Raw genomic sequence first — 72,089 nt, forward strand, 5'->3', positions numbered from 1 at the left:
TGATAGCCAGATAGTTGAGTTGAGTTTTTGGGCTGGTACGCTGCGTGATGCGATGTCAGCTGGATTTTCGTGTGTAGACACATGTCGCCACTGGTGTGGTGATGATATGTTGTGTATCTTTTCTACTCTGTTCGCTACGTATACGTGGAAACGTTTCGAGGTGTTGTTTATATATCCAAGGACGATTTCGCTGTCCGTGTGATATATGACGTTGTCGATGTTCAGGCCGATTTCTGATGTGATCTTCTGTGCGAGTTCTGTCGCTAGGACGGCTGCACACAGTTCTAGGCGAGGTATGGAGACTGCATGAGTCGGGTTTACCTTTGCCTTGCCAAGTATGAATGATACGTTGACGTTGTCTTCATGGTTAGTCAACCGCAAGTACGCTACGGCACCTATGGCTTCATTGCTGGCGTCAGAGAAAATGTGACACTCAGTTTTCTTTATGGGTCCGAAGGTGGGTGGAGTGTAGCATCGCTGTAGCTGTATCTTTGTGATGTAGTTGAGGTTGTTGTACCAGCGGGTCCATCTGGGCAAATGTTTCTCTGGTAGCGTTTCATCCCATCCAAGGTTTGATGAGTTGCATCCTTTAGTTTCTGTCATGAGGCCTCGTAGTATTAGTTTTCCTTCTATGGAAACTGGTGCGAGTATACCGAGTGGATCGTATATTGAGTTGACGATCGCCAGTACTCCCCGCCGTGAGAATGGCTTCTCCTTCAAGTCTACTTCGAATGTGAATGCGTCCGCCTCTAGAGACCACTTGACCCCTAATGATCTCTGTGTTGGTAAGGTGTCTTGGTTGAAATCCAAACTCTGTAGATCTTTGGCTCGTACTTCGTCTGGAAGTGCTGTCATGACTTCTTCGTCATTAGAAACGATCTTGTGGAAGTTAACGTTTCTGGTCGCTAGTAAGTCTCTTGTTCTATTGATGAGACTGATAGCTTTCTGTGCATCTGGTGCTGAGGTTAGTCCGTCGTCGACGTAAAAGTTCTTGTCGATGAACTCTTTCACGTCTTCTCCATATGTAGATACGCCGTCTTCAGCGATCTTTCTCAGTCCGAAGGTAGCAATGGCTGGTGAGGAGACATTACCGAACAGGTGTACGTTCATTCTGTACTGAGTTACTGGTTTCGTGGGGTCGTTGTCTTTGAACCAAAAGAAGCGCAGATAGTCTCTGTGTTCTTTGTTGACGTGGAAGCTATGAAACATTTGTTCTATGTCGCCCATTACTGCTGTCTGCTTGCGTCGGAATCGTAGCAGGATACCGAGGAGGCTGTTCATTTGGTCAGGTCCCTGAAGCAATGCGTCGTTCAAGGAGACTCCGTTGTACTTTGCACTGGAGTCGAATACTACTCTGATCTGCTGTTTCTTGGGATGGTAGACACCGAAGTGTGGTAGGTACCATGCGTTGTCGGCATCTATTTCATCTTCTGGAACAGGACTTGCGTGGTCACGTTCCGTTATTTTCTTCATAAACTGAAAGTATTCTTCCATCATTTGTGGTTTACGCTGAAACTGATTCTGTAGATTGTAGAATCGGTTCAGAGCTGACTGTCGGTTGTTCGGTAATTTCTTCGGGTCTTGTCTGAAGGGGAGAGGAAGTTCTAGATTGCCTTCCTCGTTTACATGGATTTCTCGTTGCATGATGTCCAGGAATTGCTTGTCTTCAATGGAGGGTGCCTTTTGTTCGTCGTAAGGTGTCCGCTTGAAGACGGTGGTGCCGAAGTTGACGGGTTTCGGGCTTATTATGTCTTTGATGTGGATGTGATGATTACATTCGAGCGCCGATTCATCGTAGCTGTTGAGGGTTGCAGTAGTACGGTGTACTGAAGTGCGGATTACACCTCTTGCTGTCTCTAGGCACAGTTCACCTGAAATTGTCCACCCTAGGTCGGTGCGTTGAGCCCAAGGCGAGTTTACAGGTCCGTTCCTTGTTTCTCTGACTTTCAGTGGTTCTGGGCAGTTTCTGCCGATGAGGAGATGAATTCCAACGTTCTTTTTTGGTTCTGGAATGTAATCGATGATGGGCTTCAGATGTTTGAAGGCCTTGCAAATGTCTGATGTGGGTATTTCGTTCTTGTCGCTCGGTATGTTGTCGTTTTCTAGCAGGACGGGAAGAGAGAATTTTTTCTTTCCGTCATGTGATTCTATGATGACGCGGTTGCTACGTCGTCCCTTTTTGAGTTCTCCCTTGCCGCTGCATGTTGACAGTTCGTATTCAAGGTCTGGGCCGTGTATCTTCAGTGCGTCGAAGAGGTGGCTGTCACCCATACAGGCGTTGGACTGGTCGTCTAGGACTACGTAAGTTTCTATGTAGTCTGCTGGTCGGTCTTGTGTATACACCTTTGCGAGGACTATCTTCCCACACGAACGTCCGGCTGGGCATTTCGTGAGTCTGGTACATTTTGTTGTAGCTTCTTGGGTTTCCTTTTCTTTATCTTCTGGTTTAGCTTCGGTTGTTTTCTGCTTAGACCTGTCACCGGGTGTAGCGTGGAGACAGGTGATGTGTTTCTTGCTCTTGCATATGGCGCACTCGATGGTCGATGTGCAGTCTGTGGCAAGATGTTTCTCAGTGCATTTAAAGCACAAGCCTTTCTTCTTACACAGTTCAATTCTGTCAGCAACTGGTTGCTTTGCAAATGCTTTGCAATCTTTCAGGTCATGTCCTTTAGCCTCGTGGTAGAGACATTGTTTTTCTTCATTTGATGATTTCGTTGCGTGTACACGCGCTCTAGTCTTCGTTTGTTGACTGGATTTTGACTTACTTGTTCCAGGGTGTGTGTCGTCTGGTCTTGGAATATCAGGATCGCATGCTGCTTTCGCTGTGTCTTTCAGGAAGTCTTTGAAGAACTTGAATGGAGGAAATGTTTTGTGGCGTCGTTTGTATGATGCCACGTTATCTCTCCACTTGTTGAGGACGAATCTTGGTAACTTCTCCATGACGGGCTTGAGTCCCTGTGGTGTATTGAGGGACGAAAGGTCAGGAAGTTTTCTCATGTGTGCCTCTGTGTTAGAGCACAAGTCTGATAGTTCGAGTAGCTTTTTGCTTTCGTCTGGTTTAACTTTCGGGAAGGACTTCAGTCTTTCCAGGATTACTGCGGTGATGACTGCAGGGTTGCCGAATCTGTCTTCTAGTTCTATCCAAGCCTCTCTGTATGACTCGTCTGGGTCGTCTACGTAACGTTGTAGATGGTCTTCGACGATTTTCTGCGGATCTCCCTGCGTGTATTTATGCAGGAAGTCAAGTTTCTCAGATGTCTGTATGCAGGCCGTTGTCACAGTGGCCTCGAATGATCTTTTCCATGACATGTACATGGTTGGGTCGCCTCCAAATGTTATTGGTTGTTGTAGTGGTAAACGTTGACGGGCCATCATTTGGGCTATCTCCGTCAGAGGTTGCATGTTGTTGTTCTGGCTTGTTGTAGGTGTCTGTTGATTTGAAGTAGGTGTGACTGTCTCACCTGATTCTGTTGGTGTTCCCTGTCCTGGTTGTATCAGTAGAGGGATGATTCTAAGTCTTTATTTTGTGCTTTGGGTACGAACTCGGTAAAGTTCAGTGCTGGTAATGGATCATGCTTCAATTCTCTTTTCATTGCAATGTATCGTGATACATGGTCGTTTGATGACTGGTCTGGTGTAGTAAGTGTCTGTACTGGTAAGGAATTTTCTTCCGCTACTTGCTGGAGGGTTTCTGCATCTATCCTTGCCTTTTCTGCTTTCATTTCAGCTTCGATAACTTTGATTTTTGCTTGATGGTGAGCAATTGTCTTCATATACTCTGCCTCTCTTGCTGCAGAGCGTGCCTTGCCTTGTGCCTTTAATGCGTTTGTTCTGGATGATGTTGATGATCTGGTTCTGTGTGAACTACGTAAGCTGCCTAGTGTAGATCCTCGTTCGGATGGTGATTTGAAGTTGGGGGCGCTGTTTTCAGCTCTCCTTGTCTTTGCATCGTTAATGTATTCATTTGCTTGTTCAATGTTCCTATTGAAGCTTATTTCCGTTAATTCTGCTTGCCCCTTACCTTCTGGAGTCTTGTCTTGTCGATAAAGTCTCTGAAGTTTGTTCCAAGTTTGTTCATATTCCTTGGAAAGTGTCTCTGCTGTATCAATCTTGCTTTCTGTTGGGTCCTGCATCCCCCTGAGGTCGATGAGAACTCCCCTTGTTTGGTTCCAAATGCTTGACAGGGCCTTTTCGGTGTTCAAGGTAGCATAGAGCAGTCCTCTTTCGTTTTTACTACTGTCCTGTAGAGGGCGCCCTTCAGTTCGGGCAGCAGATCCACCTTCAACAGTCCCACTGGGAACCGCCCCTTCCTTTGTTTGTTCTGTGGTATTTTCTGCCTTAGAAATATCTTCTTGATCTTCATTTTGAGATTCTGTGTGAGCTGGTTGTTCAGCTCCTTCGACTTTATTTTCTTCCATTATAGTTTCTTTGAGTCAGTTGTAGTTGGCTGTATATGTGTATACAGTTGGCCTACCTTGTAGCCTATGTGCCAGTGTCCGCTGTGCACTCGAGCCAGTGTCTTGTCCAATGGTTCACTGGTTTACACTTCCAATGATGTTTCGCTTGCGTCGATTTTTCACTTTGCAACGATTTTTCACTGTGGCGGAGTCCAGTTACTTTTGTATCCGCTAAGTGCCAACCACTCCAAGAAATAACCACCCTCAGTTGCTTTAGTTTAGGATAGGTTTATTCAAGAAGCGGTGAAAACTGGGTAAATAAAGAGATTAAAAATACAAGGTCATTCATTGTCTACATCGGAGAGTCGAGGCAAATCAAGTTCAAAGTAAACGGAAGAAAAGAACTAAATTCTACTAAAATATCTAAGCACTGCATTCAAAATGGTCCTCTAAATAATTGGAAAGTCATAAAAGGAAATCAACTTACATCGTTGCGCCTACAGTCCTACTTTTGGCTGGAGTGTTAGTGAGATCCACGTGGCATGTCTACTTGCTTTAAGACAGTGCAGGAAAGACGTGTCTGCGTAGGGTGTAATTTAATCTTTAACCTTTTAATTGTTTTACCAAGAAGTTGCTTGACCTTTGTGTCAGAGGGCCTTAAGAAAGATAGAGGGCGATCTTCAGAAAATCTAGTAAGGGTCATGAAGGGTCAATTCAACACAGTCGTCATCCTTAACGTTTGACGCAATGGTCGTAACGAGATATTATTGACACCCTGAAACGGCAAAACCGTGCCAGGAAGAAGATTTCATGGGAAGTAATGATTAACTGATTGACATCACTAGAATATCATGCGCAGACACTCTTTTGGCACTTCCATATTCGAAATGGTACGTTACTGTCACGGTAGTTTGCCACACAATATGTACTCCAAGAGTTTATTTGGGGAAGACATTCTTTTATATTGATCATTTAGAATTTGCTTACAACGAGTTTTCACATCGTAAATTTCTTTTTGAGACGAGGCTCGCAACGGCTCGTACAAAAAACGTTGTGAAATTACAGGTTTACCAGTTTTCATTTAAAGGGGCAAAGTCGCTCGTTTTAGACCTTTTCGTGAAATAAAAAATAGATTACTGGCTCAAAGTCAGCCAGTGTGTACAATGACGACGATACATAGCTGCAAAAGTGTATTAATTACCCTTTACTAAATGAAAAGAGATGATTTCGTTTGTGACCTGACAAAATGGATTTTTCTTTTTCCGACTTAAAAATCCTGTGACAAATAAATCTTGCCACAATGAAGGCTACAGGAAAATACCAGAGGAAAAAGAAAGACAACACAAAAAGAGGGAAAGCTAACCAATAAAAGAAATAAAAAAGTAAAAAAATAAAAACAAAATCTTGCCACAATGTAAGGGAAAGCTATTATCCTCATCTCTAAGACACTGCCAATTAAGATTTCAAAAAGCTTGCAAACTCATTCATGTTCGCCATGCGTGATGGGAGTTGTTCATTGAACTTGATTCGTTGGTAAACACCAAGTTGAGCTTAACACTAATATGGGACAATTGGATCTTCATACTTTTTTAAATTCCTCGAAAGTGTTAGGTGCCGTATAGCTGAATAATGCAATATTACAAATTATTCAAATACAGTGTATAACTTAAAAAGAAAAGCAGATTAGCTTACATTTTTAGATTAAACCGATATTACTTCACCATCCATGCTAATTATCCCAAATTAGTTCCAATCGTGTTGTTCATAATAAGTTGACAAGTATTTCAAAATGCTTCAAGACGTAAAACAACTTTAATGTTTTTCATATCAAACAAAATTCATTATAAAAGCTAAAGAGGGCAACTTTAAAGTATAAATGGACGAGCGGATAATTCTTCCTTCTATGTTTTCTGCGTTCTTATCGTCAAAAACAGCGGTTTTCAGAACAACATTACGATAAAATGTTTTAATACACACAAAAGGCGCTGTTTACTTCAAAATATTGTCTACTCCCTAATTCGTGACATCAATCTTAAATTTTGCATCTTTGGGCTCAGAGGTCATTACTCGATGCATTTACTAGTGAGTATGAAAATTTGTAAAAGACATTGTTATTTCAATGTAACCATATCAAACAAATTCCATAAAAATTTAAAGTCATTTAACAAATATCATAAAAACCTCTTTGAGATATAACAGTGATATTTCTCCTGAAATGGCAATAGCGCCCTCAAGTGCCATGCATTCAAAATGAAAAGAGAAAGGTATGGACATGCGCATTGTACTTCTTTCTAATATGCTTGAGCGTCAGTGGCTGCATGGGACCTTTGATTATGTTTGCTTCTATACAACATGTTTCCTGTGCATTCCATTTAGCACACGGTATCCAGTCTTTTTTTGGAAACTATGTCTTATGACATAATTTTGAAGGCAATTTTTAGTGTGTTAAACAATTTTGATAAACATGTTTATATGTTTTTTGAATAATCATGTTTAGGTCATAAACACCTATATGTGTTTAAAAAGTGTAACAACCCAATAAACATGTAAGTCTGTTTAGTTGTTAAAGCGTCGACACGTTTATTAATAAAAACACCAGTGTTTAAATCCTAAATATGTGTGTTTATTAATTAAACATTTCAAGTGTTTACTATATCTTAAACACCTTAACGTGTTTACTAAGTGTAACAGATAAGTGTTTATTTATGTGTTTAGAAATTAAACACTTGGATTTACAGTGTGGTTGAACTCCGAGCTCCGCAAATTGACAAATTTTACAGGAAAGTTAGGGAACGAGCACAATTAACGGCGGGGGGGGGGGGCCTGGAAGAGAAAATATGTGGTGCATGTATTTTTTACAGCCCCCCCTAACACCAGCAAAAATTTTAGTGGCCGCCCCATCACCGGCAACAAAATTTTTGTGGCCCCCCCAAAAAAAGAAAGATTATATAGGTGCAAAGTTGTACACATATATATAATCCTTATAACTTTTAATATATGCTTCAGTGAAAACAACATTCTTGCATTCTTGAAATAAATAATAAACAAATAAATATATAAATATTAAACAAACAAAATAACATATGTTCAAGCTTTACTACTTGTAACACCTAGAGCTACTTTTCAGTATTGTGTTGTGCTATTTTAATCTCAAAGAATGATGAAATTACCAAATACCTTATAAACAATCTACAAGTTCATTCAGTGCTGTTATAGTTGTTATAGTTGAAGCATTGATTTAGACATGAATTATTTTTAATGATGACAGTGTTCACTGCACATCTCCAAGTTAGTCTAACAAGCTCAATTCAATTTTCAATAATAATTTGCTCATTTTACACATAACAACTGCATTGTGAGGTTTAAGACTTGGTATTTCATCATGCTACAAGAAGTTTAACAAGGAACTCCAGCTTCAACAAGGAACAAAAATGCTGAAAAATATTCTCTGTCTGTCATGGTGTAAAACATTTTATTGGCCCACCCCATACCTTCCCTGGAATTTTCATGGCCCACCCCAAGAACACTCATTTTTTTCGCGCCCTCCCCCCATTTTCTCTTCTGGCCCCCTGCCGTTAATTGTGCTCGGTCTCTTATGTCGAAGTCGGACGAATTTCGTGCAAAGGAGACAGAAAAACCTCCAGCACAACCAAAGGGCAATACAGCATTATCAGCCATAGTAAGAGTGTAAAAAACTAACAAATTTATGATTATGAATACTTTTGATAGAAATTAAATGTTTCTGTCATTATTGTATATAGAGATGGTTAAAAATGAGTTTTTCAGTCACACTTCAGAGGGTCAGTGCATAAAGTGTTTTTCTGCATTTCGAACAAGTACCATGAACCAGATATCATACATCATGAAACGTTTCTCTTATCGACATGATAATTAAGTACACTTAAACGTCTTAACGCCACTGAATTCATCCCATATTCCGCCAGCGTTATTTCTATTTGTGCTAACAATCGGCTATTTTGCCGCCTCAAAATAAATGACAACACATCCTTTTACACAATGACTAAAATTATAATATGAGATCTTTCGCTGGTAATGCATTAAATTTATGTTATCAAATTTCCCTGTGACCTAATAGCATATCTCCCACGTGTATCAGACGACCATGAGATACAAAGTTACCAGAAGGTACTAGGAAGTGGCGCACAAGTATCCTCATACAAGTACTTCGATTTTGCAAGTCCTGCATGATCGTATATTCAATGCGTGTATTGCGTAGGTTGCTGGATTAAAACGCAAATAAGCCATGACGGTTCTTATTAAATTAAACTGCAAAGTCGTACTTCAACCTCCACTTCTCTCAAAAACACTCTACTTTATAACCGTTTCAAAAAACAGCATTTCGAAGACTTTACGTCGCTGTCGAAAGTGTTCTTCAATCATTACTGATTTTAACAATAGCGATCTACAGGACATGTTACGTAGATGATAATATAAATATTAAGTGATACAACTATTGAACCAATAATGTGGTCGCAAACATTTGAAGCCAATATCCTCCCGGACATTTCATTACTTTCAGATGTGTGCACGTAATGTACAACAGTAAGTATGTTGTGATGTTCAAAACTTTAACTGCTTTGTTCAGTTATGGATCGCCTTTACTAAGGCTGGCATGGAGCAAATTCCACGTGCTGCCTTCGCTAGATGAACAGGTGCGTAGTGGAAAAAACACAATGACAACCAGAATTCGAGACTTGGAACGTCACGTTTGTCTTCTCGTAATAAAGATCTAAAGTAGTGCCCACAGTCAACATCTTGGTGTGTCGGCTTCAGTTATTGAAGGCAATACAATCCAGTACGGTATCTCAACTCGTGATGACCAAAGTACGAGCGCATCACTACGCATGAGCAAATTTTCGCCTGCACTAAATCTTTATAAATTGATGATAGGATATTGTCTTTAAAACTATTTTCGTATGAAATGTAATATTCTGTAGTTGCATTCAAAGTATGCCAACGACGACGACGATAACACGATGTTGTATGATTTGGATTGTGTGCTATGTTGGAACCCAATTGTGGTTCTCTGGAATGTTTAAGGTCCCTCTGAACACCCTTCCCCAGTTTCTATCTTTCACCTCTCTTTCGTTATTAATGCACTTTCTCTAAATGTCTACGCCTATATTGTCGTTAAATTCGCGTATAACTTCGTGGAAGGTACCAGTACATCGGAAGATCGTCCCTCGTTTGCTCCGTACATGAACATGAGGGCCGTGATCCTCGCTCACTCGATCGATGACTTTAAAGATCCATAAGCTGTAACTTAAGTCATATTTTTATTTTGTTTGTTCTGTGTATCATCTGCAGTTTCTTGTTGGAATCCCTGAACCATGGAGAAATTCCTAATATTTGGATCATAAATATACCCTTTATGAGTTTAATCTGCATTGTTATTGTTCAAATTTTGTATTCAGGTCAGGACTAGAATACATTTATCAACAATAACAATGATCATTTCACATGTACAGGCTGTGTTGGCAAGCAGGACACCGGGCATTGGTCATAATGATCGGATTATAGTAAAATTCTGTAATTTATACATTAAAACAGAGTAGTGAAAAAATAGTAAAAAGTTACAGCTAATGTCCCTTTAATTAACAACTTGCCCATAGATCATTGATATTATTCCAAACGTTGTTCCAAAGTTACAACACAGAACTGTGAAGGAAATCTCGTATGCAAAAAATAACGAATTAATGTGACAAATGTATTTCTGCGTTCAACTCTGAAAATACTTGTTGCATAATGACCGTGTCATTACTCGTCTTAACTCATGGTGACACAGTCATACAGTCACAAGTACTTTACTAATGATATCTAAATACATCGACCGCCAATGAATATCTGTGAGGCTACATCGTTATTTGGCTAGTCGCCAGACTAAAAAGTTGCCCATTTACGGTTGTCGTTTCCTGCTTCTGGTTACACTGAATTGCAAAGAGCTTTGAAACACAGCCATATGAAGTCAACGGATCCGCAAAAGATTCATCAAATGGTAAGTTTCTTACATTCGGATATCGATCTCAGAATACAAATACATCGCACCAGTAATAATGCCTAGGACTCGTATGTTGTCACATCAAAATAATTGAAGAGCTGTGAGCAAATGATTTTTTCTCGACCGTCAATAGACTATATGTTTTATACCCTATTTGCCTATGCTCCCGAATGACCTGCCATGACAGGCAAAGCCATTACGAGAAAGTTGACCGTACACCTAATCGCTCCTTTTTTTAAAAAGGGGAGGATGGTTTGCAAAGAATGGTGTTAGAACCTTCTTCGTTTAATTTGTTCGGTATACTTCAGTTTGGATAAGTCGTATCTTTGTTTTCAGTTGTGCACACAAGGAGCGCGTTTCTCGTAGTTCAATTGAATGTTTGTATGGACTTGCTGTTGAATGACAAAGTAAGCAATGTTCGGTGTAAAGTAGCTTGTTTGCCCTTGGTACTCATCATAAGGTAAACTAGAAACACTATGTTTGATCAATGGACATCAAAGGGATGACCTTGAAAATATTTGAATTCCATCTAACTATTTTATCAGATTGCATGCACTACAAGTAAGTGCAAATGTAGCCCGAAGGGCCAACGACGTGTTGATCCATACAGTTTCAAACTGTAAATGGTGCGCTTGGTAACATTTTATGGGTCGCCGACAGGCGATATATATTAACAAGGACAAGAAGGACGATAGTGACGACCAGCAGAATTTTGATGGCAAATATGGATTTAGATCGAGAAAGCAACCACCGCAGGTCGAAAAATTGAGACCCTTTTAGGAGGCTCTGTAAAATTTGGTGGAAAATATCAAATTCAGGAAGGTGAATGACAACTTCCAAAGAAAACTCATATCTGACATCCATGAAGTCAAGAAATCGAGGAAGATTTTTGTTTACTGCCAACAAGACACGTAACTTCTACAAGGTTAGTGCTGATTGTTATCAGAAGCTGTTACGTGACAACATAAAAAAGTCATACAAGTTAGCGAACGACAGCGTTTACAACGAAATTAATAGTGAGGCGAAGGAAATAGCAAGTGAATATAAAAGACCACAAAGACAACTTCATGAACAATCCGAAATGTAGACTTATTAATCCGACCAAAAGCGAGATGGGCAAGTAAGTAAGTAAACAATTACTTGCCACAATCAACAATGATATTAGATCACGTACGTGTGTGAACCAATGGAGGAACTCATCAACTGCCATTTACTGGTTTAAGGGGATACGGGAAAAATCAAAATGTAGATTCATTACATTTGACATTGTCAACTTCTATCCATCTATCTCAGAAGATCTCTTGCGTAAATCGCTTGATTTTGCGAGAGAATATACTTCAATTTCTGATGAAGTGGTTGATATCATAACGCACTCGAGGAAGACCCTCCTCTTTGACGACATAACACCCTGGATTAAAAGAGAGAATAAGGATTTATCCGTTGTGGCGATGGGCAGCTTCGATGGTGCTGAATTATGCGAACTGGTGGGTCTGTATATACTTAGCACACTCGCCAAGAAGTATAATGATAAGAATCATATCGGCTTATACCGGGATGACGGGCTTGGTGTACTCAAAAATATCACGGCCAGCAAGGCGGATAAGATCAGAAAGGAAATCACAAGGATATTTCGTGACATTGGCCTGAAAATCACGATTGAGACAAACCAGAAGATAAGAAACTTCTTGGATGTGACATTTAATCTGAACGACGGCAAGTTCTATCCCTATCGTAAACCAAACGACCAAACAATGTACGTCTATGAGCAGTCTAATCACCCGCCAACCATTATTAAACACATACCTGACGCAATAAGCAAACGCATCTCAACAATATCACACACCACCATACATTAAACGCAAACAACCAATATGTGAACGATGTGTGGACTTGCTCTCCCTCTACTACCTATGACTCCACGGGCACCCATGCCAAGTTGCAATGGTATTCTCCAAGTGACCGTTCAATGTTTGTTACAAAATGTTTACTCCAGTACTTCCGTGTTATGCTGAAAACAAACTGAAGAGCACAGATCAAACAGAACGATGCAGTTGAAACAGAACGACGCAGGTCTAACAGAACGACGCAATAGACCATGTTCAGAACCGCGCGAGATATTCCGAGATATCGCGAGAATATGTGGTTCGCAGTGGACGTGTTCTCGCAACACAGGACAAACTGCGTAAAACAGGACAAGTCGCTATTTACGTTAAACACTGCATAAAATATATGAAGTTGCAATCTTTGCTCAGTTCTGCACTTTTTCTAGTTCAATACAAAGTTTGACTTGTATTACTAAGCTGGAAACCTGTTTCTACGGGCATGTATTAAAGTCTCGCGAGATCTCGCAATCAGCGGAATATTGTCAATTACAAACTGAAGAGCGCAGTTCAAAGCAGAACGACGCAGCTCAAACAGAACGACGCAATTACAAACTGAAGAGCGCAGGTCAAAACAGAACGACGCAGCTCAAACAGAACGACGCAATTACAAACTGAAGAGGGTCTGTGTCGTTTTCGGCCACGGTAGATAAGGGCATCTGTGATAAATATAAAGGTCAATACAATACGGCGCTATAGGCAAGCGGTTACACCGAGCAAATTGAATTTGCAAAGACCAACCAATCAGCGAGGAGAAGCAATAACAGGAAGCGTCATATCACGTGGTTCAACCCCCCTTTCAGCAAGAACGTGGAAACTAACATCGGTAGGAAATTTCTTCAACTTGTTGACAAACATTTTCCTACGGGGTCTAAACTTCACAAGATTTTCAACAGAAACACGATTAAAGTGAGTTATAGCTGTATGAAGAATATGGCAAGTATAATCAAATCGCATAATAAGAGGGTAATCACCGGAGAACAGTGTAAGGACCAACCAGCTGATTGTAATCGGAGGGTTAAGTCGGCATGCCCATTGAAGGGTAAGAGTGGGGTGCAGGATTGCTGGATAGCTGAATAGCCCCCTAAATAGCTAGGTAGCTAATAGCTACGTTAGCCATAAGAATAGCTTATATTTAGCTGTTTGTGTCTATTCAAGCTTTTATTAATTTCCACAGGACACTTTTAGCAGCTAATAAACGTAGTAGGTAGCTATTCAGCTAAAAATAAATTATTATTGTAGGGCTGCTTATAGAGCTATTCAAGCTATTAGCCGTTTTTAGTCGCTATTAGCCACTCTTAGCTTACTATTAGCTGGCTACAAGCTACAAACTCCTGATGCCGAAATGGGCTGGCTATTGAGCTGTTCAAGCTATTAGCCAGTTTTAGCCGCTATTAGCTGCTATTAGCCAGCTATTAGCTGGCTACCAGCCAAAAACTCCCGCAGTGGGAATGGGCTGGCCATTGAGCTATTCAAGCTATTAGCTGTTATTAGCCGCTAATAGCCACTCTTAGCTAGCTATTAGCTGTCTACCAGCTAACAACTCCCAAGGTCGGAATGGACTAGCTCCCAAGGTTGGAATGGGCTGGCTATTGAGCTATTCAAGCTATTAGCCGTTTTTAGCCGCTAATAGCCACTCTTAGCTAGCTACCAGCTAACAACTCCCGAGGTCGGAATGGGCTGGCTCCCAAGGTCGGAAAGGGCTGGCTATTGAGCTATTCAAGCTATTAGCCGTTTTTAGCCGCTAATAGCCACTCTTAGCTAGCTATTAGCTGGCTACCAGCTAACAACTCCCGAGGTCGGAATGGGTTGGCTCCCAAGGTCGGAATGGGCTGGCTATTGAGCTATTCAAGCTATTAGCCATTTTAAGCCGCTAATAGCCACTCTTAGCTAGCTACCAGCTAACAACTCCCGAGGTGGGAATGGGCTGGCTCCCAAGGTCGAATTGGGCTGGCTATTGAGCTATTCAAGCTATTAGCCGTTTTTAGCCGCTAATAGCCACTCTTAACTAGCTATTAGCTGTCTACCAGCTAACAACTCCCGAGGTCGGAATGGGTTGGCTCCCAAGATCGGAATGGGCTGGCTATTGAGCTATTCAAGCTATTAGCCGTTTTTAGCCGCTAATAGCCACTCTTAGCTAGCTACCAGCTAACAACTCCCAAGGTCGGAATTGGCTGGCTCCTAAGGTCGGAAAGGGCTGGCTATTGAGCTATTCAAGCTATTAGCCGTTTTTAACCGCTAATAGCCACTCTTAGCTAGCTACTAGCTGGCTACCAGCTAAAACCCCGCGGCCTGAATGGGCTGGCTATTGAGCTATTCAAGCTATTAGCCGTTTTTAGCGGCTATTAGCTGTTACTGGCCAGCTATTAGCTGGCTACCAGCTAAGCAGTGGACACGTCTGAAAAAGCCTGACAGCTACTTATTACAAAGGAAGTTACGAGCGTGACTTTCACTTTGGTGTACAAAGAATTAGACATCTCAAATATACTGAATAAATATTGTAGAACCACGAAAGTAGTATTGAGTTCTTTATCGAAGATATTTTCTTTCATGCAAGTGTAAGTTTCTACTAACCACGGCACATAGCATTTTTTTCTGAATTGAGAGCTAAAGAAATCACAAATTGTACGTATTGAGGATTTCATTCACTGGCATGAAACATTTTGTTGTAAAACGAAATGATCGGGGAATCTTGCGATTCGTAGAACCAAGAAAATATATTAAGTCACATGGCTGGTTGAGCGGTAGAATAGTTATGGTCAGTTAGTCTCTGTTTGAAAAGGTTTCATGTCACGCGTGGTTTCATGTGATTGCTTGTGTCTCGAAAAGTTTCATGTGATTAATTGTACCGACATTCACGCAGAGGCTAATCAAATACCTGTGACGGGTTTTGCATCGTCTTTTGTTCAAAGACTTATTAAATATGCATGTCAGTTTGCAGCTGAACACAAAAATTGTTAGTAGAAGACTTCCCACGACTGACAAGTACTTACTTATATAGGAAGATACACAAGCGTTTGGACGATATAAGCTGTTGTTTTGGCTTGGCCTCTGTATTAAATGAAAGATGTGCGAGAATATGGGTAGAACCAAGAAAGTAATATTAAATGTTCGGTTACTTTAGAAATACCTAATTGCATTGTGCATTTTTTGTCGAGCGTCACGTCAAAAGATCACGCTATACATGAGAATTGGTAATGTTATGCACACTTTACAGATTTTAAGAGATACTATTATCCCGGCGACAAACATGAATGGTTCTAAATCAAACAAAGAACTGCGACCAGTAAGTTCATGTGGAAAAGCGGAAGCGCAGTTGCGAGATCACTAGCAGTGGGAATAATTGGTGTAAATAAGAAAGATATCGACAAACAGGTGCTGCATTGCAAGAGTAATCGCACCGTAAGATATTGGAAGACTTCTCGAGTTTAAAAGTTCGGAAGCAAATGTTGAAAATGTAATAAAAAAGTCAGAAAATACACAAACGAATTGTATGTCACCTCATTCGGCGTGTTAATGATGAGAGTATAAGTTTCCAGGCAAGGCAATAATTGATACATGAACACATGGCAGTGATTTTGCATGAATATGATTGATGAGAAAATAGCTGATAGCCAGCTAATAGCCAGCTAACATTAGCTAATAGCGGCTAAAAACGGCTATTAGCTTGAATAGCTGAATAGCCAAGGATTTTGGTATCATAGCAGAATGGCTGAATAGCTGCTCAACAACCCCGAAGCAGCTATCAAGTTTCCGTCATTAGGTCCCAAACATAATAGCTGAATAGCCGCTAATTATCCCTTGAGTCATTGCTGTAAACTCTCTTAGCTAAATAGCTGCTAAATATGTCAAAGCTGGCTATTTTGGCTATCCAGCAATCCCGCACCTTTATGAAGGGTAACTGTCAAGTCAAAGGCGCGGTGTACAAGGCCAAAGTATCAACGGAGGACAACGGAGAGAGGGTTTACATCGGCCTCACTGATAACACCTTCAAGACGCGCTACACTAACCATATGAAATCGTTCCGTAACGAGAGATACAAAAACGACACCGAGTTGTCAAAATTTGTATGGAATTTGAGAAATAAGGGTCAAGTCTTCGTCATTTCATGGTCAATCATTGATAAAGCATTGAGCTACTCTAACATGAACAAGCGATGTTATCTTTGTATATCAGAAAAGCTGTACATTATCAATGCTGACAAATCTACACTGTTAAACAAACGCTCTGAGTTGGTTTTTAAAATGGCGCAACCAAAACAAATATTATTTATCGCATTTTAACACTACCTACAAATAGAATGGTTCGTCCCAATCATATATGTAAGAGTGTCGAGCTAGTAATCATTTCACTTCTATCTGAGGATTGCAAGATGCATGACACTTAAGTAATAGATTGCATTACTTTGTACTTGAAGAAATCTGTTTATTTATAACGCTCTGCTTTAGCATTGAGCACTGTAATATCCCACGAGGACATCTGTATACTTCGATATATATATATATATATATATATATATATATATATATATATATATATATATATATATATATATATATATATATATATTTATATAATCTCCCAGTATTTCGAACTAGTGTGACGTCATCGAAGACGAGGGTTCCCCCAACATAGCTGTATCCCTCCTCGCCTACCGGCTCGGAGGGATACAGCTATGTTGGGGGGGGGGGGGGAACACGAGTCTTCGATGACGTCACATGAGTAAGAAATACTGGAAGATTATATATTTATCACATGCATAGACCCTTTTTTATTCGAATAAAATTCATTTTCCCGTGCGATGTAATTTGCACCTCTATTATGTCAGCATGGCAGAAGTGGTACGGCTTCAGCTGATTCCGTTCACATTCAGACGCACGTTCCTCTCGATGCGTCAGAGTAGTCTCTCGCTGTCGGATTTTTCGCGGAAAACTTGAATGGATATAGTCGTTATCATCGAGGAAGAGGGAAAGGAGGATTATATAGTATCTTCAGATGCATTATTTTGTTTGAAGGTAAAGTAATAATGTAAAAAATGCATCGAAATTTAACCTTGTCTATGTATCACCCCTATTTGTAACAATCACAGGCTACAATTTCCATTTTATGCTGACAAAGTAATATAATGATAGCTACTCGACTCAAAAGATTCGCGTTCATATCTATATGCCTTATATATTTCTTTTATCGATGTCAACAAAATTAGAAGTATTCTAAGCATGTGTTAGATTTCAGAGAGCCGATGTTTTGCGTAATTAACAAAACTTGCATAAATGATATATGAGCGGATGTAATAGTCAAACAGTATGCGTTTAACACATCCGTATTTGACGTTTTACCACGAAAAATTATGTTAGAACACATTGGAAAACAGTTTCTTCAAATTTCAAATAATTCTAGATTATCACAAATATCCCGGCTCACTACAGTGCTCGACGATGAATCACACATTTAAATTCCTTTACTCTTCAGCGTAGGATCAACATTTTGGATCTAACCAAAATACTGATTCCGTAACGTCACCTGTCTAGAATGTCTAGAAGGCGGTAGAATTAATATATATCTTATAGTCCGTGGGCTGGAGGGGCCCACCGTGCACCCCCCATAAACCTACTACATGGGTATTTTTTTGTTCTTTGGGATCTGCTGAACTAGAAAAAGATGTTAACATTGGATATTTTGGGATGCACTACCTGTCTGCACTGGTTTTTGATTTGTATGTACCGCAAAAAATGGCGAAAAATGGGTAGGGGTAGGGGGTACTATATCCTCCCCTAAATTGAGTAAACTGGCATGAAATAGCACAAACCTTACATTTTTGGAAAGCTCAGATACTGCTCTTTCTGAGGAATACCAACTTTAGCAAAATTAATTTGTGTACATAGAATAGGACGACTTTAAAATGAATGTTTTTGACAATTTTGAAATTTTTTACCCAAAATACCATGTAACAATTGTGATTTACTTTTTATTAAGCAAAATTTTCACAACTTTTTGTGTTTAAATTATTTATTCCGACATATTAAACAAGAAAAAAGTGTTAACATCAGCTATTTAACTATACACTACTTCTCTGGCGTCAATTTTGAATTGCGTGTATCTGTATGGGGTGTACAAAAGCTAGGGGTAGGGGTACAACATTCTTTCCTTGATGAAGTAAACTGGCTTGAAATGCCATATACCTTATAGTTTTAGAAAGCTTTATTTTAAAGAAAAGTAAATTAACTTTCAAATGATACTGCATATGCCGCTTTATGTTCAAAAATAAGCTCAGCAGAAGACTTACAAGAAGACAGGTTTAACAAAAACGAATGTGATTGAGTAATACTGTGATTTTGCGGAAGCCTTCAAAATATGACTGTTACAGCTACAGGATCCCAATATTTTTTCTGTCAAAAGTTTATTTCAGGTTTCTAACATGTACCTGTAGCAAATAACACAAAGTTAATACACAGCATTGCCCTTTGTATTATGTCTAGGTAAATAATTGGTAGAATTTAGATTAGTTTTGACAGTAATTTGCGACATAAACTTTGGGGTATGGGGTAAATTATGGCCCTATTTCATGAAAACTATAGAAGATATTGCATATTGCTATATACCATTTTCAAGAAGAATAAATCACCTTTCTAATGATACTCCATCAGCCAGGTCATGTTAAACAGTAAGCTAAGCAGATGACGTACATGAAGACAGCTTTGACAAAAATCCATGTGGGTCACAAAATCGTGATTTTGCGGAACCCTTCAAAACATGACCGTAACAGCTATTGAGTCCCTATATTTTGTCTCAAAATCCTATTTCTTATTCTAGGGACCCCAAGGCTTCTGAAAAATACAGGTTTGTTATCCTGTGCGGTGGGGGGGGGGAGATGCACGTAGACGCCCCCTTTAGCCCACGGCCTAATAAATTGTTAGTAATGCTTGCTGTATAAGTAAGACAAGGAGGCATAGACAATTTTCCAAATACATCTTATCAAAATTATTTTATAAAAAATATTTAAAAAGTAAATTATAAAAATAGACAGTCATCAACAATCTATTTACTTTAGGAGAAAATGGCAATATGACTATGAGTGTGCGTTTTAAAGTCTTCTTTTTAAGCCTGTGCATTAGTTCATTGCATAACAATAAAATGCCCATTCACGATATACCAATGTAGCAAAACTTGCAATTTTAGTGAGTAGAGACAATAATTCATTGTAAATACCCAATTTTGACATTTATTTTCTTCTTCAGCACATTGCAATTAGTAAATAACATCCATAAATCTGTTTGATTGCTTCATTGGGAGGAAACAATAGTTATCGTATTTTCTTCCGGTTAAAATTGCTGAATTACCAGAAAAATCGATTTAAAGTTATCCAATTCTATGACGTCATATTTTTTTACTAAAACCTTATGCATTTTAGAAAGACCAGTATCCAAGCTTTCTAAAACTATAAGGTATATGGCATTTCAAGCCAGTTTACTTCATCAAGGAAAAAATGTTGTACCCCTACCCCTAGCTTTTGTACACCCCATACAGATACACGCAATTCAAAATTGACGCCAGAGAAGTAGTGTATAGTTAAATAGCTGATGTTAACACTTTTTTCTTGTTTAATATGTCGGAATAAATAATTTAAACACAAAAAGTTGTGAAAATTTTGCTTAATAAAAAGTAAATCACAATTGTTACATGGTATTTTGGGTAAAAAATTTCAAAATTGTCAAAACATTCATTTTAAAGTCGTCCTATTCTATGTACACAAATTAATTTTGCTAAAGTTGGTATTCCTCAGAAAGAGCAGTATCTGAGCTTTCCAAAATGTAAGGTTTGTGCTATTTTATGCTAGTTTACTCAATTTAGGGGAGGATATAGTACCCCCTACCCCTACCCATTTTTCGCCATTTTTTGCGGTACATACAAATCAAAAACAAGTGCAGACAGGTAGTGCATCCCAAAATAACCAATGTTAACATCTTTTTTCTAGTTCAGCAGATCCCAAAGAACAAAAAAATACCCATTTAGTAGGTTTATTGGGGGGGGGGTGCACGGTGGGCCCCTCCAGCCCACGGACTATTATGGCTGGGTTTGTAAATTTCGCCGTCCATTTTATAGCTACTGTAAAATTTCATGTACTTTACTAAATCTACATCAGTGCGTGTACTAATTCTTGTGCTATCATTTTGCATGTTGCAACCCGTTTCCGAGCAAATCGAATGGTGCGAATATTTCAAGTAGGACTGTTTATCAAAGTTCTGATAGGCGTTCTTTAGGAGTGAAAATAAATCAGTATACTTGATAATAGCGACGGAAAGTTGATAGACAAACTCATTTGCATTCCGTCCTGGATACTGTAAGATTATATGTCTTCGATTTACGTGAGAGTTGCACAGACTGTCGTCAGGGTTACAGGGTTTGAGTTGGTTAATGCATCGTAAATCTCCATAAATACCATGTCACTGTATCATAAAGTTACATAGATTGTTTGCTTTACAATATAGTCACAAATTTATATGACTTTAAGCAGCTCGGCGAAGATAAATTATTATTTTAAGCCCGAATTTTTCATCTTTTCTATCAAAATGTCTTAGCTCATAAAACTTCAGAATCGAAGTAGAAGAAAGAACATTCTTCAATACGTCGACGTACTTGGGTTTCTATCGCCCCTCATGCTCCACTTCTTCAAGACGCAGATTATCTCAAGCTTTCACTGATACGTTCTCAAAGGTGAGCGAGACAAACGAACAGTATAACATTTATAAGCGTGCAAACTACAAAATGTTGAGTGTTAAGGAATGAATTACTCAGCAACATTTTAGAGGATAGTTGTCGATGTTTTCTAAATGCTTGCATAACTAAAATAAAGGAGAACGTGTCCATAAATGCTTCACAAAGATTGTTTGTTAAATTTTTAAAAATGCTCGGTGAACAATATTTTCTACATGTTGAAATGTTGCTCTTGTGCTCTGATATCAACATTACAGTAAGATACAGTTAAAATGACTACAACACTGAATTCATCTCATCAGCATTTCTCTTTATCACGATGAGCTACTGTACAACCTTGTAATAGGTGACAACGCATCCTTTTACAAAGTAACAAAATTATAACGTGAGATATTTCATTATAAATGCGTCAAAATTATGTCATCAAATTTTCCGATGACCTAATAGCACATCTCCGATAGTGTATCATTCGGCCATGTGGTGCAAAGTTACCAGAAGTTACTGTTAAGTTCTGCTTAAGTATCATTATTGTACGTTATTTTTGCCAAGTTGCGAGATCATAAATGCGTGTAATATATGTACGATTCTTTATTCGCTTAGGAGTACCTGTGTCACTTTTTAAGTGTTGTGGCTGGTTGCCAGAGTACAATCGGTGCAGTCATTTCCTTCTTCCTGGTTTACTGGGTTCCACAGTCTTTTATATCTAACATTAGAAGTCAACGGAGCATTCACTAAACGGTAAGTGTCATGACATTCAGATTTCACAATGCGATTAAATCGCACCAGCAGTAATGCCTGGTACTAGTGTCTTTTAAGAATTAAGTAATCCGTCAAGCAGATCAAGGGGTTACATATGGATGGTATATTTCTTACTGTAGATAGACGCGTCTTTGTACCGTACGCTCCGCATGACCTGACATGGCATGCAGAATGACCACCCACTTATTATAAAGAGGCTGTTGTGTGATATTCTAGTTACGGCTACCCCGAAAAGCTGCTGTTTTAGGGGAGGTTTTTGTAAAAGAAATGTTCAGGATCTTGTTCATTGTGTGTCTAGTCTGTTTGGAGTACTTTAGTTTGAATTAGTCTTTTCTATATGCCTTTCGGCAGTGCACATAAGGGGCGGCGAGTTTCTCATAGTTTGAGATGTCGCAATCTCGGCGCGATTTGACTGATTATTCCGCTTGTATTTTGACCCATTTTCCATTGGTAAATGGGAGAAAATATTCCGTGCTAACTAACGTTTTTGCCGTGGGGACACGACTATTACGTACAACTAGTTCGCTTGGCATGCATCCATATGCCTTCAAAGGTGTTGAATAAGATGCCGGCCATGGAATTGCCTAGAAACACATTTTTATGAAGAATTCTCTTGACCTGCCCTGCATATTATAGAAATAACGGGCGACGCGCTGACCATTAACGTTTATTTGTGGGCATGGGCGAGAGGAAAGCCAAAAATTAATGGGCGAGTCTTGCGGAGCCCGTTAATTTGGCTTTCCTCGAGCCCGCGCCCATAAATAAGCGTTAAAGGGCCTATGACATGACCAACCTATCTTCATTGCATTAGCAGCCCAAAGTATAAATGATACGTGAACTAAATTCGTTATTGCTGAAAACTGTATCGTTAACCATAAAATAAGCACTTTGTAACCCAATCACAGCGATCCTGCAAAAAACCGGAAGTGCTCTTTGGGTGACCTCGCAAATACGGAAATGACGCAATCAAAGGTACGCAGTACCGCTTAGTCTGGTTCCCTGACCCATTTCCCCGGTAGAGGGCGTGGGGAAATATAGGGTCAGGTACCGGGTAGCCATCTTGAACAGAATTTTGTTCAAGATGGCGGAGGTTAGTCACCTGACAGAACAAGCTACAACAAATATGGCTGCTACCATGAAAACGCCGGTCAAAATTCGACTGGATCAGAATTATGTTCGAACACAGGTATCCGAACCAAAAACATTGGCACACGAGACGGGAAACATAAACTGAAAGGATTAATCCAGAAGTACGGGGAAATAAAGGTGATTGAAGGCTGGCTGTGATATCGCAGCAGTACTTGTGGCGTGTATCGAACGCGCTAGGGTCATTGAGGTCATCGCCGCGCCGACTGTGGCGTGACTCCAATGACCAGAGCACGTTCGATACACGCCACAAGTACTGCTGTTAATTGAAAGCAAACTTTGTTGGAACTGTGAACGACGATTGATTTCGATGGATAGAATGGTGTCCGATTTCGTGAAAAATGCCAGGCATCATGTCGACGTTCTATTTTTAAAAAGTATCATGAGGTGTGCTAAATCACAGTGGCTAAATCATGGAGGTAAAAAGTATTTCTTTCTACCTCCACGGCTATGTGGTACAAACAAGAAGTTGGTGTCAAGTGAGCCTGAAAGTGCGAAACCCAAGAAACATGAGAAAAAGTTACAAGTGTTACTTTCATCCAATCACAGCTTGTTTTATTTTAACCCAATAGCGTCCATGTTTACATTAGCCGGTACCTGACCCTATATTTCCCCACGCCCTCTACCGGGGAAATGGGTCAGGGAACCAGACTAAGTACCGCTAAGCCTAACCGAGATACGTAGACGTCCATAGAATTTGGAAAACTATCTTGTATAAAAATATTACCCATGCCAAACCGCTATATTGCGTTAGGGTGCTCAAAGTCCAGTGATGTGTTTTTTTACTTAAGTTTCCAAAGACCCAGGATTATTTAAAATTTGAGTGAAAAGTTCAGCCAGATTGATGTTGTGCCGGCAGATTGGCGTTGTGCATATGCGCAGTGATCATGAGTCCCGCTTCCTTCGAATGTGTGCCAGATCTGGGATTTAAGGGGCTACATACTAGTATGCTGAGGCCGAATGCCGTGCTCAGTAAGCTTATATTTGTTCAATCTGTTTCAGTGGATACCCCGGGACACAGAAGAAAATCGTCAGCTAATAAAAAAGAATATGATATAAAGCTATTTGTGTGCGCCATTTTTATTTGGCTACTCTGACGGTTGCGATGCGCGCATATCTCCAGTTGATAGTTGCGATACTACATATTATGTAAGGGCAAAACATCCTCCTTACAGGGAACTACCGGTACTACCTTATCATAAACTCATTTTTTAAATAAATAAAAGGAACCATGCGAGGGAGAGACAGTCGCCTGACTGTAACGTCGTCCCATCCCATCGAACAAGAATCCCCTCCATTATGTCTATACGGCTGTTTCCCATTGACAAGGCGTGCTCGCATGTCCCTACGACTTGCATCTCCGCCACCTTCTCTGCGTTTTCCTCAGCGTAGTTTTTTTTTTATTTTATTTTTTTTTATTTTTTTTTGAGAGAGAGAGAGAGCAAGGAAGTGCAGTCTCACGCCTCGAATGCACCATGGTTGTTTTACGTAGGGTATAGCACGTCCCCTCCACGTATGTGGGTAGAGTAACATAAACCGTCAGTGCACGGACACTATAACATTTGCTCACTCTTCATTACCGTTGAAAAAATCTCATTGAGTTTGCACTAATGTAGTCTCGCCTTAGGTTGTGGATCATGATTGAAGCAAGAAGGTAAATTAAATGTTCGAAAGCCCAGAAGATAATCCAAATAAATCTACACTAGTTGCACATAATTTCATATTCATTCCTGATTCCTAAAACAGTCTAGACAGACTGTTCTAAATCATCGCTCAAGCAAAGCATATCGTGACTGTACTGCATGGCCAGCCTTGGAAAAGTCACTCATGCCAACGCTCTGCTCGCTGACACGATCGAAATCTGCATCAGGTGGGAGCAAACGCCATTGGTGCGTATGGCGGTACCCAAGCCTGCGGGTGAACTGCGTACCTTTGATGACGTAACAACATGGCGGCAGCATTATTGCGGAAGCAGTAAAAGTTGCCAGCCGATACCTTATCTTAAAATGCGAATTTAGTGCACAAGGAATGCACAAATGGCAAAGAAATTTGACAAGACGATAATAGATGGATTGTGCTACAGCTCAAGTGGGTCAAAAATCGTTTTAATTTTCATGTCATAGGCCCTTTAATGGTTAGAGCGGAGTCTGTTATTTCCATTATATTATCAGCGAACCCAAGAAAACCGTCAAAATTTCCGAAAATTTCAGGAGCGAACGACAACTGGGCCCAAGAAACTGAGCAATACGCGACGCACTGTCACGCGGACTGTAAAAAAATTGGCAAATCCGGAGATGTTTTCAGAAAAAAGTATCTCAACTTGACCTACAAGTGCTCCATTTTATTTAGTGATTGATTATGATTTATGTTTATTGATTATGGTTTACGTTTGAGCTGTAAAGTTACGATACTGTGAGTTGTTAATCTTATTATAATTCATATTCACTGGCATGTAAACAAACTATTACTGTGTATTTGTGGTCAGTCACGTGGTTCAGCTCGACCAATCAAAATGCAACGGGCAGGGCATGGTAATATAATATGGATTTGTAGGCTCTCTGTAAATATGGTAGAGTGAAAAACCATTGTATGCCACAGTGCACTGTGTGGCAAAGCGGGGTCGAAGCGTACAAAATAGGCTGAGCATCACCTTATGAACCCGACGTGTACAGTTCCCTATTTATAGCTGATGCGCTGTAAAGGTGCTTTGTTTTGGTAATTGACGTCATTCTAGGGAGTGCAAAATTGATAAGTGCATTCCTTTCCTCTGGGTCAGGCCCTACGCTCACTGTCCGTACTTCTTTGCTGGCTGGATTACATTGATAACAGAATCTATACTTTTTGCCAGTGACAGATGTGCGTCCGACCTTCGGACCTTTACTAGCTTATCGAAATACTTATCAGTTAAAGAATGTTATTGATTTGTATGGATTTGGATGAAATTCAGGCATAGATGCAAGGCCAAGTACACATCGTTTGCAATGAAAGGACGTTCAAAACACTTGAAAAATACCACAAACCGCTTTACTTTCCAAGCTTACGTTGGTGATCAAACCTTTCGTGTTAATTATAGTGGTGAATATCAAGTGGCTCAGTCCAACCACAGTCCATATGTGAAGTTTGCAGCGGGTGCTTGTAGATAATGGATGCATGAGGTGTGAAAAATAGTTGACAAGACCCATCTGCTACTATACAATAGATGTTTATTCTTCCTAACGTTTCGGACGTACACGGACGACCTTCATCAGAGGCTGTACTGACACAGTGGACTTTGCATGCTACCGTAACATTTCTACAGTGCGTAATATACGCTAAATATCTACGTATTTGTTATCGTATTCATTGTCCGAATAGAACAAAATGTAATTTTCGTTCCCTTTTTTCCACTGTGTCTGTACAGCCTCTGATGAAGGTCGTCCGTGTACGTCCGAAACGTTAGGAAGAATAAACATATATTGTATAGTAGCAGATGGGTCTTGTCAACTATTTTTCACACCTCATGCTTTCTTGTTACTAAATTACTTTCTCAAATCGCAACGTGATATGATTGACGTTTTCATATGTAACGGCAATGAGATACATTTATAAATGACATTAATGTAATGTTATTGCCCTGAACATAATGCGTTACTGGCTCATATGACATCGATCCTTTTCGAAGAATATTATTAGTATCATAATGCCTTTTGAATGAATGACGGCTTTTAATTAAAACGAATCCACGAATGTGAACATTTCTCCTAAATGGATTTATAACCATTACCGATGAACCTTTACTTACACCGATGTGTGTCCTAATGTTGCGTTTCGTATTTTATTCACCAAGAACAGATGATATTACAAAATTTACCCGGAACACATCCAAGCATGATTACATTTCACTTCACCAAGATGATGTTCGTTATTGCTATGATGGCCCGTGTACCAATTTCAAAACCAACCCGAATATCAAACGCGGATATTTACGCAGTCGCAAATTTCACTGATTCTAACTCAGAGGGCTTCAACCACCTGACAGTGCATAAATTCACCGGTGATGTGTACATTGGTGGAGTTAATCAGCTGTACAGATTGAATGAAAACTTGGAGTTGCTTGTCAACATCACAACAGGGCCAGAATATGATGAAGAAGATAAAGCACTCGACACTTTCAATAAAATACTGACATTTGACTACGCTGGTGATGATCTCATAACCTGTGGTGGTTACAGAGGTGTTTGCCAAATTAGACACGTGGAAGACTTGTCTGTAACTTATGAAGGCGATGTTTTTGTAGCTGCAAATACGTCAGATGAATCTACAGTTGGTTTTGTTGCACCACACTATAGTCTTGGTCAACAATTGCTGTATGTTGGCACAACAAGTACATCACATAATCCAGGAAACCCATTTGTTAGTGGTAGACGACTTGAGGGTAATCAGGCATTTGAGGTGATTGAAGATAGTCAAGGTAACACAAAAGTTGATGTTTCCATATCTCTCATCACAACATATTCAATCAGGTATGTGGCAGGATTTAGCTACAACATTTACAGCTACTTTGTGACAATACAACAAAAGTCAGCAGATCAAAGTTCTGCGTACATTTCCAAACTTGTCCGTGTATGTCAGGAGGCTGACAGAAACTACTTCAACTCTTACACTGAAGTGACATTGAGGTGTAGCCATAATTCATACAACCTTGCCCAAGCAGCATATATCACCAGACCTGCACAAGATCTCAGTCAATCACTGGCATTAGATGACGGTGAAGAACTTTTGTTCGTTTCATTTGCTGTGGGAGTGAATAATCCTCCAACACCGACCAGACAGTCTGCAATATGTATGTACAAAATGAGTGTGATTGAAAGGGCCTTTCAAGATGCTGTTCAAGGATGTATGGTAGGTGATGGATTACCAGCGACTACTGCTTCGTGGATGCAAGGTGCTTCATGTACTGGTGAAAAGCCTGTAAGTGTTTGTACATTTCATTGTTTAGTGATTCACATTTTGCATTTGTTGGATTTACTTTTATGAGACTCCATGACTCTAATATATTCGAATGCACTTTTGTTAAAAAAATTCCATTTTTCAACTTGCAGTACAGCAGAGGAGTTCATGAATGTTATGCAGTAGAGCACTACACATATGCAACTGGAGTGGATGATCAACGTGGGTATAACGTAGAAGACTATACAGACACCTTGGTGACATCGATAGCTGTAACTACTGTACAACAACACACAGTTGGATTCTTGGGTACTGATACAGGAACTATTCTAAAGGTAGGGTCTTTATGTACATTACATAAAGGCCTATGTCCGTATATTCATTTAAAATGTATTTATTCCGTCAAATATGCACATAGTTAAAACTTGATTTGAAATGGCAAAATACTGAAATACTTAAACAAGAAAATTTTGATGAGATTTACTAAATCTCCCTTTATGGACGTCCAATCAATTAAGATACCGCAAATAAAAATTATCAAATTGTAAAAAATTAGGAAACTGTTTATTTACAAACCGTTATCACGGAATGGAGTCGTTGGTAAAAATCAATATTATATAATTGTTCAATAAAAATTTGAGAAATATACATTGTCACATTTATTCGTTCCAATATTTTTCTTTTTCCTTCCTCCGTCAAACCTGAAATTATGGCAAAATCATCAACATTAAACACACTCATTCGCAGTATTCTGACCATTAGCAGTTCTATGCAAAGCGGATACGATAACAACGATTACTGTGTATAATAAAAGTGAGAATATTGGCTAAAATAAACCACTAGTAACAGATTTATAAAATATGTTTTATCTAAATGTTTTGGATTGTCAGCTTGTGAAATAATGTTGTCGACATTTTCAAACAGGTACACTTTACCAACGACACTAATGCCAATACCTACGAGGAGATTGAGTTTAAAGATGGCATTACAGCCGTTCTTCAAGACATGAAGTTTGACCTCGATGACGAGCATTTTTACAAATACACATATACTAGTGTAAGTATTAGAGACTGATAGGAGACTATGATGGTGTTCTCCGTGATGTGTGGCATTTAAGTGTCAGCAATCGGAGCACAAAACTCAATAGTGTTCGTGTAATAGTGAGTAAGACAAAATATTGACTTATCTGAAGGATACCCTGAACCTCATGGCATGTTAAGGAGACGATGGTATGCTAATGCTCGTGGTTGTATATCTTTTTTATGTGACCAAATAATGTCAGCTCTTTTCCAGTACTTCCTGGAAAATCGATTTTGGCTGTTTATATAATTTTTTCGGCTTCCGGCTCCCACGTTATGCACGATATGCATTTATTTGCTATAGCTGACGTGGCTTCACTTCCTTTGCGCTGGTAACGTTGGTTTCAATCAGTCTCCGGGCTTTGTTTCGTCAATGCATCATAATCGTAATGGCACTTGCAAGTTGATAAATTGATTCTGAACTGACGCCTTTATTGACTTGCTTCAGACGATACTTGAAGTAAAATGTAAACCTTTGCAGTAAAGCTTTCACGTTAATATCTTGCAACGGGAATAGTTATTGTTGTCATAGAGTGATTTGGGTGATTGTATGATTTGTGAACTGCATATGTTTCAATTAGAACTATTAGGCTTGTCGAGTAATGGTATTCTCATTTAACTGTTAGGTTCATAAAGTTAAAGTATCTGAGTGTAGTCAGTTTCCATGCTGTGTGGACTGTATGGAATCCATGGATCCTTACTGTGGATGGTGTACCTTGGAGAAAAGGTAAATTAGTATTGAAATGTATGGGTCATCTACTGAGTTTAATATCTTGTCTTTTTTAACGCTTTTATTTAATATTTATATTTAAAGTATGAAATGATTTTGACAACGATGTCTCTCAAATTTAAGGTGTTCTACAAAGGCAAACTGTATAGGGTCCAGTGAAAAATCAAGGTGGCTGCACATATTTGACAAGGAAATGTGCGTTAAAATAGATTCAATAGAACCAGAAAACGGAGTACCAATGGATGTGACAAAACAGGTAAGGCTATATCAGACTTGATGGAACTGGTGTCTTACTTCTTGTGATGGATTATTCGCGAGCACAAAACTTGATAAGACAACACAAAACGCCGCAAGGTTGAAGTTTGAGACGTTTATTGGAAACGTACCTGACATGGAAGTGCAAAAGTCTGCCTTTGCACATCAAAACGTTACTATATATAGACAAAAATATGGATGTGACTCCATATATAAAATACTTTACAGGAAATCTACTTAAATCTGCTTTTGTTTGAAATTACGTGATCCAATAAAAAATAAATCCAAAATCACGATTAGATTAAAGTTCTAAAGATAAGCTAAAGTTTACTATATTATATGATTGTGGAGAAGATAACTACATGTTAATTGCACTTTTATTTTTATCACGATATGATATCTATATTAGGAAATTACATTGTCAAGGCAAGTGGAACCAAATTTTAATTATTGGATTATTGATTTTATAGTCAATTTAAATATCGGCGATTGTCAGGTAATGTGTTTAAAAGTACTAAAATTGATAGTGACAACTGTTTCTATTCTTGCTTTATTAAGAGAATGGTTTAAATATTTGTTTAGGAAAATTTGAGCAAAAGTTGAAGCCTTTCAATTTCGAGGCGAATAAAACCTCATTAATGAAGATAAGATGTCTATTTCAGGAATGATCGGCAGTAATTTAAGAAAAAAGTGAATCGTACATTCATTTCTGAAGGCATTTTAATCTGAGCTATTTAATAATTATTTTTAATTTGAATTTCAGATTACTTTAATAATGCTTGAGTTACCGGCTGAAGATAGCAAGAATACTTATCTGTGCAATTACGATGACTTTTTTATAACAAGTGCCGATAAGGATAGTTATAACTTAACCTGTGACACACCACCATTAGAAAGCCGACCAATACTGCCACCGGGAGAAGGTAGTGCGATTCTTCTGTGAATTATGTCACTGTTGCATTTATGTTGTTTAAGGGAAACGAAACTCCAGTCAGTCTTTCTATTTCGGTATTCTCCAATAACTATTTAATAAATTCTGATTTGAGTCAGTTTCATGCGTGCCTGTATTGCTGAGAACGACACTGCATAAAACTCGACAAACAGCAGACAACATTTCCGAGCCAGCCCATTGGCGTGAAAAAGGCTCGTGGGAGCTACTAGTGTGACGTCATCGACGATACGGAATCATGATTGCATCAAACTGCAAACATGTTAACCATTTGGTTGGCACAAAAACATTCTGAATTAATGAAAAGACGCTAAGTATGGATAGAATAGTGCAGGCTTTTCTCTTGATGTAGTTGGCAATACTAGCCAGACATACACGCACTGGGTTTCCGAGCACTTCCACATTGTCGATGATATCACACCAGTAGCTCCCATGAGCCTTTTCGCGCCCATGAGCTGGCTGTGCTATGTTGTCTGCTGTTCGACGAGTTTTATTCAGTGTCTTTCTCAGCAATATGAGCACGTATGAAATCGATTCAAGTAAGAAATAGTTGTTGGAGAATACGGAAATTGAAAAATTGACTGGAGGTTTGTTTCCGTTTAAATGCTCTTCAAATGAGTTTATCTAAAACAACCAGAAAATAAGCACTTAACATCATATACATAGGCCAAATTAAGAATATGCTTGTTGGAAATGTTGGCGTATCTGCTTCAGCAAATTGACTACCGCGGTGAAATTACTCATGATAAAGTCAGAACGCTCGGTTGCAAAACCACAGTACGGTTGTAGGCCTACCTGCACCAGTGAAACATCGGCTTTTGTGTTTCACCAGTACCAGTAAATATCCTGTAATATCAGTCATAATTGGATAAATAATAAATTATATGCAAGACAGGTGACATCACTGTATTGATGGTGTGAGACATAAATTCTAAAAATAATATGACATTTAGCAAGCTGGTGAATGACAGCTGCAAGGATGTCCTTGTATTGTTTAGAATGAAAAAGTTTTCCTAAGATAATATGCTGTTTTGTATAACAAATCAAAATTGAATGCTGTCCATCGTAATGTCATAAGTAGCAGGTTTGAACAACATTTTTGCAGTCATTGCAAAGTGAAGACTACAGTATCAGTGGAATACGTACGGATAGAGAAAAAGTTGTCTAATTAACGAAGCGTACATTACCAATAAGTTTCAATACTGTTTGATGTGCTGAAGTGACCAAGCTTTAGTGATTTGAGGCTAAAATACAGGCCTGAAAAATATGCTCATTTCAGATGTGATATGTTCCAAATTAACATCTCTCATTAGAAGGATACAATATTTGAAAGAACGATGCAAAATAGTAATGATAAACAGGTAATACGACACCATCACTAAAACTATGATACTTTCCAGATCACGTGACTATACAACTGTATGTCAGAAGCAGCGAAACAGAAGAAGATTTCGTTCAAACAGATTTTCATATTTATGACTGTAGTGAGCATAAATCGTAAGTATTTGTTGTTGTTAAAGTAATATCAGTAGTTAGATTGGACACAAAACAAAGAGTGTATACATCGTATATTTTAATTGGAAATGATCATTTTAGCACAATGTTGTAAAAACTAATATACAATTGATGTGAATATAGGCTATTTTTGTATGTGTTTTCTGGTATGGTAAATCCCGGGATAACAAAATGCAGCTTCTTAATGAGCATTTTAAAAATTAATTTACTCGGGAAAATTTCCAGTCTAAATATATATGGAAAGAACAATAATGTAGTTAAACTGTTATGTTAATGGATAATCCCTAAACTAGTTTTACAATGTGTGTGTATGTCTTTGTTAATTTATATATCAGATCTGTACAAACACATGTGAACAGTTCCTTTAAAACCCTTCTTTAGATGCAGCTCGTGTGTGAGCAGTAACTGGAGTTGTAACTGGTGTGTGTATGGGAACAGATGTACACATTATCTAACTAGCTGTCCAATGGATGATTCCACGTCAATTGTAGTTGGGGAAAATGTAAGTTAAATTCTTGAAGTTGCTGTGCTGTCTCTACGTAATCTTGTGGCTGAAAGTGTGGAATTGGTAGCTGGTAACGTTAGTTGGAAGAGATTTTAGCAATGCAGTATTTGATAACACTTAAATTATTTCGCGGAGGCAAAAGTTTTTTCATCGTCATAAACAAGACGAAATTAATTCTTCAGTTGCTTGATAAACCATAAATGGTATTTTGCTTTCTATTAAAAATGCATGTGCAATGAAAAAAGGTTCTTATATTTCTTACGCTTAAAATGAATTTGCAGCTTTAATGTGACAGAATATGTAACGAAATTACCTATGTGCATCCTGGTATTGCTAGAACCTGTTCAATGACAGCAACATCGCCGGCCAGTCATTCTGTCCTCAACTGCAAATGCAAAATGGAGAAGTTTTGATTTCAGTCGGCGTTCCTACAGAGATCCAAGTTGACACAGTAAATATATATGATAATAAGGTAAATATCTATTTTGTACATATTGTACATACTTTGATATAAAGCGTGGTATCTACAAATATTAACATGATAAAAACTCCAATAGAAAGCATTTCAGCGAAGCTAAGTCTGATCCTTTTCGAAATAATCTGAGGTTTAATCGTCGGATTTAAATATCGATCTTATTGTCATTCACGACAAAGAGGCACAAACATAATTTTAAAATATTGTATAGCTGTGATATTAATGACTACATACATGCCTTAAACAGCAAGTGCGTCGAAATTTGACCTTATGTCTCGATCGATAGAAATCCTTAGCCACAAATAATAAACAACTTCTGTATATTACCAGCATCTTCAAGGTTACGAATGTGTTCTGATAGTTGAAGGTGAATTCGAAACTAGTGCAGCGACCAGACACAATGAAACATCAGTGACATGCAGCATTAGAAAGGTATTTGAACGTAATAGTTGATTATCAAGTTAAATCGAATACTGAAAATCTGTCGAGCAGTAACGTCGCTTACGAACTTGGTATTGTAAAAGCGTTTGCTTATAAATAAAAATAAGGACCGGAGCTATGATTGTATGGCCAAATAACGGTAGAGTGTAAGTAAGAATGGAATGAATACATAACGTCCATTCAATTTCAAGTTTATCAATTTTTTAGTAAGATACTGTAATAAAACACCCATACCGTGTAACAACATACGCTTCAGGTGTGACTTTACTAGGTATATAATCAGTACGAGCCATCTTCTATTGACTTAGATGTGAACTCTCATACAATCGTACCTTGCTATGGCATCCGTTTGTACTTTGTGACATTAATTACTAGCACCTCTCAATATTCAGTATACCTACAAGTCTCTAGTCCAAGAAATGCCAGTTCATCTCATCCTGAAATGGAATGGCCATCATGTAGTCGATGATATGTATGGATATACAGGTAACGTTGTAATTCCTGAGTATCTGTAGCATTTCACTGAATTCGTTCACATTGAGGATCTTACACGGCATTTTGTCAAGTGTACGTCGGCTATGCAAACATCTCACATAATCCAATTTATACGATATTACATGCTTCAACTGTTTTTTGAAAAAAAATCGTAAATATGTTCTCACTTGTCATGCAAATCGTAGAAATAAAATAAAAAAACGACGTGCGTTTAAACTAATTTACTTAAGCTGACTGCTGGTTCGAATAAAAAATTCATGTACAACGTTCTATTTTACAAAAATGTATACTCACAACTCTATACAAAGTGACACAATTACCATGTTACACTACAACATTTTCTTAATAAGTGGACAAAACTTTAATCTTCCAGTACTCGTTATGGCGGCGTCAATAAAACAGTTACCATTAAAGTATTTAATATAAAATATACTTTTTTAAAAATATACAGAAAAGGAGGTTATAAATAATTTTGTACAGAAAAAATCATCATAAATCTTCCGCTTGCCTTATAACGGCTAGCATCACTTGAAGTCGAAGATATTCTGTCAGGTTCGCTTCAAATGGTACTACTTCAGTTAAATTTACTTGTCTTAGATTTAAGACTTTCACGTTTCATATCCCCTCCAGTGACACTGTATAACTGTTCAGCGAATCGCCGAGACTGCAGTGAGTGTTTGTCGAATATAACTACGAGGCTGCAACTGGAGTGTGGTTGGTGTGGACAAAGCAAGAAATGTGAAGTTGAAGAACTCTGCGTTTCCGATTGGTGGGGTTTTGGTACAGCGAATAACTGTGATCCACCGTCAATCACACAGGTATGTGCACTGTAATCATGGATCACCTTTCATAAGAGATATGTCTCATGTAGCCAACTCCTTGAACGATCCACGTCCGCAAAGCAAAGGACGATCAGGTAAAGTTTGCTTCCATTCAAGATCAATATTCATGATTCCCTTCAGGCCACGATCATAGTACATCTGATATCATAAGCACGCGGTGACCATTGTTGTTTTGTCCCATTACTATTGTCTTATTGAAGCAGCTCGAAGAACTGCTCCATAAAAAGTCTTGTACAGACGGACTCTATAAAACACAATGTTACACTCCATGGAATATTCGTTGATTCGTAATAATAATAATCTTAATTTTTGAGATATTCAGAACAGAATCTCCAAATATTAAATCTGTAGTATATGAAAAGGGTGAACTTATTTAGAATATACCATCTGTAATCTAAAATATGCTGAAGCGGTAATACCTGGCTTTTGGAAGAACATATGAAGGAAACCATAGAATACTTTATCGTGTGTTTTAAGAATACTAATAACGGTAATGTATAGCGAGGTATCATATTGTAGGTCAGGATTTGACATTTGATCGTAAGTACATTTACATTTTAAAGGTATACGGTCACCTGTTCCAATTTTGCCAGTTACCATGGAAAGAGAAAATCTGACCAATCACAGATTTTAAGCGGGTGGCCGCGTTTTAAAAACAGCGCCCTCACATGGGCATTTTGAATACCAAGGAACACCAATTTGACCATATATGGGCATATTTAGATTACAGGTGAATGTATACCTTTAAGTACCTTTACATTTCTCTCTTGATAGGTGCGTAATTACAATACTGTGCGAGTTCGTTGCCGAAAGAGAAATTGCAGAATCTTCTTCTACCTGGTTAAATTACAATAAATTATAGTTTGCAAAGCTTAATTAGAACGTGCAACTGTTTGTTTACACAGGTTTGGCCGCTTTCAGGTCCGTTCGAAGGGAATACAGTCATTATTTTACAGGGCACAGACTTGGGGAAACAAGCATCGGACATAGTCAGTGTCACAGTGGCCAATGTTCCCTGTGACCATTTACCACACAAGTACAACGTGTCAAAAAAGTACGAGCCTTATGTCTTACGTTTTCTTTTTTATTTATCAGGCAGACACAACTTATTTGTTAACAAACTGTTGTTTTTGTGCATGTAACACGCAATCGTTGATGAAACCCTTAAATGATATCGTGGTTATAGTTATATCATAGTCTGCTACATGGCAATAGTTCTATGTGTTATTTAGAAATTTATGATTGAAGACAGAACAAGACCTGCGTAAACTGATTCTCTCACTACATCTATGTAAAAAAATCTTCATCAATGTGGTAAACAAAATGACATGGGAAAGACAAGTTTGCAAAGTCAATTCGGTCAAATGGGTTTTTATTGAAATACACAGGGGTTAATACCGTATAAGCATCATTCTTCCACAGGCTGAATTTCTACATGTAGATTATTTTTTCTGTCAATGCAGACTTGAATGTAAAACCAGTGCATCTGTATCTGATTATAATGGTAATGTTGTAGTGAAGGTTATTGCTAATAACGGTGACCAACAGGAGGCATATTATAATGAACAGTTCGTGTTCAGGGTAAGTTAGCTATCAAGAGATTCATCCTATTGCTATAGGCTTCTACATTTAAATTTTGATGTGATCGTGATCTATTTATTATAATTTCGTATTTAAGAAACTTAGAATTTCTTTAAAATGTTTTTATTAGGACCCCAATGTACTCGACTTCACTCCAAAACTTGGCCCAAAGTCTGGTGGCACAATCGTGGCTCTACATGGACAATACGTCAATGCTGGCAGAATCATTGAAGCATATTTCAGCGGATCATCTTGTCTGATAAATAGGTAAGATAAATTTAAAAACAGTTTCGAAGAGAAAATTTTTCATCTGTGTTATCCCGGCAAGCAATAATATACAGTGCGATATTTTGATATACAGACGGTTGATGCTAGAAATATATAGTTTGTCTACCGATTGTTGTATTTAATTTAGTTATGGGTTAGGCTCTGCCAGACCGTTTAGGGCCATCATCATAGAGAGCACAGATGACAAGCTGTCAAGCAATTGCTTTACTCCGGAAGCTGTGGCATTATCCCCAAGAGGGTCCAAATTTATCTTATCAATCAGCAATTTAGAAAAACAATGATTGACAAAGAAGATACCCTACGGCCTTTTCCTCGTGATACAATAGTTTTTCTTCAATTTTAGGACGGTAGATGCATTCAACGAAACGTTAGTGTTTTGCAACACAAGTAGTGCAAACGTTACAGATTCTGCTAAACTGTCGATGTATTTTGATGGCTCTGAACGGTTAGCACCAGAAAGCAAGAAATTCGCCTTTACTGAAGACCCGACAGTGACAGATATTTATCCGTCTACCAGTATGATAAGGCGAGTAACTTTATTTTACACTTTTAACAGCAAAGTTACACCATTGGGTAACAGAAACTCATCCTGTATTTAGCAAAAAAAGAAGAAGTATATTATACAAAGGTAATTTTCAAAATATTAGAAATTTCGCTCATTGTAACTTGATTGTAAATTTTAGAATATCATAAATTTTACAACTTTGGCCCTTAGAGCGCTGAATTCATTAAAAAATGCGGCATCCTATTGCTTTAGTTTCAACATACCATACTCCTTCGAGCGCCCGGCCAATATATTCGGGAAATTAATTCATGTACTGTAAAGCGTTACCCAACCCCGATGATTCCGATGATTTAGAATTCTTAAGTTTACCTGCAGTAAACAACTTTGCCTACTGTATTATGACATTAAACTGGCCCAATAATCATTTCCTTTCAAGGTAATACATTACCGTGTCCATGGGACATTTGAGATGTACAAATTTAAGTAAGACCATCCTGAACCACTGATAGTTGGTGGTGGTATCAGGTGTCCGATATGGGTAAGCGTACCCTGTTAGCATGCTACACCCGTCAGGATTGTCATGTATCTTCCTGTAATTCACTAATCTGTTTACACTCTAAATCTTAAAGTAACCGTCTGTCATGCCTTGCGCGATGTGTAGTTTTAACAGATGCTAAAAGCATTAGAAATGACCGTAGGTTGACTTTGACTCAATGTTTAAGTTGAAAGCTAATCTCATTCTGTTTGACAGTCGTTTAACATTTTCCGACGTATCTTTACTTCATTTAGGCTGTAGACGTAATTATTTAATTATCATAATATGCTGATATGGAAACTATTTCAGTTGTATACTTACAATACATTAAGCAAAAGGACGAGTTTTGAATGTAGAAGTTCAGTCTTCACCATTTCAGTTTAGTAATACATATCGAACGTGGTGCTTACAACCGACAATTTGGTTAGACTTGTAACTCAAGCCAGAGACCATAAAAGGAAGGGATGTAACAGTATCACACATATAAACGTGTTGAAGTTACTCAGCAGGCTTTCGTTAGATGCATTTTCCGTCTGCTTAACGTGTGGGGAAGCAATACTGACACGTTTCAGGATTCAATATGACAGGAACAGTCGTTTCTTTGTATTTTGATGAGAGCATCGTTTACTTTTTTGAATTTAAAATCCTTAGGGCATTTATTTCGTTTTTCATTTCATAGAATGTGTTTTGTAACGGCGCATTGCTGACAATGTGACGTATGACTAAGTTTAGTTATTTTGTTTATTTTATTTAAATTCCATTTCCGTTTTTTGTAATGATTGTTATATTATAGTGGTGGTCGTAGAATCAACGTCACTGGTACGTATTTGACATCAATAAGGCAGCCTAGAATGTTGATTACAGCTGGAAGACCGTTTGTATCGGTAAGTGACCATCATCACTCCGCAAAACTGACAGTTAAACATACAATTATCTATATAGTGGATATTCAATAATAATAATAATAATAATAATTAATATAAGTATTATATAGAAATAATAACGCGAATAATAATAGGTTCAATTTCCTCTGAAAATTTCACAGTTAGGGTATTTTGGGTCGAAAAGACCAAATATGATATCGATTTCACTGCCCCATGTTTCCATGGTAACCATTTTAGGGGTTGAAAATATCAATTTTTCTAATATCCCATGAAAAGTTACTTTGATTGATATGAAAATTATCTAGTGGAGGAATTCGGGTCAGAGAACACAAAAACCAGACTTATTTTAATGTTTCAAGTTGCCATAGTAACTATTTTGGCATTGAAAATGATCCTTTTTTCATTATTTCTATTAAAATGTACTCGGACATAAATCTCGGTATTTTGGGAATAACCTCATTATTATACACCTTTTTTAATCCAATTTTACCTCCAAAAAATCAAAATTAAAGCTTTTTGGGGGATGACCGTCCCGCACTGCACTGAGCGATCGCGAGCAAACTGAGAACGCGCACAGAACGAAATTTCAAACCCGCGCAGCACAGTGTACGTGTGAGAAATTGTAGGCCGGCAGCATAATTTCACCCGAATTCACAGGCTTTTGATTCACCACTACTAACGTTGTGAAGTACCCAATGTTTAGAAGTATTTCCCCGCATTGACGTAATGGTGTTTTGAGGTCAAAGGTCAAATAGCGTCCAATAACACCAAAAGTTATTGTACTCCGCGGCAAAGTTATTGGACTCTGCGTCCTCTGATACCGAAATTTACTGTACGAAGAAAACTCCAAAGATTGCAGACGCAGTGTATAATAATAAAGATAATGTATATTGGGGCCATTCTGGTCAAAATTATGTTTTCCGTTAATTTTAGTGTGTTAGAATTAATTTCATATAGACCAGAAATAATTTTTCAAGCATTTTTAATATTGTTCCATGCAGTCATCTCAAATAAGTGCTATGTATTATATTACTAACTTCGCATTCATCGAATTAAGTTTATGCCTTCAAATTAATTTTATGTGATAAAATTAATTCTACTAGTATCTCAAATTAATTTTGTGAACCCAATTCCCCTTAGCACCCAAGATTCACTGGTACTTATTTATTTTATGGATTGACAATTAATGATTTCTTTGTCTCATTCCAGGAAGAATAATGAAGACAAATTATTTCTGATTGTTTAACTATAGTAAAATTATGACCATGTACTAGTAGTGGTGCATTATTTTAGTGTGACCTGGCGTGACCCAATTGACTCTATGACCAGCTAGATCCCTTTTCATGGTTGCAACGGCTTAATTTGAACATGGTGCCTGTATACCTTTAAACACTTTTTAAAAACCCAGCAGGCCAAGACAAGGGGGGAATATTACAAGATATCAAGTTTAATACTTCCCTACTTGACATAGTATAGAGCTCTCACTTGTGCGAACGTCGTAGGAAACACTTATTGCAACAATTTACCCTAAATATAAAGAATCGGCTGTCAATTAAACTGCAGTTGCTAACCAACCGGAAGTAAACAGTGAGACTAAACGTGCCCAGAAATACTAGAGCAATAGACTAATCGTTTTTGCGCGTGCCAACTCAAAATTATAGAAAACCACAAAGACTAGTCGTTTTGGCATGTGCCGGCTAATCGGCTAACAAAAAACAGGAAACCGCAAAACCGCAAAAAGTGATAAAGAAATGTAAATAGCTATGGAATAGTTTCTATAAAAATCTCTACATATGTATATCAACCTGAGGAATAAGATTTTGACCTGTAGCACGATGCTCAATAGAATAGCCAGTATTATTGTGAAAGGCGTTAGTCATATCAAACTACTGACGTGCTACAAAATAATTAATCTTTCCACCTTTCAGCTTGGTGAAAAACGCATTTATTGATTCGCCAAAGGCCTGCATGTGGATTCGCTTATTTTTGCACAAGTTCTACATGGACATAGGAAAAAGTTCGACTCACCCTCTGGATTGTTGAGCATACAACTAACTGTTTCAGTGAATCCGACATGGTGAGAGTTCTCGAATCAAAATCTGTACTGTAGCCGTGCTCGAATACAAATGTCTTCCCATTAAATTACGTCATTGTTATACAAGAGTTAGCATTCCAAAATCTGTCACCCTGTTTTTTTCAAAGTTTGGAGTAGAGGGCGGCATTTCCATCTGAATAATGGAACGACATGATAGCAAACATTTCCATCATATATGTTCCGGCAGTATGTACAGTAGAAATACTGTTTACGCTGCAGTTACGTAAGCCTATAAGCTTATACTCCACAAAATGGCCACAGGCGGCGTGAAGTTTCTGAAAGGATTTCCTAAACGTCCTACTTGGTACCTTAGACACTCACATGTGATATCCTGAAAAGTATTCTATGCAGTAATTCCAGTTTCTGTCACCATTCCATCATTTTTAAAGGTCAACGACACTGTAGCGCAAGATCGGAGACGTTCTGCGGTCACGCCACGCACTCTCAATTGCGCATGCTCTGGGATTCGCGTCGCGTCTCTGAAGGGCGCGCGCGTGTTCCGACAGAGAAAACGCGAATCGCAGGGTTTCTGCCAGACTACACTGCCAGGGCGAAACATGCGAAATGCAGAAAAATGTTTTATTCTGCAATACCGATATGACGCTTACGAAGTAAGTCTGAATAAGTCTTAAAGTATCAGAATGAATCCATTGTACATTGGTAGGCCTACGTTTATGAAAGAATTAGTACAGGATACGTGTCTAAAATGTTTTTCAATTTTAGGTCAGTTAAGTTAGAGTTGGGGTTGGGGGGTCTGAGACCTACATTAAGCAATTAAGTTAGATTTATATAATGAACTTTTAATGTTACCCCTACTGTATGGAAAATAGAGAGAGAGAGATTTTTAATTTATATTGGAAATCTTTTTCATAGTCGTGACTTTTGATGGAAGAAAACTAAAAACAAAATTAAATTGAACCGATTGAACGTGTATCCGTAAAGTTCGCACAAAAGTTAAAAGTCTAGGCCTGCTGGTATCGCGTAAACTGCTTAGTGTCACTTTTCCGACAAGCGTTTAGTTACCCCTTGGCTTAATCATGATATACCCCTCTCGCCGTACAGTATGATGCATAATTCTGCGCTGCACGTAAAACAATTGGAAGGCACCCCTATTGACAAAATAAAAATATACAACACTTCATTTTCAGAATTCCCACACAGCTTCAATGAACTGTTATTAGATTTCTATATAATACTTATAGCCCCTAAACTTGTAATAATAATAATAATAATAATAATAATAATAATAATAATTCTTTAAAAGCGTACTACACATACATCTTAGTGCGCTTTACACATTTAAAATCGATAAAATATCAATAAAGCATGACAAAATTAAAGTGTTAAAACAAACAAATTAGGTTAACGTACATAGTTAAAAAAGATGAAAAATTTTGCAGAGTAAAAAAAGTCAGAGTAAAAAAAAAGTATTAATGATATTTGATGAAGGTGAGAAAATTTTGTGGTTGACCTGAAAAGGCTTTCAATTTTCACTGGTTTTCTTTGAATTCTACAAATTTAGAGGATATACTCCTTCACTACTGGAAACTTGGACAGGTGAATTTAAATTTTAACCATTATTTTGATTTCACGCCATTTTTTAAAAAAAGGTTAAATATTACAAAGAAGACAAAGCATATGACGTCCAAGCGGAAAACATTCAGCACTATGCATTATATTTGACTTCTCTGTTGGCTCTGTGAAGATTCCAATGCATATCTGCATGACGAACAGTGCTTTTGCTTTATTTGCATGAGGGCGCCATTTTATGTTTGGGCAAACGTTTATTATCTATCTTGCTCAAAATTGCACATGCAGTCCCAGTGGACAGTTTATTACACTTGTATAAACACCCCTCAATCAGTACATTACCACTAACTTGTTTTGTTTGGAAGTAAAGAAAAATAAAAATAAATAAAAGATACATCTATTGGGCCTTTAATGGCATATATTTTTTATATAACTATATGTTTATTTACTAATTAGAGTTCGATACAGGGTTCAAAAGGAAATGTTACAATCCGAGGCAATTGCCCGAAAAGATTTGAATAACAGATGTTTAACAGTTGTCGAATAAATCTTCAGATTAATGAAAAGACTCGAGTCTTAGGACAAAAGGTTTATCCAAAAATTATCTCAATATGATACAAGTAGAGTAGATACTTATAAAAGAAACCGAAGCACATTTTTGATCTGGAGCAATTTGCATCGTTCTTGAAGTTTGCCCGTTAAGAGAAAACACAATATTTTGCTATTGTAACAATGCAATTTATGAATCAAATAAAGGCAAGTTAAGAAGGGGCTTGAAACTTAAAAACAATGATTTGATAGCTAATATTGAACTTAATATCTAATGTACAAAATATAATTTAAAGACGGTCCTAAAATTCTCCAATTCTTTGACAATTCACAAACAAATGCTCATGCGTCTCAGAAACCTCGCAGAGAGAACACTTGTCAATGTCACTGATTTTCCAGCGGAAATGCTTCACACAATTTTGGAAGAATATTCATAGTCATGGAACATAGCATTGATAATTTCGTAATGGTCTAACTTGAAGAAGAAAATTTTAGATGTCCATGAAATATCTGTTTTTAAAAATATATGTAGGAGCAGCCATGTGACGTCCGCTCATTCAGCGAAATGGATTGCATCTCACCGTCTGTCGACATTTCAACGTCACTGCGGAATAATCAAAACAGTGGTGATAACGAGGTTACTGTGGGATTTATAATGGACGCTGTGGAGGAAGTCAGGCAACTTGACTTTGATTTTGAGATCGTAGTTGATCCAGAATATTACCCATTTCCAGAAGAAGGAAATATCAGAGAACATCAAGGAGGGCAATTGGTTGTTCGGGTATGTTAAACAAATTTCGCGAATGAATATATACATAAAGCTCTTCCCAGTTTATGAACTATGGCTGCGATAGACTGACTGTCTTAAAAATTTTTCAATCTTTCATTCGGAGATGACATATTGGTTCCCAAAACGTGTTTCAACTCACATACAGGTTAACACATTTAGCGGTCATTAACGTCTCATTGACTCCTTATTGATATAATCCCAGAGACGAATATTATTAACTAAACACCTTAGGTTATTTGCACGGCGATTTGCATACAAAACAGACACTGTCGACAAAGACACTACTCATGTTTTACCAGCATGCTTCCACAAAAAGCTTAATTTCAGTAAGGTGTTTACAACTTTGGTTTAATCCTCATTTGATGAACTGACATAAGAATTTGATACGATGGTTTCGTAGGGTGCCAGATATGAACGGTAATTTTTACATGCAAATTGTGCGTTACATTATTATTGCAATAATTTTATTGATGTTTATGATTAGATGAATTCCTTTATCTTTCATATATATATTGTATGTTTGAAGCCATGCAGTTTGAAGCCACGTGACTTTTAATATAGAAATAAGAATTTTTAAGACTCAGAGTCCATAATCTGCATACTCTCGGAAAGGGGTTTCAGCACCATTCTTATATTATACGAAGAACATGAATTCAATAAGATATCAGAAAAGATGAAAGTCGCCCTTAAACCAAAAAGAAAGGACTCTAGTAGTGCAAACGGGTTGTTTGACTCAATACCTTTATCGCAAAAATACTTCGATTATGACATCATACAGTTTCCTGAAAAGATCTAAAGAAGTAAAATGATCATGAATTTCCGACAAAGAGATTAGACTGAATAAAGTACATTTATATAACAGGAAAATGTCATCACGTTGGTACAGACGATATCAAAAGCAAATCATTAAATTATGTGTTTTGTGTGGCACATTGCCACACAAAACACTGTTAGGTCGAATAATTGAATTCCAAACATGTCTTCTTGCTATACTTTGCAGGGTAAAAGCTTGAATTTAGCCAGTACTGAAAGAGAAGTAATAGTCACCATTGGACAAGAAGAATGCAGGGTCGTCAGTTTGTCGGACGTCCAACTAAACTGTATTCCACCGGATGATGAACCTAAAGGTGTGAACAAAAGTGGAAGTCCAACAGAGAATGGTCTTCCAGTCGTTATAGTAAGTTAGGCAATAATTGCTAACAATGTACTTTATGTTAACGTTCTGAGTCGAGTACATATAGGTTACAATATCCTTTCAAGAAAGCGCGAGGACAGGAACTTTTTATATCCTGTTATAAGACGAAAAATGTTAAGATAGTAATATAATGATTTTCACAAAACTCTGTATTCGACAGTTTAGTCCACGTTCGATCACTTACACAGATTAAGCTTTCCTATCCAGGACAGATATTATATTTTTGAAAGTTGACATTTTTATTATGAGAGTCCAATGAACAGTAAGAAGATATCTAATGAATATCACTGCACCAGCAATTTGAGATTTTATCAGTTGAAAACTTCCCCCAAAGTAACCCTGAACAGTTAGTATTTCAGATTTGCCAATCCACTTATCAGGTTTGTGCTTGTAGTCTTATTTGTGATATTTTGTTTGATCGTGCTATTGCAAACAAAGTTCCTACAAAATGTTCTGTGATTTGCCAACTGCATTTGTTGGATGTAAATCCATTTATTCTTTATTTAGGTAGAAGTCGGAAATTTAGAATTCTTCATCGGCTATCTAAAATATCCTATCATCAGTGAGGCTATGCCGTTCGGGCTCATCGGAGGTCTAGTTGCCGCCTTTGTGCTGTTGGTCGTTGTTACAATTGTGATCGTTATAGTATGTTATCTCAGAAACAGAGAGTTGGACAGACAGATAGCAGAAACTGAAGACAGATTGCAAACAATGGTTATGGCAATGAGAGCGGGCCCGGGTAAGGACCATATTCTTCAGGACACAGCAAGACTTGATCCGAAAGAGTTGCCATATCATTGCAGTTTTAATTTGTAACTATATTGATGGATAAATGGAAATTCAAGTTGGGCTAATATACGTGAAATGAGCCACTGATGTTCACCCAAGATAATACTGACTTCAGGTCTCTTTACGTCTGTTTGCTGAAGTTGATACATTTTGCCGGGGTTGCAAATCATATCAAAGCAGGGCAAATCAGAAATATTACATGTCGTTCAAATATTTAACTATTTCATCCATACTGTCAAACACCGATAAACGTGGCCTACAGATATTAAAACCTTTGTGGCATATAATGAAGTGAACATCAATATTCTCTCCTCGAATAGTGATTTGAGTTCGTCAATTCACCTATATTTACTTGCTGTATGTCAAAGACAATGAAGCTGAATTACAGGTGTTAACCTGAGTGTGGGAGTGTAAGAAGATAAACCAGCAATATATTATTGCAAATCGATTAAACAGGCAATCTGGGTATTGTTTTGATTGCCTTTTCATGATTTGATATATTGTAGACTAAGGATTTCAATAATGTTACAATTGCAATATTCCTAACAATAAAACATATCTTATTTCCTCTGTCTAGATTTAAATCTTCCGTTCTCAGACTACCGTAAATATACTGCAAATATGGTATATGATCTACACACTGGTCAACAAGGACTCGAAAATTTAAACGTAAGTTCAATAAATAAACACCTGGAAATTTCTCTATGTTCATTTTTTCCATAAAACGTGTTCCCGTGCTTTCCTTCTTATGTGTTATGTTTTCATTATTCGCACCATAAAGAAGTGACTGAAGCTTGTGTTAAAATATTTTGGTATTACTCTACCAGGGTATGTAAGGATTGCGTCTCTCTACTCATCCTCTGGGCCGCGTCGACATATGTAACGGCAATTTTACGGTACTTTTCGCAGAGTTCATTGAAAGACGTAGATAACATTATTAATGAAATGTTCGTATAATTTTGCAACGGACTCAAAATGAAAAATACGTGTTGATTGATGCGGACAGAAAGGGGAAATTCATTGTCAGATGATGCGACAATCTCTATGCTCTGTCCTTAGTTACTATTCCATGAAACTGCAACTGAAGGTGTTGCCGATGTATGGGACAACAATATTTACCGTTTATTGAAACCTTGTTTCTCAATTTAATAAAGGAAATATAAAAATTGAGATCGCATGGCAGACTTGACTTATTGAATGTAATGGACTTATTTTCAGGTAGTTCATTAGACTTTCCTTGCTGATCCAAAACTCTTCAAACTTAGGTCGATTATCAAACCATCCTACATGACTTATAAGCCTAGTACGTTTGCGCACCGTATCTGAATCTACACATTTTTAATGCAATTAATTTTAAAGCGATTTTTTTCTTCATCTGATATGATATGCACAATATCCCATACGTAAAATACACTATTGTGAAGTCACACAAATCGTTGCGTTTTAACTCTTATGTTTCGAGTCGTATCATTTACCAAACCAAGGCACCTAACGTGCGCACTGATCAAACTTAATAAAATGGACTTATTTTTATAGAGTAATACTAATCGTAAAATGGATCTAGAAAAGTTTAACTCTCTGCTCATGAACAAGTTCTTCTGCCTTGTGTTAATCCGCACTCTGGAACAACAAAGGAGAATGGCGAACGATCAAAAGTAAGTCATGTCTCAAATGTTATTGTACTAAGGTCAGCTACAGTGTATGTCAATGTTTTTCTTCGTCACTGAGTGTCTGTCCTTAATCCAGTTTCTACATATATGGGTTAGTTTGGGTTAGCTCAGACATGCAGTCGGAAGCGTTTTATTATCGCTACGATCATATCAAATCTTAGCTAACGTCTACGTTTTATTAATTTACTGTCTCCAGAAAGGCCTTTGGACATCTCCTAACAATAGCTCTTCACGAGAAGACTAAGATTTACCTACCCGAGTGAGTATTGTGTATAATACAAAACATAACATGACACGACACAGCACGCAAACCATCATATCACCGTATTACAAAATTTGATAAAATCGAGAATGTTGCCTTAAACTTTAAGCATTTTACTTCGTCATAGCCTGTACCAACACCCGGGACTAATGTACACTAATACCTATTCGAAGAATATTCTCAACGTAACTTTGTCAATCACCGCACCCCACTCGGAAACTGGCTTTCACAATTGACGCCTATTATACCTTTAGCCATGAATCTTCTATGTTCATGAAGTTTTGTTGATTATTAGTACCAAATAATAGAGAAAGTAGGGCTTGCAGTGGACAGATACGAGCACTTATAAAGGTTTAAAGTGAAATGACTCCGTGAAGAGGCTTGCGGCAATTTACTCTCATTGTGAAGTAATACAGTAGATAACATCTTGTTCTTTTGTGAGTGTGTTTCAAGACTTACCGTCCTTCAGCATTGACCACCTTTCGTAATCACAGATAGGAAATGTCACAAACAGACACAAAGAAACACAGAAACAAACGTGCGTGCCTAATATTTGTTTTTCAAATTACCTCACAGAATTTTGAAAGAACTGTTTGCTGATGCTGTAATCAAGGCTGAACGAACAAAGAAGACAAAGTCTATGCTTAACAGGTAGCAATCACATGTTCTATCGAAATACAACAACATTCTCTCTTCAACGCAATTTTTGTGTCTCGTTGTATTTTTCAGAGCAATACTCATCACAAATCACTTACACTGAGTCACCTTAATCAGTCATTTGCTAGACTTGAGATACAGAAATTATAATAAAATTTTACTAATCAATTTACTCCTTTCTTGATAGGGGCGACACTATAATGGAATCTATTTTGAATGCTTGGTTTGCAATTACATTGTATTCTTACATAAAGGTAATATTTATGTCCGTAAAAGACTATTTATACCGATGATATAATCTTTGTACAGTATATAGCTATAGAAAGAGATGAATGCAAGAGCGAGTCGGTAATATGTTGAGAAATTTAACGTTTGTGTGACGAGAAAGGGGTGGTCACGAAATTGTTCATTTTCACAATCGATATATGAATTAATAAAATCAGATAAATCACTGTATTTTGTATTTTTCAAAATATTTTAATTATACATTATATAATATATATATATATATATATATATATATATATATATATATATATATATATATGGTTATGAAATCTGGGGCCTTGTTTATTTGTGTGTTGTTTGTGTTGTGTGTGTTTGCTGTCGAGTACTATATTACATCATCATTATTAAAAATTATATTACTATGACACCAACGTTTATGCAACACTTTTATTTACAGACTTGTCTTGGTGAATCCATCTACGAGCTATTTCTTGCCATGACGACACAGGCTGATAAAGAACCTCGGCAAATGCTCACGGTAACTTACATTATCGACACTAATTCAAGTAATCGAATACGCTTCTGGTAGACTGCAATCGAACAGCGGAAGAGCTCTTTATCGGAGGACTCGTAAATCAGGACTGTTAAACGCAAGGTTGAGCGAGGTTAATGAAGGCCAAATCTGCTCTACAGAGAATTTATTGCATGCTTCATGCACTCTAAATCTTTGAAAAACAATCCTTTCTACATTTTTCTAGCGTAACTTAAAAATCAAATTTGAGTTTTGTATGTGACCTAAATCCAAAAGAAAAATGCATTACCGGACACATTGACAAAAAAAATTGATATTATAGGAAGTTTAATCTATGTTCGAGTCTTATATGAATAATTTGCACAAGTTAATTGTAGACGGGTATTCTATGCAATAAAATAGTGTCAATTCATGTCACAATAGGGTTCAACGAGAGATAAGGTGCACACGGTCTTTGCGAACATGTTGACGTTGGACGAACAACACCACTCTCACTTTCCTGCTCCAATCAAGTTTATGTTTGATATGCTGGATAGCATAGCTGAGAAACATGGTATCAGTGATGGAAATGTAACTCGATCGTGGAAATGTGACAGGTAGGATATACCACATTGTTAACTTAATCTTATCACTTGAAGCATCTCAAATAGCATATATTTTTCCTTTACAATGCTGATAATTGCACAATATATTTGTTGATGATATTTAATGGAGAAAGACAATTTAATTTTGTTTTCTGTTCTCCATTGATTGGTCTGATCAAAGCGTTGAGATTAATCGCCTAAGATTCTCGCTTCTCGCTCGATTGCACACCGTCGTAGTTCCAATATTGTATGTTTATTTAGCCTATGTAAACATGCTTTTGTACTCTGTAGTTTTCAAATTGAATACAAAAGACGCATAATGCTTATTTTTGCTACAGCTTACATTTAGGTCCATGGGCCAAGATATTGCGGTCACCTCAGTATGTGCTTGACATTAAGCCAACGAACGATGTAAAGAGGGGTCTTGAAGGTGTAGCACAGGCCTTCATTGAGATCTGCTCCGAAACCACTGTAAGTATAACTTTCATCAGCAGTGATGCTTGATGCCTTAATCCCACATCATATTACAAAACAATGTCTTATTTGTACTTCTAAAATTTTTACAGTCAATGTGCTAGTATTTATAAGGAGAAAAAACAGTCAAACCCAAATGTGTTGCAGACATGCAGATATGTAAGATGTGAATTAACTTTGTAGCCACATGCCGTTTTTTCTCTAAGAACTCCCATTCAGAAACTGATGAGCTGTACGAAGAAGTATCAACATTTAAGACACAGTTACAACAGTTTTTTGATGATATAAAGGCTTTACCAAGTGTCAGTGAGGGCACCCTCAAGCAATATGTGGAAGAGCATTCACATTCACAGGTTTGTGATATTTATTTAAGAAATATTTATTTAGTTTCATCTAAAGAGCATTTTGTTATTAGGAACACGAAAACGAGAACAGAAATACGAAACTTTACACATGGTTACTATCTTGTGACGATGCTGACTTGAAGGATTGCAACGATAAAAACGCAACGGTTATGGAAAGTGTGTTCTTATATATATATATATATATATATATATATATATATATATATATATATATATATATCCTATGCCGACTCTTCAAGTGCCATCGATAACATATTCACATCGCATTTGCTTTATTTCTTCTCAATAAAAATTATATAAGCCTGTCTGAAAGCAATGACGGTCATTCTACATTATTATATGCGGGTAAATAATGATAATAGTGCAACTAACAACTCTTGCAACAAAAAATGACGCCAAGAACTGAGTTCGTAAAATAATGGTCTCGACTGTAGTTTGTGAAAATTAAATTCATTAGAAAATAAGCTTACGAATGCCACATGCAATTTACGTTCCTCTCACCATAACTTTTTCGCCTAGGATCAAAGTGCTTCCTCAGACAGACTGGCAGCCTTGGATGAGCTGATCAAATTTGTTCTTGGATTCCATGATGAGGTACTGCAAATACTTTACATTTTGGTCTAGATTGTTTCAAATGTAGCTTTTACTGCGTCAGCACTTTCACCTTTCTAGAAGGGAAAACATGATTCGGATACTGATTTTCACTTAGGGCGTGTCCTTAACGCCACATTGTCTAGAATATCGGTATTTCTTCAAGAAATTAATTCTTCAAATGACCCATTAACAGATAACGGAGGCTCTGAAGAATGATGAGAATTGCGAGAAAGAAGGTCATGCAGTCGCATTAAAGGAATTGATATCTTCTTTGGTTGAACGTCAGTACGAACAGATACCTGGCAAGTACGAATCATTGCAGCCAAGGCCGGTTGTCCTTTACGATAGCCTCCATCAGTTACCTCAGAATCCTCCACAATACCAAGAACTGTATCCTGAACAAAGATCAAAGTATATGATGCTTCAGCGACACAGGGAAGAACGGCCCGAGGAAGCTTCACCTCAACTCACACCGTCAGAGTACCAATCAATACAACCAGAACATAAGTCACAATACACTCATCTGAAATTCAATTAAAGATCACGGCATGTTTAGGGAGCAGAGGTGTTTTCAGAATTTATAATCTTGTTTCCCTTTCAATGACCACTTACTTAAAACAGTTTCTAGATGCCGTTTGATAATTTGGAACGTTTTAATGTATTATCAGTAGTGTACATAGCTTCAAAAATAATACGTTGTTGCCCGTTCATGTCAAGCTTCAGCTTCCCCAACATAATTATCGTGTAGTTTACCAGCACATAATATTGTAATACAGCACAGATGCACGTATGATTTCAACAAATATAAACATAAGGCTATTTGAAATGACTGAATCCCTTGTAGGTCCGTATGATTACGTAGAACAATTTGAGTGTTATTTTATAGTTTCCAGTTTTCCAAATAGCTCTCAAGTATGCAGTAACCGTTCATTTGTTTGTTTGTCCGTAACATTGATCTATACGTTTGTGAAAACGAATGAAACTATTCTTCTTTTAAATATTGTTCCTTTATAAATAGGGACATAAAGTAACCAGTAACGTTTTTATTGAATGTTGTTACACAAATTAAGTATCTGTTAATAACCTCTATAACGATATTAATCGACACAATATCTCACCATGTACAAAGTGCACATACTCGGGAGTGTGTTTATGTTGTTAGTAGTATTTCCATTCTCCACAGTATTGTAAGATGCTATTAAATTGAATATGTTTTGACCGTTGCGACTTGAAATATTTGATAATGGAATGAAAACGTTTTTCGCTGTGTCTAAAATATGATTTGAACATAGTATTCAAAAATAAGGATATTTTCTTAGAAAGTACTTGGCACAAATATACAAGTTGGTATTATCTTTCCGTTTTGTGTTTATTATTTAATAGTTGCATGCTAAATTTAGTTGATTAAGAGTTGATGTTTTCATATTTAAACTTTTCTTCTTCATATTTTTGGATTTGTTGCAAATACAGTCGTAGTTGCAATACTTAAGATTAAAGTGGCCCTCCCACTTTGTAACATTTTTAAAACACATTTTTAAATTCAGCTTCCGAACATCGAACGTTCGGCACTCGGGCCATTGTCACTAAGCTAGGAGTACGAGTCTACCCTGACGCTGCTGTACGCCATAATATCATTCGCGTCTGTGATCGGTCATGCCCCGTGGGATAAGACTCGGCAAAAAACGAAAAACAAAGTTTGCTGATTCCACCAAAATTCGCATAGGTGACTAGTATAGCCGCTGGGAAAACTATCGGAAGCCTCTCGGCATTCTTGTCCATTGATAATCGATGCATTGATGGTCTGCGACTCAATTCTGGTCGAACACAGATTAACTCTTTCTACATGAAAACTGTCTAAATATTTAGAGTACATTTGACTTTAAAACACTAACATTTCATCAAGGAAACACCCTGGATAATCGCGGTCGGCACACCTAAGTATAACACATCTTTGCCTCGCTAAGAGCGCACTGCACGGATAGCCGACTCGAGTCGATAATTCAATATAATACAATACAGAGGCAATGGACACCGACGGAATTTCAACATTTTGAAACTGAATATGGCAAAAACTACCTTGACGCGGTAGGAAATGATATCAGTGATATGAATCTGAACTGTACATTTTCTTGCATATTCAAATTGGAAACATGTTTACGAAACGGAGTTTAGTTTCGGTCGACAGGCTGTCTCAGCACTTCAGACGACTAAATGAAGTCATCAGAGGCGGTCAATATTTTACACGTTAAATGTGATATCTGTGTGGTATTGGTTAAAAATATTATACAACTGATTGAGAATAATGAAAACTACAGAAACAAAAAAGAAGTTTAAAAAAAACTTACCTGAGGTAAAGGCATAATGCTGAATATAAAATCTTCGTAAGTAGGAGGTAAATTAATTGCGTCTTTCGAACTTGTATTATGGACTCTCTAGAATATCGTCAATCAGCATAACAATAAACCGGGGAATTTCGGGTCATAATCAAAAACGATTGTAAAACTTTTGGGTGTGAAAAAATACGCTCGAGAAATGACTTGTTTTTTCGAGATATCGCGATCCGCGCGCAAGTCGCCACGTCAAATATCGACCGTTGGCATTAAAAAATGTGTTTTATAAATGTTACCAATTGGGAGTGCCACTTTATATATCAGACTTTGGATTTTCTTCATTCTTTGGAAATAAATTCATAATCATTTGCCATAATCGAACGATACATTATTTTCATGAACATTCAAGGACTAACGAAACCCTTTTCAAGTTTTGAAGATCCATGAAATATTGCAATGACCTATATATCTGTGTGTCTCTGATTTTAAACAGGTTTATTGACTAGTGTTTTTCAAGGTCATTAGCGATTTTTCATGTAATTACAATTACATTTACCTACAACTGATCTCCAATGCCTACAAATCAGAAACACGTTTATTATTGAAATATATCTTGCTTCAAAATACATTTCAACTGATCATTTCACCAACGACTATTGTGGATATTGATCTTCTCTATGCGGGTTCATTCTGTTGCCGAAGAGAAAACTGAGAAAACGACGACGATAGCAGAGTAACAGGATAAGGATGATGATGACTACGAAGACCATGACGAAAAATTATGTTTCCAACAAAAGTGATGTTCTCTTGTGCATTTTTCATAGGCATTAAATCGACAACCATACAAGTTATTTCCTTCACATGTTGAAATACAAGCGTAAAAGATAATTTATTGGCTGAAACTAATAAAAAAGACTTTGGTTTTGCGAGCGGCTTTTTCCAAAAGACAGATGTCAGGTGGCCACAAACAAAAGAATGGATTAATTAATAAATTATTTAGGCTGCGTTCACAAGTGTTATTTTTTCAGACCCCCTCCTCAATACCATGAAAAACACTTCAAGTCCCCAAATATATATGATCAAAATATTCAAGGCGCCAAATTATCGTACAAAAGTATGTAAATAACAGAAAAAAACAAAGATGTATTTTAAAGTTCTTCTCGCAAATGTTCGACACTATCTGTCAAAAGCAGTTCGTAGAACCATATAACTAAGGCAAGTTCTTATATTGATTTATTTTTAAATTACATCAGTGGACGTTTTGGATTTATCAGTGTATGCCGACTTGAGTTAAGCCGACTCTGGCCACGCCAATGGCATCTATTTAAAAGCCGACTAAGCAATGATCAAGAAGAGAGTATGGAAATAATGAATTACTGGCTACATTTTGCACAGTGACCTACCAAAACATTTTTTATTCAAAAGTGCCATACATAATAGGACTTAGGCGCTACTTAAAAGTTTTACAAACTTGACAATTCTGGACAGTTAAAATCTTACGCCAAATAGACGTTTTATTCTCTGAAATTTTATGATGTAATAATGGCAAATTAGGTAGAAGATAAATAAATCCACTTAGTCACACATTTTGTCATTTTAATCAGAGTCTTTACTGTTCTCAATTTTACTTTTATGTTACTGTACAAGAGAATGTGATCCTTGATAACTGTAAAGTTTCCTCGCCTTCCATGTGCTGCTGTCGGGTTTGATCGTGTGTACAGGTACGTTTTATTGTCGTGAATGTCATATGACCCAAACTCTCCATTAATTACATCAGTCTGATCGGAGACAGAGAGCTATATCTGTCACCGCCGTTATGCAGTGACAGTGATACTGACCCTAAGGAAGAAGCATGGCAGTAGCTGTATTAACTTTGATATGCTTTCAGTGTATTCAATTGCGTTCTTGTTCTACTGGCAACATAATATTGAAATGTCAAGTACTCAGCTTGCCAACACAGCCTGTGTATATTTAATGTGCATTTATATCATTGGCAACTGACGTTCAGTCTGGATTCAAGTTCAGTTATCACCAATACAGTTTACATAAATATGATGTGTTGACAAACTGAATATTATGTGCTTCAGCATGCTGTAGGGAAGCAGCAAGAAAATGTGTTTGATAACATGCATGAAAGTATGGAAAAAATTATCAACAGTTGCAGCTTCCGTCTTTTACAAAGCCTACTTGTTGATTTCTTATGAAAATTCAATAGCATTTACACTTTTAGATTGTTTTTGAAAAACAGTTCATGAAAACACGTCAAAATAGTTTTAGGTTTTGTTTAATCATAAATACCATTATAACAAATGGATTACATCTAAAAATTATTCGTTTTTCATTGAACCACCTACCAAATCTTCGAATCTGAAAATGTAAAAAATAATAGGGAATCAAAAACTATAAAAGTTTCCCATCATACAGAGAGCAAAAGTAGCAAGTCCCCCCTCTGCTATCACTAAAATTTTCGAATTGAATTTAATTTCTCCAGCTCCCCGATATTTGTGAACGCAGCGTTAGTCAAAACTTGTTTTCCATTTTAAAGGTATGCAATTTCATCATTACATTGCACTGACAAAACGTTTGTTCGGACAAACACTGACAAGGATCACGACTTATTTTGAAATGCAAGAAGTCATTATCTAAGTTCAGCACCAAAAAAGGCTCAAGGGATCACAATCCTTCGCTGTTAACATTTCTGTTAACATAAATAACATGCCCGAAAGTACTGTGACGATATAAGGTTTGGACATCAAGGTTTCTAAGTCTGACTTTACACAGAAGCATATGCAATAGTGTATTTGCGATATCCTTGCCGATTTATGCATGCGTAGTCTGGTTCCTTTATCTCGATCGTAGGGTCACATTCGGTATCTCTGCCAAAATAAATTACGTTTAATATCATGGCTGGTCATAGTAAATTTTTGACGTTTATTTAACCTACAATATCAAATTTCATGTGATTCCCAAAACTGAATCAGCAAATGTACCAGAGTCTGTTTCTTGCATCACATTTGTATATGTTGCAGAGCATTATCGAACAAATCGAAAGATGTAAACATATACATTAGGATTGTCTATTAAGCAACAGTTTACTGTTGAAAAAATCGTGATGTGAAATAAGCACAAAAAAGTTCTGATCGGCATTCTTTAAAACAGGATAAATCAGTTAGTCCGGTCGAAATAACGAAACAAGTAGTCCAGACCTCTAACAAATTGCAACACACATCATTAATGTTGTTCTATGTTCGGGGGATACTGTCTAGTGACATACTAAACGTAGACAAAAATCGGAAGATATAAAATTTGAGTTGTTTAGGTTTTTTATTATGAAATTTATGAGTAAAAGGTAAATGTATTGCCAGGAACAGGAGTTCTTTCCCATTTGCACTGAGTATTGTAGTCTTAAACATATTGGCACCAACTGAGAAATATTAGTAGGCTAACAGTTTGTTTTCATCGTGTTAGTTTTCAATATTCTATTTATTAAATCATAAGTTGTTACCATAGCAACCAGCCTTTCACATGAAATTTGCTTTTAAAATGAATGAAAACACAAGACAAATCAGGTTCATAATTATTTATGTGGTTTGTATTCTGTCATTTATGCTGAATTGCTAACTACTTCGAAAAAATGAAGAAAAATGGATAAATATAAAATTCCCTTTATCAAGATTATTTAAAATAATGTTTGATTTATGGGTAAAAGTTTGCTTTACTGGAGTGCAGGACTTCTTTGCCTATATTTGTCCGCTTCATTGTGGTAGCACCACTGCACAAGATCAAGAATGTATTGTCATCTTGTAGTTACTTTTGAGTGCCATTTAAGTAAATCATATGTTGTTACTTAAGTAACCAATCTTTAAATGAAATTTGCTGTAAAATAACAAAAATTAACTAATATTAGAGTCAAGAAAAGCAACTGTAGATGACTTTAATATCAGTCCTTTTTTATGTTTGCATACTGGATGTATTAATTCTAAACGAATTTTAGAATCACACTTTGTAAAGATATGATAACTATTCTTGAAGAGATAATAAGTAAATGACAGAAATATTCACTGGAACATTTTTCATATTTCTTCAATACCTTCTCCGTCTACAGCGTGCAGTTGGAGAGAGTTCAGACAACCTGCACGTATCAGACTGAGTACACTCAAGCCAGGCGGTTTTTGAGTATGAATGGCCGCATAACTTGGTAATTCGACTTTTACTAACCGTTGTGTTAAGTGTTTACGAATCCTTGCTTGGCAAACTGAAAGTCTGTCTTTCCTCATTTATCTTGTGACAATTTTTCATGATTTGTTTTCTGCATATTAACGACCAGTGGCCAGATTTCAATTTGTCAACATAGCATACATATAGTTCCAATTATCATTATCATTGAAGGTGAATAAATTGCCAAAACATAAATTCTGGTCTAGAAGTTGTCTGTACACATATGCCGGCTATCTCAACAAGCCTAATACTGAGCATTTCAATGAATCTTTTACCCTTTCACTATCATGGTAGGACTCTACAGAGGAAAATGGGAGTCAAATGGTTTAGAGAATACATGACACTGTGGTTGACATTATACAAAAATACCGCAATTATACGGTGTCGCTCACATTTTATCAGAATTGGTACATACCAGTATGGGTATCAAAGATCAACCAGAAAAACAAGAATGACAAAAGCAAGTAAGGTCTGCAACTTAGGTACTGGAGGTAAACTTTAGAAACATGCATACCAACTTCTATAGCAATGGGACAAGCAGATCCTACATACATATAAGCAAATGTCAACAAAAAATTAGCTAGAGAAGCTTGACAAAAAGAAAAGGTTGGAGAGGGGGCAAAAAGAGTGGGAAAAAATATAAAAGAGATCTTTTAAATAGGAATGCTACCTCATCAATCTTCTATTCCCTACCCCCTCCTGAATATCAAATGTTCCACCCCTTGGTAGACCATGTTTAGATAAGACCAGCTGGCAGTATATTTACAAGTTTGGGATGGTTTAATTAATGCTCTGAGTGCTATCATTCAAATGTAAACAGCACTTAAATCAGTTACAGATAGTGAAATTCCTTCCACTGTAAGGGGGGGGGGGAATTATGACATCTGGAATTATCCTGGATCCAAATTTCTCATCAGTTCCTGTGTGTCTTACATGCGAAAGTTGCAAATAAAATGAAAAAAAAAATACCTCAGCTTTGTTTTCTTGATCAAATTTTACAACAAATTGATATTAAACATGACAAAATTATGTTAACAGCCTTCGAAACTGTCTCACAACAAATCCTTGGTTGGTGTAGATCATTTAAGGTCACAAAAAAAATTACCTAAAATATAACTATTTTGGGGTTTCCCAACACTTTGAGCAAAAAATTTATCTAATAACATCCCTAAGGACTTTTGTACCAAATTACAAAGCTATCAGACAAGTAATTTTGAGAACAAGTTTTCTTGACCAAATATGACAAAATTGTCTTAAAAATACAAATTTGTATATTTCAGGTCAATTTCCACATATCTGACTATTGTCATCCCTGGACATCTGTACACCAAATATAAAAGCCGTCTGTCCAGGGGCTTTAAAATGAAAATATATTTTACGATTTTTGACCAAAAATGACATAAATTGTCCCAAAATAGTAATATTTCCAATTTTGTCGTAATTTAAATAATTAGAAGGGTAACACCCTTGCAAACGTCCAATCCAAATTTGAGAACAATTGGGCTAGCGGTTTCAGAGAAGAAGGAATTTTACTTAAAATGAGAAAAATGACCAAAAAATTCAGCAAAAATATAAAATTCAAGATATCTTCACGATATTCATCAACCTGATTTTGATCAACCTTAGTAACCTGTATACCAAATATCAAAGCTATCAGATTAGTTATTCTTGAATAAAAAAAAAATGTGACCAAAAATTCAGGAAATTGCCCCAAAATTACAAATATGAAAATTTCAATTCAATTTGTATACACTTGACTGAGATCATCCTGAGGAACATGTATACCAACTTTCAAAGCAATAAGATGAGTGGTTTCAGAGTTAAACATTTTTTACTAAAAACTGAAAAAAATTACCTGAAAAATAGAAACATGCAAATTTCATCCAAAATTTTAAACACCTACTTTAGAATACCTAAAGGAACCTGCACACCAAGTTTCAACCCAATGTAACCAACGATTACAGAGTTTTAGCAATTTGCAGGTTTTTTCCTTTTTTCCCCTCATTTGCATATTTTTGACACTGACAAGTTCATTTGAACAAATTCACATCTCCACCCCTAGGTGAACCTGTACAACAAATACTAAGACAGTAGGTTCTGCCATTTAGCTGTTTTTGACGTGGACGGACATACATACATACATACATACATACATACATACATACATACATACATACATACATACATACATACATACATACATACATACATACATACATACATACATACATACATACATACATGCAAATGGATGCAAATGAACTGATTCAGCTTATACGATTACCTCACATTGGTATACCAAATGTGAGCTAAAAATGGAGAAGTTGCATTTTCATTTATTACAGCTACTCCCCCTTGAAGGAGAACTAAGTTCAACTCTGTGTTTTGATGATAATTTAGGGATAAAAGTTTATTTTCCGTGACAATGCATTATTTCAGCTCTGTAAAACCGTCCTTGAATAGCTTTCCTTGTAGCAGCTTCCAAGGTATTGAATATGCATTTTGTTTTTCCCTGTTACCATTTAAATGACAAGTTCAGAATCGTTATCTAGGAAACTGTCACTACCAGTAGTAATAACAAAGTGCAATCACTCTTGTGCGAAATCAACGGACAGGATGAAAAACCCTGGCTTTTTGCTTGGTTTCAATTATATCTCCTTAGAAGACCTAGAGAGCTATTTTGTAAGTTTTATTCAAAGCTGATGTGTCTAAAAGGGCCTTTTCTTTTATCGTTTAAACCTAAAAAGCACGGCTAGTAAACAAAAAACTACCCTTTGCTAGCAGCTCAAGAAAAACGCATTTTATATGAAAACCTGTGACTGGATGGAAGATAACTGCATCAGTGAGAATGACAAATTTCTTGCCATTTCTCTTTTTCCAGAATATGTCACTGTAGCTATGTATAGTGAAATGTTGCTTTCTCATAGTGAGTTCTCATAGAGAAAACAGTAAAGGACAGTAACAGGGCAAAACAAAATTCATTTTTTCATGCTTTGTACATAAACTGCAGATTTCATAATGATGAGTACACTTTGCAAAACAGACATTGAATTAGCATACATTAGGATATCTCTAATATGTATTTTTGATATACTAAAGTTATGTGCCAAAAAACTGTAACTGAATAATGCAGTTCGTTGCTGTATGATGCTTTGCAAAACATACTTTCAATTTGTAATCATCAAAATAAGTATCTCTGAGTCTTTTATATTAACATTACCCGCATGAAGGATGCGCCGAAAAATGCACCTGTATGATGCAGTTTGTGGCTGATACGATGCATTTTCTGCAAGTATATGAGCCAGTGACTTAATTCAAAATTCACACTTAGCCCCTAATGCGCATTTCAAAACCATGGTGACGCCCCAATCTCTAAAGTAAAAAATCAGGGTGCCCTCCCTCCCCCATGAATTCACCGCCCCCAGGCTAAAAAAACTGTCTAGTCCCAAAGTGTGTATCTGTTGTTTCCCCCACTTTTCCACAGTACGAAAATGTGAACCAGCGCGGTTCCCGTTTTATTCCCTGCCGATCTTATGCCCCTCATGCTCGCTGCGCCAGGATTAGATTAGCAGCTGCCGATGCTGAATTTCTAATTCATATCAAAATATATAAAGGTTTAAAACAGATGAAAGTCTGCTCATTCATGGGACCATGATGACTATCGATTCGTTAATGACTGATTCATTTTCATTGTTACAACCCTATGTCCCGACACCTCTTTGTCCTAATAGTGTATGTCAAAAATATTCAAATATGTAAAATCATATTCGAAACGTACATGTATCTAGATTTTGAGTTGAATAAATGTAATTTTGAGCACTGAAAATGTCTTTTTGGCACCGTTTTAAGGTTCAAAGACAAAAACGGCGTCTTTTCACTTATAAGAATTCTCTGACGAATACTGGGATATAAACTCCCTATAAATAATATTATAGTGACTACATTTCAGTGCACCTTGATATTATATATTTTAGGTATTATTCTTACCCAAAATATTATAATCCAAAAGTTGTAAAGAAAAGAAAAGAAAGGAAATCTTATCGCCGACACGAGCGTGGAGGACGCGCAAATGTAAACTCTCTTAAATGTATCAATTTTCCGCGACTGAAATTGTGCAACATTTTATCATTTCCCATCCGGTAGGTTTTTGCTTGACGCAGCCCATAAGTGGAAAGCCTACGCCGATAAAAAATGTGTAGTTCAGGTATCCCGAAGGGGTCCGTCAACACGGAAGTAACACAAATTGTACTTCCCGCGATAATTTTGAGAAAATTACTTTGCAAAAAGTAAAACCTCAGTGTCAGATCGATATTACGTCATCTTTAAAGGGAAGTCTAGCCAGCTCAAGCCTGTACTCGTCAGCGGCATGGCGAATTATTCTGCACGAGGTACCAAACACAATGTTTTTTCAATATCATTTCCATATGGGAAAATTGAACAGAATCAGTTGAACTCTTGCAATGTACTTGCATGCTTTGCTGATTTTTGGTGATAAAAAATGACATTTCCATCCTACGTTCCTACCTAACTTGTTTTTAAACAGCGTGTTATCGGAACCACACACTCTTTTTTGGGGGGGGGGGGGTTGAACGGACTAATTGCCACACCAGCTTGGGTCATTTCGTTGTCAATTTATAAAGAATGGTCACATGATAGGAAATTTAAGTAACCTTTCAGAACTCCGTTTTCAGTACTTTCTTTGATAAAGTCGATATTTCCGATCGAATTTGTACCTTCTCGAGAAGTGTGTCTGTGATTTCTATTTATTTTGGTTTTACACCTAAGGCTTGACGTACATTTTAATTGCTCAAAAGTACATATTCCGTTATAAAAAATTACTGAAGGGCCGCATCGAAAAATCTTTTAGGTAGTAGCATACAGATGCATTCTAACTGGCCGTCAAATAAAAATAAAAGATAAGAGTATTGCTTTCTCATTTTCATAATTCTCATCTGGATAAGAATAACATCACTATGATACAAATTTAATGAGATTAAATGGATTCTAACATTTCAATGTAACAAATGCAGCGTAGTCTATTCGAGAAATAAATATGACAACATAATCGCTTTGCTTAGGTCAAACCCATTATTTTACGAAAGAAGGGATCATAAAATATAGATCATCACTAGTAAATCATATATTTATTTCTGCGCAAACGTCTACAATTTTGCGTCCATTGTACCATAACTATCTTGAATTGGAGAACACCAACCAGTAGTAAATATTGAAATCTGGCGTCTACAGTGACATGTAAAACCTTTTTATAGTTACTTATTACTTTGTAAATAGGACTGGGCAACAGAAAAACTAGTTCCTGCAGAAGCCGTCCATGCGGGTGTCGGAACACAAGGTTGCAGGAATATAGGGGTATCAGAACATAGGGGTGTTGGAATATAGGGGTGTTGGAACATAGGGAGGTCACCCTTTTGGTTCATTGAACGCAATCGGCAGTGCCTTTGATGAAAGATTGATTTGACGTCGTTATTCCGATTGCCTAGTCAGCTGTACAGATTGTCAGCATTTCGGCAAATTCGCACATTCCGACTACTTTATCAAAAATTTAATACGTCAAAATTGATAGACGTAGATATATGCAGTATATAAGACATCCCGAGCTATGATGAGACGCGAATCATATACCACACAACAGAATTACAAACAGCTGTCAGACAGAAAGTGGTTTCATGTTCCGGACCAAGTTGGATCGTTCGCACACGTGCGGGAGTAAGATGAGCAAGAGATAAAAACGGCACTGCACCGGAAACACTTGGGCTGAAAGACACGCTTGCCACACATTCCGATAACATTTACCTGTGACGTTTCATATGTAACGGTAATGGGATATATATTTGAAAAAGTGTCCGTGTATTTCAATTAAAAACTTTACAGAATGTCAAAGAACTAATTAATGTTATGATGATGCCTTACTGGCTTATATGAAATCAATCCTTTTCAAAGAAATTTATTAGTACCATCATACCATTTGAGCGAATGACGGCTTATAATCAAAATGAATACAAACATTTCTTCCGAATGCATCTATAATCATCATAATGGAGAATTACTTGTACCGATGTGTGTCCTAATGTTGCGTTTCGTGTTTTATTCATCAAGACAGATCACATCACAAAATTACCTAGAACATATTCAAGGATGATTACACTTCACTTCACCAAGATAGCGTTCGTTATTACAATGATGGCCCGTGTAACAATTTCAAAACCAACTGAAATGTCAAACGCGTATATTTACACAGTAGCAAATTTCACTGATTCTAACTCAGAGGGCTTCAACCACCTGACTATACATAACGTTACTGGTGATGTGTACATTGGCGGAGGTAATCAGCTGTACAGATTGAATGAAAACATGGAGTTGATTGTCAACATCACAACAGGGCCAGAGTATGATGAAGAAGATAAAGCACACGACACTTTTAATAAAATACTGACATATGACTATGCTGGTGATGAGCTAATAACCTGTGGTGGTTACATAGGTGTTCGCCAAATTAGACATATGGAAAACACGTCTGTAACTAATTCAGGCAATCCCACGTTTTTTTGTAGCTGCAATTACTTCAGATGAATCCACTATTGGTTATGTGGCACCACACAATAGTCTTGGTCAAAGATTGTTGTACGTTGGCACAACAAGTACATCACAGAATCCAGGAACCCCATTTGTTAGTGGTAGGCAACTTCAAGGCAATAAAATATTTGAAGTGATTGAAGACAGTAACGGTATTATAAGAGTTGATGTTTCTTTATCTCTCATCACAACATAGTCAATCATATACGTGGCGGGGTTTAGCTACAACAGTTACAGTTACTTTGTGACAATACAACAACAGTCATCAGAATCAAGTTCTACGTACATTTCCAAACTTGTTCGTGTATGTCAGCGGACAGACAGCAACTACTTCAACTCCTACACTGAAGTGACATTGAGATGCCGAGATAATTCATACTACCTTGCTCAAGCAGCATACATCACCAGACCTGCACAAGATCTCAGTCAATCATTGACATTAGATGAGGTTGAAGAAGTTTTGTTCATTTCATTTGCTGAGGGAAAGAATAATTGTCCAACATTGACCACTGAGTCTGCAATATGTATGTACAAAATGAGTGCTATTGAAAGAGCTTTTCAAGATGCTGTTGAAGGGTGTATGAATGGTGGTGTTGGATCAACAGACTACACTGCTTCGTGGATGCGTGGTGCTACATGTCCTGGAACATTGCCTGTAAGTGTTTGTACATTTCTTTGTTGAGTGATTCACATTTTCTAAGATTCTCTTCAATGAAAATCAATTATTTAGCACGTTGTAATGCAGTCTTGTCAAAAAATTATTTGTCGAAATGATTATTTGCCAGGTTAATGACACTTTTAGTTCCCGACTCTCTTGAAAATGTGTAAAGAATGGTAGGTTCTTAGATTAGATGTTTCTTAATAGTTCTGTCCTAATAATGGCAAAACCATGTAAAAATGTACATGTACCTATTAACCTTGTCAACCATATAAGGTACCGTGGCATAGCTTTGGTTTGTTTTAATTTTGGAAATTATTTGATATATGACCAAGGGCTGCAAATACAATATAAATATTTCACTCGGTATATGTTACGTTTGAAATTCATTAAATAGGAGCAATATGTTAGGCCAAAAAAAGAAAAAGAAATGTTTCTGGTCAGCGCGCGCGTCACTTGAACAACAGCGCGTCACCCTTTTTTTCTGTTTGTGGCCGGCGGCCGTGGCTGACACCAAACCAAAATGGCTGAAGAGAAAGAGAAAATTCTTTGGGGGGCATGATCAGTGACTGCATGAACAGTATATATGTGACTATATTGATAAAACTATAAAACTGACCCTCCTCCCTCCCTTGAGGAAAAAAAAAATAAAAAAAATAAACGCGTCGCCGCACCATTTTTTAAAGAAAGACCTGACCAGAAACATTTCTTTTTCTTTTGGCCTTACAGATGCTTTTTTTTATTATAGTTTCCAACTCATGAAAAATGATTCAAAATTGATCCGATTTTCCCATTTGTCAATTGCAAATTGAAGTACAGCAGAGGAATTCATGAATGCTATGCAGCAACCAACTACCAATATGCGAATGGAGTGGATGATCAACATGGATATGTGGCAGAAGGCTATACAAACACCTTGGTGACATCAATGGCTGTAACTACTGTGTAACAACACACTGTAGGATTCTTTGGTACGGATACAGGACTATTCGAAAGGTAAGGCCTTTATGAATATTACATAAATGCCTATAACCGCATACTCATTCAAAATATATTCATTCTGTCAAATCATAATACCCGAAAATGTGATTTGAAAATGTCAAAATACTTAATGTACTTCAACAAATAAATTTTGATGAGATTTACTAAATTTCCCTTTACGAACGTAGTATCAATTGAGATACAGCAAAATGCATTATCAAACGCTAGGTAATTTTTACGTTCACACCATTATTATGAAGTCGTCGGAAAATATCAATCTTGAAAAATTGTTCAATAAAGATTTGAGATATATGCATTCTAAACGTTATTTGTTCCGAGATATCTTTGTCCTTCCCCGTCAAACCTACAATTATGGCAAAATTGTCAAACACACTCGTTCGTGTATTCTGATCATTAACGGTTCTATGTGTCTAATAAAAGTAAGAATATTGGCTAAAAATAAATTGTTAGTGAGAGATTTTATAAAATATGAGAGATTTTATAAAATACGTTTTAACAAAAATGTTTTGAATCTTCGCCTTATGAAATAATGTTTCTGACATTTTTAAACAGGTACACTTTAGCAACGACACTTCTGCCAATACATACGAGGAAATAGAGTTCAAAGATGGCGTAACAGCCGTTCTCCAAGACATTAATTTTGACCTTGATTGCGAGCATTTTTTACAAATTTTGCAGATGCTAGTGTAAGTAATAAAGACAAATTAGAGATCACGATGGAATTCTTTATGACATGTAGCATTTACGCGTCAGCAATCATCAAATTCCATAGTGGTGAGCCTTTATACCTTTTTGAGGGCTTGTATTAGGGTGGCCAAAGTTAAGCTAAAATGTTGCGACATATTACGCAACTCACGCACACTGAAAGTGAAATTTGATTTTCGTGAAATTTTAAACGCCATTTTTGCTGAAAATAAGTAGCTCAGTTACTGAAAAAATGGATATTTCCAATTAAAATCGATGTATGAGGCAGGTTTCATTAAAAAACTGAAGAAAAAACGATAGAAAAATAGTGTTTTTCCTCTCCAAAAATGCCACTTTGTACTGACCCGGCCACAGCGCTCGAGCGGTCGCCGCTCATGGCACGCACTTCTGAATCCAGTCAATACCTATTTCGCAACGGAACTGCTTTCGGGCCCTGTGCACGCTGTCATAGAACTGTGAAACTTGGCCAGGAAGTGGCAGACCATCCCATTTACATGTAGTGGTGAGTTTTTGTTATATTCTGGGAATTTTAGCCAGCAAACAAGAGGTAAAGTGAGTACGGTAATTCGATGTAGATTTTTCCCATTTAGATACATATTTTTGCCATAAAACTTGTAGCATGCTCTTTTTAAACATCATTCCAACATTTCTGTGAAATATGACGAAAATCTGTCCACGAGCACAAGTACGAATCATAAAAACAAAATCGTGTTCATTCATAGACCTCAGTACAGTGTGACTCAAGATGGCGGCGGAAGGCAGTCACACTGACACACCATTGACAGCCTGCCTGAGGCTGAAGTTAGGGACAGCTATTTCTTACAATTTCATGGCTGAAAATGAACTGCATTAAAAGACAATTGGCTGTTTAAATTGATTTGTTAGAATTGAGTGTTATTAAATAACATTGTGACAAAATTTCATTGTATTGTGAGCTCTAGTTTTTAAGTTATGTGAATTCAAAATTCATAAAAACATAAAATACATCCATTTTTCGATGGTACGGTGCCGCCGCAATTTTGACTAAGTCAGACAAAATATTTTCAATTTTCAACACTCACAGTTTCAAAATCCAAGACTGTGCATCAGTCAAATCTTGATTTTTCCGTAATATTGGGTAAATCTGTGCACAAGACACATAGTTTAATGATTCCATGTGAAGTAAATAAAAAATTATGGGTTGCCAAACTTGAAGGAATCGGCATTCATTGAAATAATTTTAAAATTTGCCGAAAATTGTCCGCGAAAAAATGGCATTTTTATTGCTTTAAAAATTCATAACTTTTGATTGGATACAGCTATTTGCATAATTTTTTTTTTATTTTTCTTCTTTTACCCCATTCTTGCTAAAAATCAATTTAAACTGTGTGTATAAACAAGAGAAAAAAATGGCTTGGCCACCCTACTTGTATAAAGTTGTTTACAGGTATAGCTTTATGCTGTATAAAGGTGATTAATAAAGAACTTTAATCATCTTTATGTCAACTTTATGCAATGCATAAATCTGTGGTTGCGTCTTATGCTTCTTGTAATGGTGAAATAGACAAAATATTTAATTACCTGAAGGGTATCTCGAAACCCTTTGCATTTAAGACATGATGGTTGCTAATGCCCGTGGTTACCAAACTATGTCAACTCTTTTGTACTACTTTTTTGGAAAATTGATTTTCGGCTGTTAATAATTCTTTCAGCTGCCCTGCTTCCACGTTGTGCATATATGTATTTATTGCCCGCAGATTGAGGTGCTTTCACTTCATTTGCTGCATGGCATGCATAGAATTACGATGACTTGCTAATAACAACTGCCGATAAGGAAGGTTATAACTTAACCTGTGACACACCACCATTAGAAAGCCGACCAATAAGCTCTCTGCCACCGCGAGAAGATAATGCGGTTCTTCTGTGAATTATGTCAAGGTTGCATTTATGTTGATAAAGGGAAACAACACTCCAGTCAATCTTTCTATTTCGGTATTCTCCAATAACTAATAAATTCTGATTTGAGTCAGTTTCATGCGTGCTTGTATTGCTGAGAACTGCATAAAACTCGCCAAACAGCAGACAACATTCCCCAACCAGCCCATTGGAGCGAAAAGGCTAATGGGAGCTACTAGTGTGACGTCATCGACGATACGAAACTACTGTTATCATATACCTAGATTCACGTACCCATGTAAACCTATGTGAAAAGGCGCTCTTACAGGTGTGTAATAAGTTGCCTTATCATATACCTAGATTCACGTACCCATGTAAACCTATGGGAAAAAGCGCTCTTACTGGTGTGTAATAAGTTGCCGTATCACGACCAGGCACACTTTGCCCAAATAAGGTAGTGTGCGCGCTTTTTCGAACTTTTTCGTTGTCGTTGCTACGCGCGTTGCTATCCACGTACATTCCATTCGAAAGCACGTCAGTGCGAGATTCGAACCCGTTTCTATGTGCTTCGCTCGTAGTTTTGAAGCAAATTGTAGACAGTTCGAATCTTATTCCGATCAAAATTGGTTGAAAACAAGTGCTTGATAGTCTCCTCTCAATGTTTTGCTGAGAAAGTGTATTTTAACGAGCAGGATCAACTACTCATCTGTGCTCATTCTGTAGTGACATTGGCGTTCGCATAGAACAAGCTCGTGACGCGTTCCACAACAGAACAAATGACAACATCGTACATATTAATCCACAAAGTTGCGTGGCTCATGTTTTTTTTTTAATTATCGCACACAACTTCATCAAAATTTTATTAATAAATACTGAAACATATCACAACCGTTCAATAAGGTATATGATAAAACCTTTACGGCCCAGATACGGGTTTTACGGACCTCGGTCGTACGGCGTACGGGCCCTCGCACGCTCGGGCCCTTCCGCCGTACAACCTCGGTCCGCAAAACCCGTATCAGGGCCGTAAAGATTAATACAGTATACGATACAATGCCCGTGAGTGTGTGCTGCGAAAATACGCACCCACGCAAACTATGGAGACTTTTCTTAGTGACATCTCTGACACAGAATGTTTTCCTGACGCAATCAAACCCGCCAATTACATACAAGGTACAGAGAAAGTAAAATACCATGTGCATAGAGGTACAAGTACCTCCATGCCCTATTATAACGATGATAGACTAATGACAGTGACGACACTGACAGAAGTGGGGTGTGGTAAAAACCTGAAAAATGAAAATTCAAATCCACAAGTAAAGTTTGACTGGCGTTCCTGTGCAGACTGCGAAGTAATACCATCTGCATCCGAGCATGTATGGTGCCGTGAAAGTACTTCCTTTGAAGATAAGCGTGGAGAGGGTAAGTACTTATTTCTTTTAAATTTCAACAGCTATGATATGCGAAGAAATTGCAAAAGAATCAATGTCTTAGACACTGATTGTGATTATTACATTGGCATATAAACTACGTTTGTTAATATATAAACTGCTAAGCTTCCCTTCCTTTAGTTTTTAAACCATACTTTACAATCGCTACGGCAGATGAAACTTGTATTGTAATACAGCCTTTCGATCTATCTCTCCAAGATGTCTAAGATTGATGTTCTAGAAACGACACTATATCATTGCATTCAAGGTAATAAATTTACCGAACCGGTCGAAAACAGGCGAGATCGTTTTTTTCTTCGACTTTGAGCTGGTCTTTTTATGTATAGGTTTTAACAAGTAATTTTAACAAATGAATAAAGGATGTAATGCAAATTCATGCGGCCATCAACGTTTGATGCAAAGATTGGTATTCATCAACGGTCGGCGTCCGGGTACTTTTCTTTGTTTAAATCGAAAGTGTCAATAAGCAAAGTCCTTGGTAGAGACCCAACATTTCGAATAGAAACATTGTACTTTACGCCGACAGTGGAAAGTAAGTATACTAGCAATTTAGCAACTAAGTGTATGATATCACGTTGGAAAGTGTTCATTCAGTCGACACAACTTAATTATTATCTTTGCATTAATATCTTGAAGTTCAAAACAGAGTATTTTACCACAGTGTTATACATGTGCTGTGATTTTACTAACTAATGTTATAGGTTTAGTTTAGCACAAACGCTTTCATTCTCTGTCATACTTCACAATGTAAATAAGTGTGACCCCTTTCGTCGGTTCGGTTGTGTTCGTCGATGTTGTCTAGCATTGCGTTGTGTATTTTTATTCCAAACCCTCTAGGTTGTCACTATCATACACTGAATGATTCGCAGACATGGTTAAACACTGTAACTGTAATGCCTTTATTGCCTTTCAGTCAGCGGCTCAATCTGTCCATGGCAGTACCTACTCAAGGCAGCCATGTTAGCAAAGATAGAATTACAATACTTATTTACACAAGCCGACAAAATATCTGTATCAAAAATATCATTTTAACTTTAACCAAAACTTACAATCTCTGTTCAAATACACATATCATAGCAAACAGAATCATACTGAGGTACAGTTCACAGTAACTGCACTGACGCTATCAGATGAATTGTTTCTAAACTCGTCAAAACTGTTTACAGAAATTCTGGGAAAGCAGAGGGTATTACTTAGGGTACTGAGCATCAATGTGTTCAAGGCATAAAGCTGAGAAAGTTCAAATAGCTGACGGCAGCAATGACAAACAACAGCTCGGCCATAGCACTACAATGCAACATGTGACTATCAATAACAAATCCATCCACTCAATATAAATGCTCAAAATTCACGAAATCCTGAACATCCTTCATAAATATTACAGTTGAGAGTTCTCTAGACACTATATATCAATTCAATCTCAGTAATAGTCTCGGATGTCAAAGATTACACATTTTTATGAGCGATTGTAAACAGTGACAGAAAGTTACCAACCTACTCAAGGCAGCCATGTTAGCAAAGAGACCGACGTCACCTCTCTGCCTCGCGAGGGCGCCTTACAATGACGTAACAGTTTTTGATATGCATCACAAAGAGAATGCGTGTTGCTGATAACTACAATGCAAAAGAAACTATACTTTACATTTTATCAAAAATCTTGGTCACATAAGTACATAATACTAAGTATAGCAAGCTCGTGTTTTCTTAATAATAATGGTCTACCCAACGATGTCTATTGTTTATGACCTTTGCACGTAAATATGAACACTTTCATTACGTTCAGATATCTTGCTTCACAATCTCATTTCAATAGACCATTTTATCAATGACAATTTTGGATATTGATCTTCTTTATGGGGTTTTATTTTGTTCCCGAAGAGATTAACTGAGATTACGACGATGATGAGTGACTTAGGATAATGATGATTGTGGAAATGCACCTATTTATCTGAGAGATTTATTAGCTTTTATGTACCAGCTACAGACCTGCTATCGCGTGAAAAATTATGTTTAACCCA

General features: G+C 37.2%; 2 protein-coding genes across 4 annotated transcripts in view; one reads left to right on the forward strand and one right to left on the reverse strand.

The window, feature by feature from the left end:
* The window catches only part of LOC139135915 (uncharacterized), a 7,501-nt gene extending 2,380 nt beyond the window's left edge, over nt 1–5,121 (reverse strand). For 2 of the 3 annotated variants that reach the window (XR_011553057.1, XM_070703692.1), the window contains exons 1-2: nt 4,885–5,121; nt 1–4,707 (exon numbers count right to left, since the gene is read on the reverse strand). The exon at nt 1–4,707 is cut by the window's left edge. Coding sequence is in view for 1 of the 3 variants with exons in the window: in XM_070703692.1 (XP_070559793.1) it covers nt 1–3,402 (3,402 nt within the window). In the remaining 2 variants the exon portion in view is untranslated. The other variant, XR_011553058.1, reaches the window with a different exon arrangement.
* A 16,546-nt stretch (nt 5,122–21,667) lies between these two features.
* LOC139135917 (plexin-B-like) lies at nt 21,668–51,904 on the forward strand. The gene is made up of 32 exons (XM_070703694.1): nt 21,668–21,749; nt 26,748–27,866; nt 27,998–28,180; nt 28,770–28,901; nt 29,551–29,651; nt 29,778–29,910; nt 30,673–30,832; nt 32,259–32,355; nt 32,755–32,875; nt 33,216–33,350; nt 33,684–33,785; nt 34,187–34,280; nt 34,920–35,107; nt 36,037–36,185; nt 36,595–36,712; nt 36,843–36,979; nt 37,344–37,526; nt 38,834–38,924; nt 43,631–43,879; nt 44,889–45,065; nt 45,591–45,822; nt 46,450–46,541; nt 47,409–47,527; nt 47,739–47,801; nt 48,381–48,455; nt 48,649–48,715; nt 49,147–49,227; nt 49,645–49,817; nt 50,144–50,276; nt 50,486–50,632; nt 51,164–51,238; nt 51,432–51,904. The coding sequence occupies exons 2-32, from the start codon at nt 26,748–26,750 to the stop codon at nt 51,774–51,776; spliced, it is 5,271 nt and encodes a 1,756-aa protein (XP_070559795.1). The 5' UTR covers nt 21,668–21,749; the 3' UTR covers nt 51,777–51,904.
* The last annotated feature ends 20,185 nt before the right edge of the window (nt 51,905–72,089 follow it).

The sequence above is a fragment of the Ptychodera flava genome, chromosome 6, assembly GCF_041260155.1.
Source record: "Ptychodera flava strain L36383 chromosome 6, AS_Pfla_20210202, whole genome shotgun sequence".
In the NCBI taxonomy this organism is placed as follows: Eukaryota; Metazoa; Hemichordata; class Enteropneusta; family Ptychoderidae; genus Ptychodera; species Ptychodera flava.

Coding starts and splice junctions, on each gene's coding strand:
- LOC139135917 (XM_070703694.1), top strand. CDS start 26,748: ATGATATTACAAAATTTACCCGGAACACATCCAAGCATGATTACATTT. Junction 36,186..36,594: donor AAGTACAACGTGTCAAAAAA/GTACGAGCCTTA, acceptor CTGTCAATGCAG/ACTTGAATGTAAAACCAGTG. Junction 48,716..49,146: donor CATTGTATTCTTACATAAAG/GTAATATTTATG, acceptor TTTTATTTACAG/ACTTGTCTTGGTGAATCCAT.